General features: G+C 39.7%; 2 protein-coding genes across 2 annotated transcripts; one reads left to right on the top strand and one right to left on the bottom strand.

Annotated features, from left to right (window-relative positions):
* The first annotated feature begins 13,614 nt into the window (after nt 1-13,614).
* On the top strand, nt 13,615-18,301 carry LOC137030574 (C-type mannose receptor 2-like). Its single transcript, XM_067400978.1, has 3 exons — nt 13,615-13,890; nt 16,860-17,210; nt 17,375-18,301. Exons 1-3 carry the CDS (start codon nt 13,656-13,658, stop codon nt 17,734-17,736), a joined length of 948 nt encoding a protein of 315 aa, XP_067257079.1. The 5' UTR covers nt 13,615-13,655; the 3' UTR covers nt 17,737-18,301.
* Nucleotides 18,302-44,661: 26,360 nt separating this feature from the next.
* LOC137029980 (C-type mannose receptor 2) lies at nt 44,662-47,257 on the bottom strand. Its single transcript, XM_067399862.1, is given in 3 exon segments — nt 44,662-44,893; nt 45,608-45,876; nt 47,023-47,257. Coding segments are annotated over 3 exon segments (708 nt in total). The 3' UTR covers nt 44,662-44,689.
* Nucleotides 47,258-56,791: the final 9,534 nt, after the last annotated feature.

Genomic DNA, 56,791 nt, shown 5'->3' with positions numbered 1-56,791 from the left:
GCCCACTGCTCCGGGTGTGTGTTCACGGTGTGTGTGTGTTCACTGCTGTGTGTGTGCACTCGGATGGGTTAAATGCAGAGTTGAGTTACCATACTTGGCCACTTCACTTTTCACTTACTATAGAGGTATAATAATAATTATAATAATAATAATAATAATAAAGTTTTTAAAATAGCAGGCTACATGTGTTTAAAAATGTATAGGCCCGGTTTCACAAACAGGGCTGAGACTAAACCAGGATTAGGCCTTAGTTTAATTAGGACATTTAAGTAGCTTTTATAAACATGCCCTAGTGTTAAAACAGCTACAATATGCATTTTAGTCTAGGACTAGGTTAATCCTTGTCTGTGAAACAAGGAGATATTATCTGGTGTCCAAACATCAGAAGTGAGCACCATAGACTGAAAGGTCCAGATTGTTCAGACCTCCACGATTGAAGATAAAAAGAGTTCAGATTCATTTTTCAGATATCTGAAAAGAGGAATATTGATGACGAGAGTAATAATACATCTCCTTGATCTGTTTTACTCGTGTGGAATACAGTGAGTTAATTAATTAATTTACTTTAATTTTTATTGGAACAGATAAGGGGTTTTGTGGTAGTTTTGTCTATCTAATTGATCTAGACTACTTAAAGAGAATATCTGCAAAACAGTTTTTAAAATTATTAAAAATTATTTTACACATAGCCTAAAAAAATGGACATCACTTAAAACATTTACACATTTGTCTACAAAACTTCTGGATTTATATAATTTTCTCACTCTCTAAGATATGCAAATGTGTGGAGCTCCTAAAATTCTTAGGATGGGAGGAGAAAAACATTTTTCAAATCTTTTGCATTCTCTGGAAAACCCTGTTGTGAGTTCAGACAAACACTTCCTGTTTAATTTCCCTCAGGCAGTGGTTCAGACAGCTCTGTACATTAACAATGGAGCAGTTAATAGAGTTTGATTCTGAACTGGAGACTGAAATATAAAGAAATCTGTTCAGTGTTTAGTTCAAGACACGGTTTGACGTCAGGTGAAAGACACCTGAACGGATAAGTTCAGTAAAGTTGGAAACATATTCACAAATTCAGATTTCCTGGATCAATAACTCATTGTCACAGACACGTCAGGTTCCACCTGCACTACCTTACCCAGCTCCTTCGTCTCCTGGTCCCCTTGTGTACCTACCTGCTTGTGTTTGTGAGTGTCTCCGCCTGGTCATCCCTCTACTCATCTCTCCATCTGCATCTGCAAAACATCAAAGGACAGTATCACATTCCCTCATCCATCCAAGAACTGTTATATACTCGCTATTTCACTACCTTGCTCTACTGTTTCTCAAATAAACTTACCAGCATTGCTTTTATTCCTGCCTCCGTGTCTCTGTTATAACAGAAGACCGGACTCATAACAACTATTGGACAGTATGAGCACCGACGATCCGTTCCAGGAGCTCGTGGACGCGCTGCGCCCGAGCACTCACACCACAACCACCCTCACGGCCTTCCACCAACGCTGCAACTTCCGCACCTGCCATCACCGCTTTCTTCACCAGCATTCACCGCCAGTCCCATGGCCAAAACCGGCGCCCCTCACTCTGGATCGGCAAGTGGAGGACTGCCCAGCGGATTCCTTCTCCAATGCAAACTGGTCCTGGAGATGCAGCCGCACTTCTACCCCACCGACACGAAGCTAAAATTGCGTTCATCATTTCACAACCGTGCAAGGTAAGGCCCTGCAATGGGCAGATTCCTGCTATGCGGACTTAGAAGGGCCCGTTGTCAAGTCATATTCGGCGTTCGTCTCTCACTTCCGTGAGGTCCTTCGGGAAACCTCTGACAGATCTCATCAACTAGTGAGAAACTCTGGTAATCTGAAACGAGCAAATCTCTCTGTTAACGAATATGCCTTGCAGTTTAGAACGCTAGCCGCGCACCAGCGGATGGGAATGAACAAGCCCTCATCACCACTTTCCGTCAGGGATTGGAGCCTAATGTGCGGCTGCATCTCGCTGCATACGAGGACTCCATAGGACTCGAACGCTTCATCCAACTCGCCATCCGCGTGGGTTCTCGTATGCAGTCGTGTCTCCTCGAGCACCAGGGCCAGTCACCTTCCACCATCCTCCTCCGCCGGTCCGAACCCGACAGCTCTCCAGAACCAGCCAGCGAACCCATGCAAATAGATCACTCACTTCTCACAACCAATGAAAGACAGAGAAGGCTGACCCTGAACTTATATTTATACTGTGGATCTCCGGGGCATGTCATCTCTACATGCCCAACCCGTCCTCCTCGGCCCGTGGTGAGTGCAATAATTCCTTCCATCCAGAAAATGAAACCACTCACTACCAATGTAATCCTTACTGCTGCAAATGCTTCTGTTCCAGTGGTGGCGTTCCTCGACTCAGGGTCAGCAGGAAACTTCATCTCCGGCGCCCTCTGTCGACAACTCAAGCTCAAGATCTCCCCGTCTCCGGTTAACTATCAAATCCACTCCATCACGGGCAAACCCCTGAGCCGTAGGACCATCCGTCATTGTGCAGGACCACTTCTACTCCGCGTGGGCATCCTTCATACTGAGAACATCCATCTGCTGGTTCTGGAGGAGTCCACCGCTGACGTGGTTCTAGGGTGCCCCTGGCTAGAACAACACAGTCCTACCATCTCATGGCGCACAGGCGAAGTCCTGAAGTGGGGCGACCACTGCTTTCCTGACTGCTTCCCAGTAATTCGTGTTCCGATATCTCCACTCTCCAAGACTCTCTCTATCAATGCCACGTCCATCGAAAGTCCTGTAGAGAAGCGTTCCGTGGATGTTCCCCCGGACTACACCCACTTCAGTGATGTTTTCTGCCCGCAACGTGCCTCCAAGCTTCCTCCACACCGGCAATGGGACTGTGCCATCGATCTGTTACCGGGTGTGTCACGATCACCAGTGAGAGTGCCCTATCAGCCACTAGAGGGCACTCCATCCCGGACTCTCATTTCCACCCGTTACATGGACTACAATTCCCATACACACTCACCCGACTCATTATCCATGTTCATTACACACAGCTGTTTTGTGTTCTCTCATTAGTGTCTGTCTATTTATACCCTGTTTGTTTCTGCTTTTGTTATGGAGGTTTCAGTTCAGGTCACTCGTTTCTTTGTTTGTTTTCTTGTTTCATGTTTGACTGCCTTTGTGGATTTTGACCCCTGCCTGTTCTGGATTTATGATTTTTGGATTACACATTAAATAACCTCTGCACTTGGATCTTGCCTGCTTGTTTCTGTGGATACCGTGACAGGGTGAGCCAGTGCCCAGGGGACGCATTTACCCCCTGTCAATACCGGAGGAGAAGGCCATGGAGGAATATATCAAAGAGGCCCTCAGTCAAGGTTACATCCACCCGTCTACTTCCCCTGCTGCTTCAAGCTTCTTTTTGTGGCCAAGAAGGACGGAGGCTTGCGGCCCTGCATTGACTACCGTGCCCTTTAATAAAATTACAGTCAAGTTCCACTACCCACTTCCCCTCGTCCCAGCGGCCCTGGAACATCTCCCCGCGGTGCCACTGTGTTCACCAAGTTGGACCTCCGCAGCGCGTATAACCTCATCCGGATACGTGAGGGGGACGAGTGGAAGACCACCTTCGTCACGCCCACCGGACACTACGAGTACCTTGTAATGCCGTATGGCCCTGGTCAACGCCCCCTCCGTATTCCAAGGATTTCATACACGAGGTGCTCCGGGAGTTTTCTCCACACAAGTTCGTTCTGGTGTATATTGACGAGCATCCTCATATTTACTCCCGGAGCTTGGCCGAACATTGCCACCACGTTGCGGAGGTCCTCTCCAACGCTTAAGGCAATTCCATCTTCTTCCTCAAAGCTGAAAAGTGCCCCTTCCACCAGCTCCTCTGTCCAGTTCCTGGGGTACGTGATTGACCACAGTGGCATCCGGATGGACGCAGGGGAAGGTCTCCGCTATCCAGAATTGGCCCATTGCATCAACTATCAAAGAGCTCCAGCGTTTCCTAGGATTTTCCAATTTCTACCGTCGTTTCATCAAGGATTACAGTTCCATTACCATCGTCAGTCCACTTACCAACCTGCTCCGTCACCAGCCCAAGTCTCTGTCCTGGTCCCAACAAGCCACCAACGCCTTTGACATCCTCAAGAGAGCCTTCACCACCGCTCCCCTCCCTGAAGGGACCGTCTGCAAAGAGCAAAATCTGAAAAGCGTTACTACAAAAATGTTGTACAGCTGTTGAACACCAGGCATGTGCACACATAGACACAGAGCTGTCTGAACCACTGCCTGAGGGAAATTAAACATTTTTTAAACAAAAATTTTTTTCACCACCATGTCCCTTTAGGGGCTATGTATAAATGAAATAAATTCTTTAGGCAACATAATTAGCCTATCTAAAAAAAAATAAAAAAATAATAAAACCATTTAATTGTGATAAATGCATATGCACCTGCATCATTCGTCATCAGAGCGTTTCATAAGGTTATACAGAGTTAGACAGACTTCAGTCACCGAGAGCCAAAAACAAACAGCAGCGCCTTTAACAGTTCCTCCTGAACCAAAACAATGAGCTCCTGCTGCGTTCACTCCATGAGTAACTATAATTATGAGATGGAAACCCGTGAGGCTCTACCTGGAGCGTTTCTATTTCAACACAATCCACACCAGAATAAATCTGCAGCAGTCAGGTGGAACAAGTAAAGCTCTGTAAGTTGTTTGTGTTCATTATTATTGTAATGTTCTGTGCTTTGAGCAATAACATTTCTAGCTGGGGTGATCTCACATTGTGACCACAGTATGAGCACACAGTGAGAGCGCTGTGAGGTTACACTTTTACATCACTGAGAGACAAACTGTTGACTGGGTATGATGTTGGTGGTGCTGACCCTTTGTGATGAAGATATTAAACATTAAGGCGTCAGCTGAAGTGTTTTTTTCTAATCAGAAGTAAATGTTCTGGAGTCGTTATATTTGGTATATGGTGCATCTATAAATTAATGGTTGTAATTTTAAAAAGTTGAACTCACTGTTGTTGCAGATGAAAGTCTGGCTGATATTACATGGCCAATCATGCCATTGTCCATTCTTCATCACAGCACACTCCTCATCTCTGCCATCTGGTTGTCCAGTAGACCAGTTCAGATAGAGCACAGGTTCACCTGAAGACCACTGCCATTCATCAACACTCTTCTTCTGCAGCCCAATCCAGACATAGTTATCAGGATTAGCACTCACATTCTTCACCTCGTTCATGTCGTTCATGTTGTCAACGGTGGCCAGATCTGTGTAATTCTCTCTGCAGTATCTCTGAGTTTCAGTCCAGCTCTTCTGCACGTTTATAAAGTGATACTGACGCTGAACACATTCAGATACGGAGCAGAGAGCTGTGAAAGAGAGGGTTTGATTTAATGCTTTTCATAACAGAGTCAAACCTGATGAAACTATAAACCATCAATAAAACAACAAACACACTCACCAATGAGAAGAAGAATGAAATATAGAGTTTGCTCCATTTCTGAGGAAGAAACACATTGAAAAACTCAGAAAATCCCATATTCATCTTGTAGTAAAACATGATTATGTCATTTAAAAAAACAGTAAATTCACAATCATTCAGACAATATTAACATCTCAAAGTCTAGTTGTGTTTGAAGAATGAACATGTGAGTTGTTCTTACTTTAGAGGTCGTGTGTTTCTGTCCTGAGTCTGATGTTTCTGTCTGCAGCTTCAAACAGTGTGATCATTATATCTGCTCTCATCCCTCTCATTTCATTTCACATCATTTGTTTATTACTCAAAACCCCCATATCATATTCACTTCCTCTATATTTGAGTGTTTGTCCACCTCTGTCCCTTTATTTGCATGTTGACGTCTGTGTCAGTCAGTATTAGTCTATATTAATATGGACCTCAATCAAAAAATTATATGAACATTTTATATTTTAACACATTACACTTTTACATCACTGTGAGATAAATTGTTGTATGAGCGCAGGATCACCTGAAGATACAATTTATATCTTAACATTCACAAATAAATTCAGCTGCTTTAATGATATTGCTGGACTGAATAACTCGTGTTTCATCTCTTTCATCTTCATGTACGGGACTGTCCACACACACTTACGCTTGACCATCCCTTACGGAACAAAAATATATGGGAAGATACTGCAAAATATAATATAATAAGAAAGGTGGTTACTGAGAGCTTTAAGAGCTCTGTTTGAGGATCCAGTCAAAGAGGAAGAAATGTGTGTGAGAAGGAACGAGTTTGACTATTGAGAGAGTTCGGGCTTCAGCGTTTGAGGCATTAAAAATGGCAAAAAGAAGAAGAAGGAAAGACAATCACTTTTGCTTTTGGTTTTTTGGGAAAAAAGTAGAAACTATTTTGCTCATGTATAGACTTCTTCATTTTGCTCTCCTGAGAGCTGAGACTCCTCACATTCACATCAGAGACAAGATAAAGACTCTGTCCAGTCTGCTTTAAAGTGCTCATATTGTGCTTTTATTCCCCTGACGTCCATTTATGATGTTAGTCAGTGTTGTTGACTCATCTTCTTCTTCTGTTTCATCTTAGTTTCTCTGTCTGAATACTTGATTGGGATTGGCTGGGATGTGATCATTAAACTAAATTGTTAATTTTTTTAGAATTAGTCATAATGAGAAAATTCTTATTTTGTTTAATTTCATCTGTAATTCAACAGTCTGCCAGTGGCAGAGTTTCACAAAAACCGAGGGTTTATGGCATGATTCCTTTAGGACATACAACAACGACATTCCCAAGTAATCATATTATATCTAAACAAAATGTTGACAAAAATAAACCATACTAAAAGAATACAATCGTAATGCACAGACATACAAAGACTTAACATTACAAATCAATACAAAATATGAAACAGCCCTATAAACCTACACTGTGTCCTTGACCCACATTCAGAGCAGTATACCTGAAACTCTGGATCTCTTACAGTATGTCTACGGCCTGAACAGATCTCCCTCAGACAGTTTCTCAGCAGCCCTTCATATAAACCTCTCAAAGACACTTACACTAGGATGCCTTTCATTGACTACAGTTCTGCTTTTAACACAGTTATTCCCCACAAATTCACTGATAAACTGTTCAACATGAGCTGAACTCTAGAATTACAGAATTGGAAATATCACATCTAACAGCATTGAGATGAATACTGGTGCCAAACATGGATGTGTCTTTAGCCCCATGCTCTACACAATGTTCACATTCGACTGCGTTGCCAACTATATGTGTAATATAAATATATATTAATGTTATTCATGGTGGAAAGGAAAAATAAGAATTCCATTGTACAGGGAGCTTTGCATATGATAATAACGGATGTGAACTTGTGTTTGTCCACCTCTGTTCCCTTATTTGCATATAGAAAGAGTAGAAAAACTTTTTTGCTCTTATATTTCTTCTTTTTCCTCTTCTGAGAGCCGAGAGCCCTAGTGGTGAGGAGGAGACCACAGCAGACATTCACAACAGAGACGAGATAAAGACATTAAAGTGCTCATATCGTGCTTTCATTCCCCTGAAGGTCATTTATAATGTTAGTAAAGGTTGTTGGACTCTCATTATCCCACTGAAATAATGACATCATCTTCTGCTGTTTCAGTCTTATTTCCTCTAAATACTTGATTGTGATTGGCTGGAACATTAAAATATTGTTACATTATTTTTTTTTTAATTCATCTCTTTGTGAAAATGTTTCTTTTGTTTCATTTCATACTCTTGCTGTTTACTGTTTCATTTCTAAAACATGAACACATTTGCATGTAAACACATCCTCATCACTCATTTGCTTATGTCCACATTTAGACATTCAGGGTGAACAATATTTACATCTCTGACATGAAACAGAAGAATAAACAGTGAGTGTTATTGTTCTAGTCATATTTCATCCAGTCTTATTCATCTGTTAGTTTTATTTCAACAACAGGAAAGTTACTCTGTATTCCTTAATGTAACATTTGTTTAGATTTCTGCGTTGCCAAAAGGAGGGATGATTTCAGCTCTTCAATGGTGTTTGAATTTGTCTTGATCATTTCTTCAAGGGAGTCAGCTCTCCTGTTGAGGGCAGTGATGATGTTCTCTTGAAGTTCATGTAACGAGAGCAACTTTAGATTTATTTGACGCTGGGATATTTGTCGGTGTTCCCGGGAGAGTTGTAAACAGCCCGCCAACATTGATCTCTACTGTGTTCTCTTAAGATGTAAAGGGAGTGTGCATTATTTGCAAAAGTGCAAATACTCTTGGCCTGTGAAGTGTGACTGATAGTAACAATTAACAGTTCGGTCCCTTATAAGTGACTCGTTCAGTTCTCCAAATTCACAATCCTTTGCTTTATTCTTTAAGTCTGTCACATAAGCATCAATATTGTTGTGCTCTATGAACAACAAATGTGTCTCAAGTATGTCAGTTTTTTTTTTTTTTTTTATGTGGTTCACAGTATTTGGCAAACAGCTCTTTTAATGTCTCAAAGTCGTGTAAACATTATCGCCAATCAGTCTGTGCAGCGCTGCATGAGCTCGAACACACCTATTGGTTAACTGTCTTGATTATGTTCACAGGTGTGTGTTGTCTAGTCATTAGTAGTGTGTATTTAAGCCCTCATGTTTGCCATGTGTCTTTGTCAAGTATTGTCAGTGTAACCATTGTGGGTCCTGGCCATGCCATGCTAAGTTAGTCTATTGGCTTGTTCGACTTGATGCAGCGCCGCACAGACTGATCAGCGGCTGACTTGAAGCAAGAAAAGTAAGAAATTTTGTCCGACTTGAGACAGCGCTGAAGTCATGTGACTGTGACGTATGGCTTCAAAGTACCACGAGAGCATTCGAGATCAGCCGCCTGACCCCTCGTTTACACTGCACGCGTGTGCGTTACGTCTTCGGCATAGTTTTGTTCTGTCCTCTGAGCGGTGTCAACTCACACCAGAAGCGAAGCGGCTGGATTCGCATATGTTTTTAATGGCTAAATTGTTATATTGTCCAGTTTAATTGTGTTTATTGCTATGCCATAATTTATTTTGCTGTAGCTATACAGATGAAGTTAATAATAATTTATTAATCAAGTTTTTCAATTTCGAATCTCTTGTCGTCAGTTTCTGGCATCGTAGTGAAGTGAAATATGAGTGGGAGTTTACTCAGGGTGATTATTTTGACTTTATTTTGTATTTGGAGCTGCGCGTCTTGGACGCGGTGTCTGTCAAAAATAGGCGAGGCGCCTATCCTTAGCGAGGCGGCGCGTTACGGCTGCGACGCGGCTACCAGAGCTGATACGCGGATACTCTAGTCAATGCTCGTGTTTACACCAGCCGCGGGAGCGATTCGAGATCAGCCGCCTAAGTTAGCCAGCGCAGTTTCTAAAGAGGAGCTGCACGAGCGCTGATGATGACACAACCGTTTCACGATTGGCTGGATTCACCGCATGACAACGATCACGTGTTTCGTGTTTATTTTCACGCCATCAGTTCCAGTAATGCTCACAAATCTGCTCTTTTATAACAGTTAAAGGTCTTTTCATGTAGTTGTGATGTTATATTGTGTCATGTTTATCAAAATAAAACTGATAAAATACATAAACTCCACTACATTGGTATTTAAATAATATATAAATTTAAATCTTTAAATAGTTTTACTGTGAAATGAGAATTCTGAGTCTAAAATCAACAGATTAATGATTTATCTCTTATTTTGAACTACAACCAATCCAAAATTAATTGGATTTTTTTTCCCCCACAAGGCCTACTGGGCCCATCCAACCTACAGATCTGCACAGAGAGCAGCAAGCACGTGACGTTGCCATGACAACCAGATACATCGTACATGCATTACTTGTAACACCACGGCTGTGTCCGAAATCGCTCCCTATACCCTTAAATAGGGCACTATTTGAGGGAACAGCCATTTGTAGTAGTGTCCGAAACCATAGTGGACGATGTTGAGTGCACTCATTCAATCCCACAATGCACCGCAATAATGAGTGTACAGCCGATGCACATTCAATGGCTTGAGAATACCCATAATGCACAGTGAGAGTTGCGCGCTGAATAAATTCCCGCGTCTCGCCAGGAGATGGCGTCTACAGCTGAATCAATCATCCATTCATTTCCAAACCGTGCTGGTCCAACATAGTATAAATTTAATTGATTTTTAAATTGATCATTAAATCGTTTAATTAAGGTTTGTACATGCTAGTTTCATAGTTTTCAACATAAATATTCATTACTACTGGAGCTGCCAGTTTGCTACATTCCTTCCGGCGCACTCAGTGTCCGAATTCACTCATTCATTTCATTCACTCCTTCAAGTGGACTATATTAGTGAAGTAATATTAATATGAAATATTATGAACCACTTGCAAGGCGATCATTTGTGTTTATAAAGCATATACAGTTGTATTTTTCCAATCGTTTCTCTAGATAAGACCCTTATTCCTCATCTGGGATCGTTTAAAGTCCTTTCAAGCTGCTGAAACTGTCATTTTGACCTTCAACCGTCTGGAGGCCATTAAAGTCCACTATATGGAGAAAAATCCTGGAATGTTTTCATCAAAAACCTTAATTTCTTTTCAACTGAAGAACATCTTGGATGACATGGGGGTGAGTAAATTATCAGGAAATTTTAATTTGAAAGTGAACTAATCCTTTAACTTCAACTCTGTTTCAGTGTTATTTTAACACTGTAGTGTGGACACACATGAACTCTGAGTTATTTTTAACACTGGAGATGCTGTGCATCATTTGTGTATTACTCTATTTTCTTCCTCGTTTACATGTTTCATTTGAATGTGCTAGAGAATGGAGCGTCTGTGTGCAAACTGTATTTCCTTATCAGGACAAAATCTCTGGTGTTAAATAACACTGCTCTGTGTCTCCTGGGATCCACTCTACAGAGTGTTAAAAACTTACACTGAAGCAGTCTTACAGTTAATTAAATCATTAAGTGATTATTGAACATTAGTGATGAGCGTGCTGTTAAGAAGCAGAATCACTGAAGGAAAGATGAACAAGCTCCTGCTTCATTCAGACAGACAGACACACACACACACACATACACATCATGAATCAGCGTATGATTCTTAACAATGGAGACAACAAAAAGTTGAATGCAGCAATGCATGCTGGGTGCCACCATAGTACAAAAGTCCCAGCATGCATTGCAGCATGAATAAATTGTGCAGCTGAATGGTGTTAGTTCTTTCTTTATTTGCTTTTATTTTTGCTGTTGTTTTTGTTGTGACTTTTTGAAGCCTGTTTTGTGATGTTCAGAGTTCGTCTTTGTTTTATTGTCAGCATTGTTGAGATTCATATGCTGATTCTTGATGTTTGTTTGTGTCTTGATGATGCTGTAGTTTTAAGCTTCTTTTTGTGTGAATGATGAGTTAGAAGATTCTTCAAAGTAACTAAGTTGCTACTCAGATAATCCCACATTCATCTTGAAGTAAAACATGATCATGTCATTCAAAATTCGCAATCATTCAGACAATATTAAGATCTTAAAGTCTAGTTGTGTTTTAAGATTGAATGTGAGTTGTTCTTTCTTTAGAGGGCGTTTAGTTAGGACACAGTGTAGGTTTATAGGACTGTTTCATAGTTTGCATTGATTTGTAATGTTAAGTTTGTGCATTGTGATTGCATTCTTTTAGTATGGTGGATTTTTGTCCACATTTTTATATTAAAAGCTTATATATAATATTATTACTTGGGAATGTCATTGTTGTGAATCGCTGCCACTTGTAGATCGTCCTTTGAATGTGAACGCACTTTTCTTCCTCTTGACTGGAGCCTCAAACAGAGCTCTTAAAGCTCTCAGTAACCAGAGTCACCTGACTTCACTAATGAACTCAACCCTCATTGTTCAGTTCAAACAGAAACAGAGAAACACAAACACGAGGCCTGTCCAAATACCCACACTTGCAGTCTTGACCACTAGAGATAACTAGAGAGAGGTAGCAACAGGTGACACTTCAAAGTTAATACTGAATGAAAACATGTTAACGCATCATTTGTAATTGAAAGGGTTTAATGACAATATCTGGCTATATGGTTACGCTTTAAATAGATAAAAGAGAAGCAAAGAACAGACCTCAAGAAATAGAGAAAACAGTTATAATCTTCTTTTATTCCTTCCTTGATCATGTGACTGAAACCCAAATGTGAGACATTCAAACTGACCAATCAGCAGATTACAGCGTCCTCCACCGTACTAAAGGTGTGACAGATACAGTCGGCCCTGATGTACACACTTCCTGTAGGGGGTTAAACCAGGAAAAGCAAAAATCTTTGTTGATTTTCATTCTTGTACATTTTAAAAACATTTCAATCCTCCCTGCCAGTCACATGTTCACTCTACACCAAATACCTGTTGCCACATATAGCCATGCACACACTCCTCACTAATCACTACACCCAGCTGCAGCTTGTTACCTGGACTATAAAAGGACTCTCACTCACACCATCCAATCGCAAAGTCTTGATTACTCCTGTATCATTTCCGAGCATTATTATTCCTGTCTGCCTGTCTGCCTGTCTGTTACCGTTACTGCCTGTTCCTGTTTCTTGACCCGTTGCTGCCTGTCCTGACCCTTGCCTGTTATACTGTTCTGTGAATGATATCCGCCTGTCCTCGATCTACTGCCTGTACTCTGATTACGACTCTGCCTGTTCCTTGCTGTTCCTGTTTACCCCTGATCGACCCAGCCTGTACGACTATGCTCACATTGAATATAAGCTTGCAAATGGATCTCCGCCTGAGTCCCGTTTCGTTACAGTAAGTGTGTCTCGTTTGGGGATCAAACGTTCTACACACTTGAACGCTCAAGCAGACAAATGGACAAGAGAAAGTGTGGATGGACAGTCCCGTACATGAAGATGAGAGAGATGAAACACGAGTTATGCAGTTCAGCAATATCATTAAAGCAGCTGTTTATTTGTGAATGTTAAAATATAAAAGGTTCCAATAATTTTCTGATGGAGGTTCATATTAATATAGACTAATACTGACTGACACAGACGTCAACATGCAAATAAAGGGACAGAGGTGGACAAACACACAAATATAGAGGAAGTGAATATGATATGGGGTTTTTGAGAAATAAACAAATGATGTGAAATGAGGTGATGAAAGAGGGATGAGAGCAGATATAATGATCACACTGTTTAAAGCTGCAGACAGAAACATCAGACTCAGGACAGAAACACACGACCTCTAAAGTAAGAACAACTCACATGTTCATTCTTCAAACACAACTAGACTTTGAGATGTTAATATTGTCTGAATGATTGTGAATTTACTGTTTTTTTTAAATGACATGATCATGTTTTACTCCAAGATGAATATGGGATTATCTGAGTTTTTCAATGTGTTTCTTCCTCAGAAATGGAAACTCTATATTTCATTCTTCTTCTCATTGGTGAGTGTGTTTGTTGTTTTATTGATGGTTTATAGTTTCATCAGGTTTGACTCTGTTATGAAAAGCATTAAATCAAACCCTCTCTTTCACAGCTCTCTGCTCCGTATCTGAATGTGTTCAGCGTCAGTATTACTTTATAAACGTGCAGAAGAGCTGGACTGAAGCTCAGAGATACTGCAGAGAGAATTACACAGATCTGGCCACCGTTGACAACATGAACGACATGAACGAGGTGAAGAATGTGAGTGCTAATCCTAATAACTATGTCTGGATTGGGCTGAAGAAGACGAGTGTTGATGAATGGCAGTGGTCTTCAGGTGAACCTGCGCTCTATCTGAACTGGTCTACTGGACAACCAGATGGTGGAGATGAGGAGTGTGCTGTGATGAAGAATGGACAATGGAGTGATGTGTCATGTAGCAACAGCCAGACTTTCATCTGCAACAACAGTGAGTTCAACTTTTAAAATTACAACCATTAATTTATAGATGCACAATATACCAAATATAACGACTCCAGAACATTTACTTCTGATTAGAAAAACACGCTTCAACTGACGCCTTAATGTTTAATATCTTCATCACAAAGGGTCAGCACCAGCAACATCATACCCAGTCAACAGTTTGTCTCTCAGTGATGTAAAAGTGTAACCTCACAGCGCTCTCACTGTGAGCTCATACTGTGGTCACAATGTGAGATCACCCCAGCTAGAAATGTTATTGCTCAAAGCACAGAACATTACAATAATAATGAACACAAACAACTTACAGAGCTTTACTTGTTCCACCTGACTGCTGCAGATTTATTTTGGTGTGGATTGTGTTGAAATAGAAACGCTCCAGGTAGAGCCTCACGGGTTTCCATCTCATAATTATAGTTACTCATGTAGTGAACGCAGCAGGAGCTCATTGTTTTGGTTCAGGAGGAACTGTTAAAGGCGCTGCTGTTTGTTTTTGGCTCTCGGTGACTGAAGTCTGTCTAACTCTGTATAACCTTATGAAACGCTCTGATGACGAGTGATGCAGGTGCATATGCATTTATCAGAATTAAAGTTTTTTTTTATTTATTTATTTATTTTAGGTAGGCTAATTATGTTGCTTAAATAATTTATTTAATTTGTACAGAGCCCCTAAAGGGACATGGTGGTGGAAAAAAATTTGGGATGGGAAGAAAACATATTTTTCAAATCTTTTGCATTCTCTGACAAAACCAGTTGTGAGTTCAGACAAACACTTCCTGTTTAATTTCCCTCTGGCAGTGGTTCAGACAGCTCTGTGTCTATGTGTGCACATGCCTGGTGTTCAACAGCTGTACAACATTTTTGTAGAAACACTTTCAGGTTTTGCTCTTTGCAGACGGTCCCTTCAGCTCCTGCACATAGAGATCAATGTATTTACAGTGTGGAGGAAGACTTTTTTTGAGGAAAATTAGGTTTTAGCTCGTTGTCTACGATTGTAAAGAGATGTTATTGTGTTTTAATAAAGTTTAGCTCATGAGTTATTGATCCAGGAAATCTGAATCTGTGAATATGTTTCCAACTTTACCGAACTTATCCGTTCAGGTGTCTTTCACTGACGTCAAACCGTGTCTTGAACTAAACACTGAACAGATTTCTTTATATTTCAGTCTCAGTTCAGAATCAAACTCTATTAACTGCTCCATTGTTAACGTACAGAGCTGTCTGAACCACTGCCTGAGGGAAATTAAACAGGAAGTGTTTGTCTGAACTCACAACAGGGGTACGTTCAAGCTCAAACCGGTGCGCAACGTTTTTCTACTTTTTCCGGGTTGAACGACATGTTTCCTGGAAATGGTGTGCAACGGGTTTGAGATGCGCTTTCTCTTGTTTGGTGGGCGTGTCAGAAATGTCAGCCCAATCAGTGGCAAGATGTATATAAACCACGCGGTATTAAAGAGACAGCTCGCACAATGAGTATTAATGTAATATAAAAATACTATGTAATATAATGTAATACTCTACTCCTCTGATTATATAATGGTAAATATTACAATATCAAAGCACAACAACAGTGATCAGCAATAATAAGCCTAATTAATACAAACAATAAACATAATATAGATCATAGCACAGTCCTAAAGGTAAGAAGTGGATTATCCTTCACCTTTCATGTGGAAATGCAAGGCAAGTGTTGGATCACAATAATGAGAAGTTTCCACAAATCCTTTCACTGGATTGGGATGTTCTCTTTTATTCTGAACGGCAAGGACAGTGACTGTAACATCGAGTGTATGTTGCAGTATTAAAAACCTATAAATACCAGCTTCATCAGGCTCCGAAAATTCTTCAAAAATAACCAAAAAATGTCCTTCTCAGCTGCCATAGTTGTAACTCTTGCGTCATCAGAACGGGGTGTTCAACGCATCACCTTTTCTGTTTAAAAAACGTTTTGCAACGTTTTGTTGGGGCTGAACGCAGCCCAGGTTTTGTCAGAGAACGCAAAAGATTTGAAATATATTTTTTCCTTCCATCCCAATTTTTTTCCACCACCATGGACCATTAGGAGCTCTGCACATCTTAAGTGAGAAAAATATATAAGTTCAGAAGTTTTGTAGACAAATGTTTTAAATGTGTCCATTTTGTAGGCCATGTGTGAAATAATTTTAATGAAAAAAGTGTAATAAAAAAAAACAATACACAAACTGTATGTATACTGATAAACTGTTTGCAGATATTCTCTTTAAGTAGTCTAGATCAATTAGATTTTAAGCCAGATTACAAAACTACCACAAACCCCTTATCTGTTCCAATAATAATTAAAGTAAATGAATTAATTGACTCACTGTATTCCACACGAGTAAAACAGATCAGAGATGTATTATTACTCTCATTATCAATATTCCTCTATTCAGATATCTGAAAAATGCAGCAAATGAATCTGAACTCTTTTATCTTCATCAGTATTTACACTGTTTTCTTCATTTTTAATAACAGTGTTTATTATTAGCTGGTCGAATCCACAGCTTAGTTCTCACTTAAATTACTTTTTTACTCTTACTAATTACTCTTAAAGTAATTTTTTATCCTACTCACAGTACATTTTATGGAAAATAATGTTAATTTTACTTGATTATATTTTTTCAGTACTCTTTCCACCTGATGATAGGTTTAAACTAACACTCATTCTGTTCACCTGTAGGTGTCGCTGTTACTAAAGTTATTATTCTACTTTTTAAAATCATCATGATGTTCACAAATGTTACTTCATGTTAAATCTTTAAAATAATCCTGAAGATATTGAGAAGATTCAATATATCATCAGCTGTAGAAACAATCTTTGAATGAAACGTGTTTCTGATGTTTCCACTGCTGCTCCTGTTCACAACAAATCATAAAACTGTGTGAGAATAATGAATAACTTTTTTATTTTATTTTAATTTTTTAATGTTTTTCTTAAAGCGAACACAGGACTCGTCTTTGTTAATCAGACGAAGAATTGGAGAGACGCTCAGAGTTACTGCAGACAGAATCACATTGATCTGGTCAGTGTGAGGAACCAGAATGAGAATCAACAGCTTCAGAAGTTCATCAATGATAATCTCATATCTGGTGATGTCTGGATCGGTCTGTTCAGAGTCTCATGGCAGTGGTCAGATCAGAGTGACTCCTTATTCAGATACTGGAGGTCTGGTGAACCTTATGAGGCTGCAGTTGAGATCTGTGTAGCGATCACTAGTAATGACGCTCTGAGAGAATGGAATGACGTCTCTTGCAACAACAACATCCAGTTTCCTTTTGTGTGTCATGAAGGTGAGCAGATCCTCACAAACACACACAATCCATCCATCACCTCCAGATATCTTAAAGTTCACACTACATGTCTGGCATGACAAATTCCTCCACAGTGTTTGTTCTGCATGTTGTTTTTGATCAGTCTCTCTCTAGTTTCTGCTTGTGGTTTGTTTTGTGTCCAGAAAAACTGATTCTGATCAAACAGAAGATGGCGTGGTCTGAAGCTCTGAGATACTGCAGACAGAATCATGTGGATCTGGTCTCGGTTCATTCAGAAGAGATTCAGCGTGACGTGATGAATGTGGTTAAATGGGCGTCTACTGGGGCGGTGTGGTTGGGTTTACACAACTACTGCAGCATGAACATGTGGCTCTGGTTGAGCGGAGAGATCGTGTGCTATCAGAACTGGGCTCCAGGGAACGGAGCAGAACCGGAAGACTGCCGCCTCGAGAAGAGAAAAGGAGCAGTTCAGTCTGGAGGAGATCAGCGCTGGATCAGCCGTCCTGAGACTGACAGACTCAACTTCATCTGCAGCAGAAATTAAGAGTGAAGGATTCGTTTGTGCTGTTCTTTCACGACTGGCACATGTTTTTAAATTGGCAAATACTTTTAGTTCTGCTTTCATCAGATAATGTCAAGAAATGAATTTAAGAGTATAAAATACCAATGTGCACTATATATGTTTTAAAGACCCCATGAAATCTAAATGAGTTTTCATCTGTGGCTTTTAGAAACATTTGGAAATTGCAGTCATTCTCTTCTGGAAAAATGGCTCAATATTTTAACACAGACTGTTCAATCAAACACACTTACAGTCAACTAGACATTAGAAGATCATGATTCAAGGATTTGGCATAAATCATATTGACTATTTAAAAGAAAATCAAAGTAAAGCACAATCACATCAGTTGATTTCATGGGATCTTGGGATTCTGGTGGTGTGGATACTTTCTTTTCTCCTGTTTCTAGTCATATCTTTACAAATTACTTGTTTAAAATGATTGTGAGCATCTATATGTCTTAGTGAAATGAAATATGGTTTATTCTTAAAGAAAAACTAAAAGTTTCTTGCAACCTGTAATTCAACACCAGCTCAAATAAACTTCTTTACAAACATCATTCTTGTGTTGTGACGTTTATAAAACACAAATATACATACAATTTTAATAACAGAATTTTTGAATGACAAAAAAATTCTTTAAACTTCATTTTTATGGACCACTCTACATTCTTTGCAGTAAAGTCAATTAAATAATTAATAATGGAGAACGTTACATTGACGTGATTCACAGCAAAACATGAGTGTTAAATGAACAACTCTGTGTCTTTATGAGTCAATCTTCTGTTAAAGAAACACTGAAGCAACAGCATTTAATGAGATGTTTAAGTGATTGAAGTTTGACTTTATTTCTCTCATTCGTCTACAGAAGTTCGTATTGAGAATTAACAGAGGTTTAGATGTTGATGTTTCATTTAATGTTTCATTTAAATTAATTATGGTGATCAGTGTTCCCCCTAAAGAAGACTTCATCAACGTCAACATAGGAAGAAGCTTTACTAATGTGACCCTTAATGTCAGAAAACTACCATTTAAAAATGGTATCTCTGAAAAATAAATATGAATGTGAGGGGGGAAAAAATCCACTCCTGCTGTAAATTTAACTCCCTATGAATTAATGTGGTCTCCTCATCTACAGGATCCTGTATAAAAGAACATGTCGACATGTTTTGACAAAAAGTTTTTTTGAGCAGCTAGTGAGGTGACTCGTTTGGACGTCAGAGTGAAGGTCAGAGGGAATCGTTTGGCTTTTTTGAAAGATTCACCACTGATTCCATGTGAATCAGCGATTCAAGATTTTCATCTCAAGAGGATTCTTCAGGAACTGGGAATGCCATCAAGCTTTATACACGTATATACTAAGGGTTCAACGAGCCGTATCGAACCATACTGTTCTCCACTTACGGTTCGGCACACACTAGTGTAGCAGTTTTACTCTGGTTGTGTTTTGTTGTTCTCAGTGAAGACAGTACGGCACACACAGAGCACAACTAAAAAAAATACACTTCTCTCCCCTTCAGTGGAAGAAAGCAGCACTCTCGTTTGAAGAGCGAGAGAAAGCACAACCGACCTCATCAACAGCAAATGTGCTTCTCAAGATTACATATATATATATATATTATTGTGCAAAATCTGTAACTTTTGACATTTTTTCCCCATTTAATTCCTTTATATATATATATATATATATATATATATATATATATATATATATATATATATATATATATATATATATATATATATATATATATATATATATATCAATATATATATATATATTCAATTTGATAACATCAGGATACAGACCTCACTCTTTTTTATATCTATCAAAGTCATATAAACTCGATAGTAAACACATTTCAAACATTTCTCAACATATAACACAATAAACAATGAACATACCTGCAGAAATACACAGAGCACAATTAATTGTTTGGGATACACGTCTCTCCCTTCAGCGGTCCATACAGCATGGAGAAAGAAAATGATGTACATTATTCCTCATTATAACTCTGAACACAAACATGAAAATATAAGAAAATAACACATTTTGATGAAGTTCATTAATGTTAATCTTTATGTATATTGTAATATTTGAACCAGCTACACTACACCACGGTCCATCTCGACACATTTATTGGTTAATATGGTTTTGTTTAAAATAGCAATGTGGAAAATAGACGTTATTAGTCATTTTCACGGATTTGTATGAATGGGGATCATTTTAACGGTGGTTTTGTCTGTACTTGGAAAACACAAAGGAAAAACTTCTCTGTTTTAATCGTTGTGTAAACGCACCCTAGAGTTCAGATAATGTATGTTTCAGTCGATGGATGCGCAAAACGTTACAACAACGATAATCAAAAAGCGTGGTCAAAACAGTCACTCTTTGTAAACTGTTCACTTCGAGTGCCGTATGCTCTAATGTCCAGTCATTTACGCCGTCATCACCCAGGTGTTGATAGCTCACGAGCGCAAGTGAGACCAGGGGTTAACTATAAACCCCATATAGTCCGGCTATGTGTAACCCACTTTTAGCCAAAACAATCTTTAATTTGGTTACATGTCGTTTTTGCCAAAATAACTTCCGAGATGTATGATATTGCATCATGTAAGTGAAGTCAACAGTGATTTCAAGGTGTTTGGTTTCATATCTTTGACATGTTATATTGCGTAGGCTGTGCGTAGACATGATTTAGCTCGTAGTCAGACCGGCTATTTGTAGCCCACCTATAGTCAGTCCTGATTTATTGTAGTTTTTGGACAGGAAGTTCATGAGATGGTTGATATCCCATCATGTTCGCAATGTTATATATATATATATATTGTTGAATAGATATAAAGGACTGTACTGGCGTTGTTATTTTAATTTTTGATCACCAGGGGGCGTCAGTAAGAACGCACAAAAACCAGAGGTCGGTGCTCAACTGATGCTCCGTTTATTATGCACGCTTTCACATACATATGGCACGTGTGTGGTGTCTAAAATAAATAAAGAAATATACATAATAAATCACAACTGAAATAATACACTATACATAATAACAGCAGCAGTAAATGTTTAAATAAAACAATCAGATAGAGCACCATTTGGTGGTGCATTACCGTACATTAGCAGAAATAACAGCCATAAATATGCCAAACAATACTGCCTGGAAAGTTTATTCACAAGCAAAAACCCTATATGCTGATTAACATATTAATATCTTAATAATCATAATGCAATACACACACTCGCTGTATTAAATGTGCGCGTTATAGATGGCTGGATACGCTCCGGACTCGCGCACTTATGAGATGACGCAGTTATGATAAATCGAATTCTCACACTAAAGACAAGAAACAAGATGTTAGAATCATATAAGCACAAGATACAAACAACACACTTACTTCTTTCAAACGCACACACACAATGAAAGCAACTTTATAGCGAGCAGTTGAGAGAGCTGTAAGAACTTAAATGTCGTCCTTCTTATGGGCGGGCCCAACTAGTCTGTCAATCATATCAACATCAAATCAGTAAATAGTATGGAAAATACTGGGCCTTATCAACAGCCGCCCCAATTTATGTAGTAAATTCAATACAGAAAAGGCTTAAGAGTCTTTGTCATCATTTGGTAATACTGGCAAACGGATTAGCTTACTTACGGGTCTAACATATTTACGATCACCCACTTGCACTTCAGTAGTTCGGATTTGACCATCAGTTCCTGGTAATGTGTCTGTGATCTTACCCACTGGCCAAAGTGCCCTGGGAAGTTGCTGGTCAACTATCATCACCACAGCTCCAGTCTCCAGGTTCTTGGCCCCTTCAGTCATCCACTTTGAACGGGTTTGTAATTCAGGTAGATACCGCTTTATTAAGTGTGCCCAGAAATGATCAGCGAGGATCTGACTGTGTCTCCAGTGCTTTTTGCTCAGTAGTTCTGACTTGGGGTATACAACCTGTGGTAAGTCGGAGTCCGGCCGCCCCATGAGAAGGATGTTTGGAGTGATAGGATCAACATCTGCCACATCTGAAGACACATACCCTAAGGGTTTAGAGTTCAGGATTCCTTCGATTTCTACAAGGACTGTAGTCAGCACTTCCTCAGGCACATGTTGTGCTCCAAGAGTCTGGTTGAGTGCAGCTTTCAGGGACCTGATTTCTCTTTCCCATATACCACCGAAGTGGGGAGCTCCTGGGAGATTAAAGTGAAACTGGATTTGCTGCTTTGCAAGTTGGCTCTGCAGGTTGGGCTGCAGGGCTATGAATGCTTCTGACAATTCTCGTTCACCTCCTCTGAAATTAGTCCCCTGGTCCGAAAAGAGTTCATGGGGTTTTCCTCTGCGTGCAATGAATCGGCGTAACGCCATGAGGAATGAATCTGAGCTGATGTTGGTCAGCACGTCAATATATACTGCTCTAGTGGTCATACATTTAAAAATAATTCCCCATCGTTTCTCATTGCGCCATCCTATTTTAATTGTGAAAGGCCCGAAACAGTCAACACCAGTTGAATAGAATGCAGGTTGGTAGAGGCGAAGTTGGGCAGGTGGCAAATCAGCCATGTGTGGGATTTCAGGTTTCCCGCGCCATTTTCTGCACTCACTGCCCTTTTGTTGATGTCGACGTACAGCCTCTCAGCCTCTCAGAATCCAGTATCGGCGTTGTATCTCAGCAAATACTCTTTCTGGACCTGGGTGATGTAATTTTTCATCAAAATGCTGAATTAAAAGTTGACTAAGGGGGTGTTTGGGTTCAAGGATTATGGGATGAGCAGTCTCTTGGTCAAGCAAATCACTGTGATGTAGACGGCCACCTACTCTTATGAGGTCAGTAGACTTATCAAGCTCTGGGGCAAGTGTGAGTAACCGGCTGTTAGAAGGCAAAGGTTTGCCAGCCATTAATGCCGCAATTTCAGCAGGGAAGCATGTCGCTTGTGCTTCCTTTAGAAGAGAGATCTCAGCTGTTGCATAGTCTGAAGCAGATAAATCTTCTGATTGTTTTGTTTGTCCATACTGTTCTAGTGCTCTTTTCTCAACCAGTTCTATGAAAATGTGAAACTGAGAGAAGTCTTGCATAGCCTTAGAAAGATCTATTGTAGTAAGACCACAGAAGCTCACCTTTTTCTCTTCTGTGCTGTCTGTGGCTGACTCCACTGGGTCATTGGGCCAGTATTTTGGGTCCTGCCTGAGAAAGTTTGGCCCTCGGTTCCATCTAGAAGGCTGAGAGAGCTGCCAGAGTGATTTACCGTGAGTGATGTCATCTGCAGGGTTGTCTTCAGATTTAACGTACCGCCATGTCTGAGGAGAAGTCAGCTCCTGAATCTCGGCAACTCTCATGCTCCCAAACACTTTATATCTGCAAGATTCTGACTGAATCAATGTCAGCACTGTTTTGAAGTCACTCCATAAGGTCAGCTGCCGAATGGCCAGGGTGAGTTCTCTTTCTAGCAGCCTTGCCAACTGGGCCCCTGTGAGTGCTGCACATAGTTCTAATCTCGGTATAGACAACTGGCGTTTAGGTGCCACTCTAGATCTTGCTGCAATGAATGCAACCTCCACATGGCCTTCCACATTTTGTGTTCTGAGATATGCAACTGACCCATATGCATGATCCGAAGCATCACAAAATATATGAATGTCTCTTATGCAAGCCTCAGAATCCAGTTGGGGGCTGCTATAACATTGTGGGATGGCAATTCTCTCAATGTCCTGCAGCTCCTCCTCCCACGTGCACCAGGCTTGATGAAGGTCACTTGGCAGCTTGGGGTCGTCCCAGTCGCATTTTTTGTCCCGCAATCGTTGTACCAGGACTTTGGCTCTTGTTGTGTATGGGATCATGTAACCCAAAGGGTCATACTGACTGGCTAGAACGTGATAGATATATCTCATTGTGGGCACTTGTGGTTCTAGCTGCCGTGCTTTGTAGCCAAGAGTGTCTGTTTGGCAAAGCCAACGTAGACCCAGGGTGGATTCTGAGACATTACACTGCTTTTCTGAGAGCCACAGCTCAGTCTTTTCCGATCTAGCTTCTACTGGAAGGTTGGCAACAACAGAAGGAATGTTACTAGCCCACTGTCTAAGTTCAAACCCACCTGAAGAGAGAAGAGCTTGTAGTTTATTCACCAGTTCAGTGGCTTTGTCTGTGGAAGGTACACTTTGAAGAAAATTGTCGACATAGAAATGTCTTTCTACGGACAAGCGTACATCTTCATCTGGTTGGGTGTGGTCACGGACATGCTTCAGTACAGCAAAGGTTGCACAGCATGGGCTGCAAGTAGTTCCAAAGGGTAACACTTGCCACTCATACACATTTACAGGGTTCTCAAACTGCATGTTTCTCCACAGAAATCTGAGCAGTGGCTTATCCTCTGGCAGTAGACGAATCTGATGAAACATGCCTTTGATGTCGCTTGTGATAGCCACCGTATGCTCTCTGAAGCGGAGTAGTACGCCTAGCAATGTGGAAGTGAGAGTGGGCCCTGGTAAGATATACTCATTGAGATTATGGCCCTCAAACTGGAAGGAGCAATTGTACACTACTCTGTTTTTACCATTATAGTGTACCATATGGTGAGGTATGTACCAAGATTCAGGGGTCTGGTCTACAGCCTCAGGAGCCAGTTTAACTGCATAACCTGCACAGCCTTTCAATTTCCTGGTTGTATGCTTTGGCCAACTCTAGATCTTTACTAAGACGCTTTTCCAAACCTCTGAGGTGGGGGAGGACTGCCTCCTTCGGTGCTGTCAGCTTGGGCATCTCTTTTTTGTGTAAGAGGGGTGTAGCATACCTTACCGTCTTGGCCTCAAGCATATCTATGGCCTCTTGATCACATCTTGAGCGTGTCACCACTTTCTCATTATGGTAAGGTAAAGTGTCTAACTGTCTTAACAGTCTTTCAACATGTTGCAGGAGCTCTGATGCTGGGGAGGCAACGGATGTGAAAAGACACTGCTGTGCTGGTAACTGGTGCTGAACTACATTTGCAGGCCCTTGCAGTGTCCAGCCTAACCTAGTTTTAACACCAGCTGGCCCACCTGGTGGTCCGAAACGCACTGGCTCTATAGGGGCAATCAAATGGTGGTGATCAGAGCCTATGAGTAACAGTGGTTGCACTTGAGAAAAGCCTTGAAGAGGCAGACCTTTGAGATGCTTGAATTTCTCCTGTAGATCTGGCATTGGATGTGAATGTTTGGCTAAACCTAAATGTTCTGCAGTGAATGCATCCCTTATCTTGAATCTTTTATTGGGCTGAAAGGCAGGGGAAAGTGTGAAGGACACTTTGGTGCCTGAAATGACTTGAGTGTCGTGTCTGACCGTTCTCAAGGAAAGATTCTATGGTTGGCCATTGAGTTGGAGTTGTTGTGCTGCATCATGAAGTAAGATGGTACGCTCCGAACCATCATCCCAATTTAGCATAAGTCATCAAATTATGTTTGCCATGATGTAATAGCACCTTACTGAGTTTCAGGAGAATTTGGCTACCCCCTACTGGACAATCCAGATATAGTGTTTGACTTTCTTTTTGAACTTCAGTGTTCTTTGTCACTGTGGACCTGCTATTTATGTCATGCAGGGCTGTTAGGTGCTTTCCTGTGCAAACCTTACATGTGACTTTCAATCGGCACTGGGCTGCCTGATGTTTCCGTCCACACCTCCAGCATCTCTTGTTCAACTTAATCCAGTTAGTTTTCAACTCATTTGTTAACTGTGCAAAATTACTACACTGGTTGAGGAAGTGCTGTTTATTGTCACAGTAGTGACAGTACACAGACCTGCCAGGCGTTTCTGTCTCTGAGTTAATGGCAGCTGTAATGCTTGTGGACTGCTCTCCTCTGTGCAAAATGGCAGCTGCCTGTAGAGGGTGTCTGCTCTTTCTGCAAAGCACCACATCCCTTCATCTTACCTATACAAACTCTACTATCTGTGGGCTGAACCTGCAGTTCAAACTCAAGCCAGTGTGAGAAATCAAGCAGGTTTGGTATGGGGTTTCTGAGAGGGTGAACATACCTTTTGAAATTGGCTCTAAGATCGTGAGGCAGTTTAGACATGAGTCTAGCTACATGTGAACCACACTGTAACTCAATGCTTCCTTTGTCACCCAACTGATCAAGCATCCCCACCAATGCTCTGACTCTGAGGGCAAACCTCCTGAATGCCTGGGTATCTCCGCTACGAACGTTAGGGCCATCCATCAGTTCCGCAATTCTCCCCAATGCCAGCTGGTGGGGCTGTCCATAGTGCTCAGACAGTGATTGCATGGTGTATGTATAGGGATAACGGGAGTTACTATAGGAGTCTGCGATTAGAAGGGCCTCCCTAAAATTTCAGATGCTCTAACAGAATCTGGTATTTGAACTGTTCCGTGGCAGTATGCGGCAGTAAATTCTCGAGCGATATCTTTAGCCTTACAAACTGCCTTGGGTCCTCTGCTGTAAAGTCAGGAATGGAAGGTGTATGACCACTATAGATGCTCTCTCTAGTAGGAGGTATGCGGCTATCAGGGATAAAGTCTTTGGGTGGATGATAAGGCCTTGTGCTGTAGTCTGGCTGTTCTCTAAAACTAAGAACAGGTGAGGGGGCACGATAAGGCAGCCATTGCTGATGTGGGGCATAGTTTGTGTAGCATTCTGGGCTGCGTGCTGGATAAGACTGGGTCAAACGTTTTGATTGACACTGCATGAAAAGTAGGATTTTCGTCAGTAAGCGGCACTGTAGATTGTCGTGGAAGTTCAGTTTTACGACTGCACACGGCAATTTGCAGGCAACACCGAAAACTGCCGTGAATTGTCAGAAATTGACGTGGGCCTTGCTTGGCAGTTGTCCCCCCGTGACCCCCTTCCCCTAATTCCAGGGGAGGCTTTAACATGTAAATGAGAATGCTGTGAGCTATACAAATGCAAATTCTCTAAGAATTGACTAATTTTGAGAGAAATGTCTGCAGGTATCCATATGCTACTTCCAGTCCATTGATGGATATGACTCTGGAGCAGAGTATGATACAAGCCTGCACAAAGTCAAGTTTTTATAATTCCTAAGCCAAAGCAAAGTTGAGTTCAAATCAGTCATAAATCCAGAATGAAACATGGTTGTTTTAGGATACAGAGTGTACTTGAAACCTAAGCAAGAAATCTTAGAAAATAAAATCAACAAAATCAGTAAAATCACATAGAACAAACACAAGCCAAAGTATCTGTTTTTTTCCCCTTAATATATGTAATCGCTCATAAAATAAATAATTTGATTATGAACAATAGCAACAACAATTAACAAGACTTGTTAATAAAAACATTAAGGACTTTGCAATTCATGTTTGCTTTAGATAGCCTACTGCTAATTTTAGCTTAATCTGTCTCTTGTAATTTGTGTTTAGAAAACATGGCAGCACACTACAGACACAATATGATACACTATTGTTGAAAATGAATATTTATACTTTACTTAATTTCGTTGACAAGTTTAACATTCATTGAAACTAGTGTCCCATGTTAACGTGGGCGTGGTTTGTGAGCGTGACGTGAGAGCATGATAAACTTCCTTAAAACTGCTCCAAAAACGCAGGAACGAACACCGCATAATCGAGGCGATTTATTACGCATTATACAGCTGGTGAAACATACGTTTTTAAATCTATAATCTGTGGAATATCGCATGTGACGAATCTGTCGCCGTCTAACATCTGCTGGAAATCCAGGTAAAACTATCTGCGTGCTCGCGTGCGCCCCCAGTTAACATAATCCCCAGTTGATCCGTAACACCGGTGAGAAGAAACTGCTGAATGCTATCAGTGGGCTGCCGATGTGAGCAGTTCACTTTAGTAAACTCCAGGTTGCTGTCCATAGAAGATAGGTTGGCTGCTTTGGATTCGAAATACTGTGTGGAAAATACTAACTCTAAGAAGAGAAGACGGGTGAACAATCCTAAGATTGCGGTAAGACTGCTATTTAAGCTAAAAGTAGCCTATAAGCAAAGTTTTTTTAAGTAGCACAAGTGTAAGTAACTTTTACTATTTTCTCCTTTATTGTTTTTATTGTTTAAGTTCTTTTACATGTTGTTTTTTATTCATATCACTCTCATTTAATTGTTTTCCAGCTACCTGTAAGACATATATAGACAGTACACAGGAGCTTCGGGTAACGTACAAACATCCAGATCTTGCATCGCAGGCGGAAGCTGTGAAGCGTTCAGCTCGGAGTTGAGCGAGAAGAAAGAGGGTAAGATTTATGAGATTAGATCAGTTTTTGGTCAGTGTGACTACTTTTTAAGGTGCATTAATAGATGTGTTGAGTCCATACGCAGTGCATTGCGCAATACTGATTCTCTTTATTGGTTGTTTTTACAGCTGCTAGAAGCAAGACCGTGTGCTAGCTGAGGATGTGGTGGGCCTTTGGAAGTGCGCTACCGTAGACCTGATGTCTGATGAGGAAGACGGCATCGTTGACGGGGTGTCTGGATGGATTGCACCGAGCTCTGTGCCACGCTGCAGTCGAGATTTGAGGCGATTCCAAAGTACAGGACAACGCACTGCAAAATGGACTGAATTCAGACAGAATGCCGCTAGTTACCTACAGCTCCGAAGCGGAAAACAGACATTTCATGGTGCTGTAGGATTTTGGGCTTCTCGTGAGCTTCCCATTTGTTGTGTGGGCAGATCTCCTACGTTTTGTACATGGTTGTGTGGTTGTGTTTGTGCTAATAAAGCTCTTTCTTTGAATAAACGGCACATCTCTGGCATGTTGGAAACTGGGCATGCGCAGAAAGACTCGTCAGTGAAACCAGGAGGCGGAGGCGGAGTCGCGGTATCAAACATCCGCCCAGACGTCTGCGTCACCAAGATCAGATCACCTATTTGTTTTATTATCTATTGTTTATTATATTTTTTCTTTTTCCTCCTCCCTTTTTCATTTGGCTTAAACGATGCTAATTACATCTGGCAATAAGGAATTTTATTTATTTAACATTTATTTGAATGTTTATTAATGCACATTGTTCAGTTTTAAACTAATTTACTCATAACTAGGTCAAAACAACATATCGTAATTGATGTATTTTAAATAAATAAATTATACACAAAATTAAAATTATACTTGTAAAAAAATATTCTGTTTCTAGAGCAATAATGCTTTTGAATCCTCGGTAAAGTTGAACTAACTCTACAGCAGATCGATTGCTGTAACGTTAGACAGTGCTCTTTAATTAACTAGAGTAGGGATTAGTTTTGTCATGATAATTATTATTTTATACCCATAAAGATAATTAGTAACTGCCAGATTATGATCACCTGCTTTTTACGTCATGGCTAACATTAGCCATGTTATCTTGGCTAATAACATTTAGCTTATAAAGCCCACATTTAACGTGACCGAAAAAAACTCAGTGATCCGTCAGATCTGTAGGTCGGTTAGGACAGTTTACTGCTGAACAACAACTTTTGTCAGTGAGAAATAACACAGAAATCGAAAAATAATAGGTATTTATTCATCTTCAATCTCCCCTCAAAGCTCCGACAGTCCTCAGAGAAGCTGTCAATCAACTGTAAATCGTGACGACACGCCCCGTTTCTATAGCACCAAATTGCTTGCAAAAATCACACTGATCACAAAAATGAACTATTGAATATATATCAGCATGATAACAACTACCTTAAATGACCAAAACCATCTTTTGGAAAATTTTATTGTATGTGTTATTAATTTTTTGTTATTTTGACAAGTGCCATTCGTTTGCATTGAGAGGGCGGGTTTATGACTTGTACTGCATCCAGCCACCAGGGGGCGATCAGAGAGCCCACGGCTTCACTTTTCAGGACGTATGAGACACACCCGTGTGGCACAGATGAACGCGATGTTCACAGGCTGTAAATTGCCGTTAATTGTCGAAAATTAGGGAGATTTCCGTCCGTTTACGGGGACGAAAATCCCATTTTTCATGCAGTGTGAGGATGGCTAGGGGAACTTGAGCGATACGTGACAGGCTTGCCCTGGTGACTTGAGACTCATTCTGCACAGGTCATCTGAAATGGCAGAGGCACTAACTTGTTCATCATCCACAGACTTAGGGGATTCAGAGCGTGCTTCTGTATTATCAGTCTCTTTAGCAGCCTGTCTACTGCAATCTGCAATGGACTTGTGGGATCGTGGAGCGGGCATGGGTCTAAGTTTAGTCGGGGTTACAGAGGCCTCACGTGGTGATTTGGTACGGGGCAGAGGGACGGGAATCTGTGATGAGGCTGTTTCATCCATTTCTATTTTATGTTTCATATCTCTAATGGTTTGATGCAGTTGCTGATTCTCTTCTCTGAGCTGCTGAATCACTGCTTGAGCATCTTTGTCTGCATATGGTTCTCCAGTGATTTCATCCTCCTGCTCCAACTCCTGCCATCGGGTGAGGGGTGTCATCTCGGCAGCTCCCTCTGACTGATAAAATGCACCTTGCGTTTCTGATTCTCTGTGGTGCGCGAGTTGCAGTCTGGAAACAGGTGGGTATGTGTGCTGGAAGCCTCTCTATTCTACCTCGTAATCCACCAAATGACGTGGGGGCCTTGGCACCCATCTGTGGACATCAGGATCAGACTCTGTCATTACACTGGCTCTGGACATCTTATTCCATGGCAATCACAGACTCCGGCTCGAAGGTCCATGTTGAATAGATATAAAGGACTGTACTGGCATTGTTATTTTAATTTGTGATCACCAGGGGGCGTCGGTAAGAACGCACAAAAACCAGAGGTCGGTGCTCAACTGATGTTCCGTTTATTATGCACGCTTTCACATACATATGGCACGTGTGTGGTGTCTAAAATAAAGAAATATACATAATAAATCACAACTGAAATAATACACTATACATAATAACAGCAGCAGTAAATGTTTAAATAAAACCAAACAATACTGCCTGGAAAGTTTATTTACAAGCAAAAACCCTATATGCTGATTAACATATTAATATCTTAATAATCATAATGCAATACACACACTCGCTGTATTAAATGTGCGCGTTATAGATGGCTGGATACGCTCCGGACTCGCGCACTTATGAGATGATGCAGTTATGATAAATAGACCGGTAACAGATTAAAACTCGAATTCTCACACTAAAGACAAGAAACAAGATGTTAAAATCATATAAGCATAAGATATAAACAACACACTTACTTCTTTCGAACGCACACACAATGAAAGCAACTTTATAGTGAGCAGTTGACAGAGCTGTAAGAACTAAAATGTCGTCCTTCTTATGGGCGGGCTATATATATATTTGACCCTCTTTGGTTTTTCTCTGGCCCGTCTTGTCTCACCCTTCATTAACACGCAACTCAGAATACGGATGATCACAGTATTTATTTGTCCTGCGCAGAGCTGCACAGAGCAGTAGAAGAAAGAGAAACAAGTGAGTAAAGTTGCTTCAGCTCCATCTGTACGAGACATTTCACCACAGCAGTTCTCTCTAGCTCTGCTGCTACCAATTTAACAATAAACAATTTGACTTCTTAGATTTAATGCTTTGTGATCGTATAGTAGTTTTCAATATCAGATAATAATATGCATAGACAGAAATATTATAATATATTAAATATAAGATATAATAATCATCCACTTTATATTAAACAGAATAAAATGTCTAGAAATAAAAAAATTTTTCCGTAAAACAACATGTTCTACAAAATAGTAAATTCTTAAATACAAAAACAATTACCTGCACAGAGCAGTAGAAGAAAGAGAAACAAGTGAGTAAAGTTGCTTCAGCTCCATCTGTACGAGACATTTCACTAGTTCGGGAGCACATGGAATGACGCACATGGAAAGATTCGGTTCATTACAAACGGAAATAAAACTATCAAATACACAAAAATATGAACAGAAAACACACTCTATAAGTCAACTAGTGTTCAATGTGTGCAATCCCCTTCATACATCGTCTAACATTCAACATGAAACTTATATTTTTAACTTTTAATACGGAGCTGCAGCAGAAACGACTCACCCACAGCAGTTCTCTCTAGCTCTGCTGCAGATTGTTCAAACTCGGTGGGTTATAGCGCCACCAGCGCAACCAATAGGAAGCGTGAACACATTTCAGCAGGATTTACTTAAAGAACCCTTGAACTATGATATTTATCCCGTTACAGTATATATATATATATATATATATATATATATATATATATATATATATATATATATATATATATACATATATGTATGTACATATATGTATATATATATACACACACACACAAGCACACAAACACCACACATCTGACTGTCTTTAATTTTAAGTTAAATACAAATTTACGATTACAATTATTAACGACTGGCAGCGTGAGACTTGAACGTTAGCTCTCGATCACTGTTGCCAGATCTCGCGATAAACATTTCCTGCATTTTACAGCTATTGGAGAGCAAGAAACAGCAAATGTTAAAGCAAATTCTTTCCTGCTTTTGGTTTTGTAAGTATCTGTGTTTTTCATTTTGACATGCATTATTTATGTACATCATGTGTTATCATGTTTAGGAACCTTGACATTTTAGCTGGTAATAGTGTAGACTCAGAGTAAGCCATGTTGTGTTTACATTAACATACATGCACATGCACATGTAGTGTTTCCTTGTGCCCTAAAACTCTCTAATTATATAAATTCAAGGGGGTAAACGTGAAACCTGTGCACCCTATTATTATTTGTTATTATTATTTGTTATTGTTTCTCAAAATACTTGATCTCCAAATTATTTTATCTGACAGTTTGGGGGCTCGTCCGCGAAATGGGGGGGATTCTCCCTGTGAACTGGGAAAAGAGAAAAGCGCGCCGGGGATCGGAGGACCTACGGAAAAGGGGGTAAGTGTTTTTATATATTTCTTAAATGCAAAAGTATGCACTTACCCCTGTAGGATCCTATTATAACATCTCGTGGAAATACGAGAGTTTTTTTTTGTAATCACTAGTAGCTAGTGGAATATATCCATTGTTGTTACACTACGGCTGGCAACAGTAGTTTTAAATAACTATTATCATAACAGTGATTGGGTTGAATCACCAATTGTTAGTGGACTATCAGTTCCATTGTTGTGACACTACGGCTGGCAACAGTACCTTTGATTAAGCTATTAACTGGGGTGGTTGGAAGTGCAGTACTGATCACACTGTACTTCGGATCACGGCAGCGTATACTAATTTGCGGAAAAAAAAAAAAAAAGAAAAAAGTTGTAATATTTGATATTGATGAAAATGATTTCAATTGTTATTGCATGTTGATATATTGTGACATAAAAAAAAAAGTGTTCTAGGGGTGACCTGAATTCAGTTTGGCGGGAGCCAGACTAATTTGGCGAGAGCCCAAAATTAGCTGAAAACACCCCCAAAAAAAAGAAGGTGACATAGAGGCAATCAGGACGAAAAGTCTTGTGTGAGCCTAACATAGGACCATCACCCACGTCACAATACAATGCATGTACGGCAATTGAGGTTGGGCAATTGAGTACAGAAAAATTTGCGTACGCTACTAACACTGAAATTAATTACTTATACTGAAGTGGAAGATGGGGGGTTCGGTCTCTAGACCACTACTTAATGAAACGCCAGTTGAATTCATGTTTAGAAACAATCAGGGATTTTACACTGAACCCTATGTCAGTAATATGGCAGGGTGGTCAGAACAAATGAAACCACAAATTGAATTATCATACCCCCGAGAGGGTTCGCTTACAGAAGAAAATATGCAATTGGCTAAACGTTTAGTGAAGCAGGGATGGGGGGACCCGCAATGGGATTATGATTATATGACAAAAAGTTTTAATGTCTGGAAAGAAATAAAGAAAATTTGGGATGAGGGGCCAGAAAAGAAACAGATAGCTGCTTATGTAGCCCAGAAAAAAGCACTTGTAGCAGAAAAAAACCCACCCTATTGTATGGGTATTGAACCATCTGCACCTTCTGTGATAAAACCAAAAAAGTTGCAGAATGATTCGAAAGTTGTAAAAAGGGGAAGCGAAACTGAGGCGCCCAGCCTGAACGCAATGGTGTGGCTAAGAGCTGGAAATGCGATATCTGTGAAACCATTAAAAATGTCTGATATGGGGGGCGCTAGAGAGCCTGAACAAGATGGCAGCATAGTTTGACGGCTCCGTACAACATCGCACATTAAACAGCTCCAGACCTTTGCAAACCTGGTCAACTTCATAATACAAATAATGCCTAAACCCCCTGTACCAAAGGAGTGTGAAATCTTCTCGAATGCTCGCAAAACAAGCGCACGAAGCGCGAAGATATCTTCTCCGGTCGAGAGTGTCGAAGACAACAGCATGGCTAGTGTAACCGACGTGCTAACTGAGCTTAAATCACTCCGCTCTGAGTTCAGCTCGAAGCTGGACGGAATAAACAACCAACTGGGGGAGCTGACGAACTCTATCTCTGTGATCGAGAATAATTTAGGTGAAATTAAACGAGACGTGACAGCTAATGAAAAACGAATCGAGGAAGCTGAAGCCCGCATAGCCGCTACAGAGGACGCGCTGGATAGGAGTGAGAGGGATCTGGCTAAAGCAACAAGGCGGCTCGCATACCTGGAAGAAAATACAGAAGACCTAGAAAACCGCGGTAGGAGGAAAAATATTCGGCTGTTTGGTCTTAAAGAGGGAGCTGAGGGTAAGCGTCCTCTTTTGGACTTTATAACCGATATGTTACCCCAGTGGCTGGGCATCGAATCCGACAGAGTATTCATATTAGAAAGAGCCCACCGTACCCTGGCCTCAGCTATCCCCAACCAGAATCGAGCCGTCCTCCTTCACTTTCTCAACTATCAAGATAAAGAATTCGTCTTACGCTCCACAAGACAACGGGACACTGCACACGACGGATCCAAACTCACATTTGTCCAGGATTTCTCCGCGGAGACGATCCGACGAAGACGGGAGTTCAACACTGTTAAAAAGCTGTTTGTTGACATGGGGACCTTCCGAGGATTTCACCTCCAACCATGTAAACTGAGAATGCTACACAACAGGAAGATCCAGATGTTCTCCTCCCCACAAGAGGCTGAGGAATTTCACCGCAAAATTACTGTAAAATAGCCTAAATGTACCAGGTTTGATCTGAATCATTTTCTATACCCGAAGAGGGATGAGTACACACATTTCTGTGCAGAAATCAGGCTCACTATTGGGCCTGTTGGTGGACAGTTAAGCCAGGTAACGTTGGGCTCTACATCGGTGGGATATATGAACAATCCGCAGCAGGCACACACAGGCTACTATAAAACAGTCTGTTGCTTTATCTTTATTTTATTTATTTATTTTCCATGAATATTAGCAGCCTTTTTATATAACTGTCACTTTATTTTGGATATATTTGATACTTTTCTAACAAGGTATGTAGAAGAGAGCAAAGCTGTGCAATTTTTTTTATTTATTTATTTTTGTATATATGTATATATATATATATATATATATATATATATATATATATATATATATATATATATATATATATGTGTGTGTGTGTGTATATATGTATGCACTTGAGAACAATTATTATACATATATCTTTTTTATTCTATTATATTGTTTATTTGGACAAATTTAAAAGGTGTTTTTTATTTATTTATTTATCTATTATTATTATTTATTTTTTTACATTACCTGCATGCTTGTTGTTATGTGGAGTGAAGTACCACCCAAGAAATTTAAGCTTTAACTCTTATCTTGCCATCCTTCTGCACAGAGACGTTGCCTTTTTCTAAATAGTTGTGCACTGTTGACAGTTAGTTGTTACTTGCCAGTCAACTTGAGGGTGTTACATGTTTCAAGGGTGTTGCCTTGTCGTTTGGGGACTAGGCTAGGGTTTTGGGGAGGCGGGGAAGGAATGGGTAGAGGGGGCCCCTCATGCTCTACCCATGTTACATTTTTGCTTTCATTAGTTCTTTGGTCTTATATTGTTTTTTCTTTTACTTCATTTCTATCATGGTCACGCGAACGCAATGTAACAGGCAAAACTCTGTATGTTTAGTACACTTAATGTAATAACGTTTAATGTCAGAGGCCTTGGCCACCCAATCAAGCGGAAGAGAGTTCTTACATTCTTAAAAAAAGAAAAAGTAGACATAGCTTTCCTTCAGGAAACCCATTTGTCCAACGAAGAGCACAAAAAACTCAAGAGAGACTGGGTCGGGCAAGTTTATTTTTCTAGCTTTACTAGCAATAAAAGGGGAACCGCAATACTTATTCATAAAAGAATACCTTTTATAATTAACGAGCAATATAGGGATTTAGGTGGCAGACAAATACTAATCAAGGGGATGCTTTATGGACAAGAACTAATGTAATTAAAATGAATGTTCTGCCCCGTTTTAGTTATTTATTTCAGTCACTGCCCTGTTACTTGGATAAAACTTTCTTTAAATCTGTAAACAAAATGTTAACCTCTTTCATCTGGAAAAATTCCTCACCAAGAATAGCTTTTAAAACTCTAACAAAATCCAGAGAGAAAGGGGGACTGGCAGTACCAGACTTACAGAGGTACTATTGGGCCGCCCAGACAAAGAACATTATTAGCTGGGTGCAAAGACGTAATAGTGCAGTCTGGATAGACATAGAAGAAGAACTCTGTACTCCTATTTCTACAACCTTGCTACCATTCATTAACAACATAAAGGAACTACATCAAATAACAAAAACGTATGTAGTTTACAACACTCTACGGGCTTGGCAAGACACAAACAAGTTCTGTGGGAATTTTGGTAAAATCTCCAGGCTTTCCCCCTTATCCCTAAATCCAGATCTGCCATCATCTATTGGTGGTTCTTTGTTTGCAGAGTGGAGAAGTAATGGCATATACCAACTCCAACAATTGTTCGATGGTGATACGCTCAAGTCCTTTGCTGTTTTAATGTCAGAATATGAAATTAAACGGGACTTTTAAAAATACTTACAAATTCGCCATCTAATAAACACCCTAAAAGGGGAAAAACGTCTATCTTTGGGGCTAACAAATCTTGAGGAGATTTTGGTAAAATCGACATCATTAAAAGGAAAAATCTCTGAAATATATAGCACTTTGTTGGATCATTACAGGTCTTCCTTAACCCCACTTAGGAACATATGGCAGAAGGATATGGGATGTGCTTTTGATGACGATCAGTGGGATACGATATGTCAGAATGTTTTTTCCTCAGTGTCCTGTAATAAAATAATCGAACAAAATTATAAATTATAAATTCATGCACAGAATGTACCGCTTAAGAAAAATGTTTCCTAATTCATCCCCCAGATGTCATCATTGTAAAACATGTAAAGGGTCAAGTATGCATGTTTTTTGGGAATGCAGGAAATTAAAACATTTCTGGAAGGCAGTTCATGATCTAACTGTTAAGATCAGGGCCGGCTCTAGCCCTTTGGTTGCCCTAGGCGAGATTGCCCAAACATTAATTTATTGCACATTTATTGGAAAGTCTGAATTTATCAGAAGTCTGAATGTGTGAATATAAAACCAACTTTACCGAAGTAACACCACTATCAGCATAATGGTTACTGTATGTGTATGAGCCTGCTAGTTATAATGAATGTAGAGTAGAGAGCAACTGTACTTTTCATAACTAGCATGCATACGTTATCCGAAATACTGGTCTTTTGACATTTACATCCATGTAGGTTATCAATGAAGTTACATTTGCTAGTAATACGTAGCAAACTAGCAAAGTAACTAGCTAGCTAGTGATAGCTTAGTGACAGCAATGAAACGTTCAAGGTAGTGGTTCAACGGATCACAAAACTCACGGTTTGGATCATTTTTCGGATCAGCAAAAAAAATAAATCAATAAAATAATTAAGGGTTGGGGGGGTAACTTAACTTTGCATTTATTACTTAGCCCACTTTAACTACTCTGATACCACAGCAGAAACTACAAGCCTAACTAATACATTATTAAAGGCAAGTGAACAGACTGCAAAAAGGACAAATACTGTACACCAATTACAAGCATAGATAAATACAACAAAGTTACAAATAAAATATGAGTTCTAACTGTAGTATTAATTTTCGTGTACAGAAATGTAATAATTAAATATAAAATGAAACTGTTCACTGTGTAAATGTAATGTAATATAGATTAATCTTTGTTAAAGCTGTGTTTTGTTGTTTGATTTACATGACAGACAACAGCAGGTATTTTTAGGTTGCTGTCACTTTAAGAGTAAGACTCCATGCACGCGCACATCCGATAGATACACATCCGATTCCGAATTCTCACCTCGTTCAATTAAGACATAACCGATTGTGTTTTCGAGAATACTTTATTATTTTGACTGACATAATTCGTGTATGTGACCATCCAAGTGCATTGAGGACGCGCCTCTCTCTCTTTCTCGCTCTCTGTGCGCGCGAGCCTGTACCGATAACAGACCTGCGTGCGATACCGAATTAAATCCTCTTTTTCCTTTTCTAGCGCTGGAATGGTTTTATATCTATTTAATGTGTGAAATAGCAAGACAAAACACGTTCAAATTATAACCTGTTAACTCTATTGCGGTGAAACTTGCAAATGATCCGTGAATCACATGCGTCCCGATGTTATGATGCACAATACTAAGCAAATTTATTTCATTTAACACCTTAATGGCTGAGATGAGAAGATTTACCTCTATACTGGGTTTTCCTTTTATCTTCTTGCTTTCTCCGTTTTCGTCCCTGTGCACCGGAGGGTTTATTAGACCGCTTCATTTTCTTCATCAACTGCGCACTTGCCTAACGTAACGTAACGGCGACCCTAGAGGCGCCCGCGCCCCCAACATATTTGTCGCCCTAGGCAACCGCCTAGTTCGCCTATAGCAATCGCCGGCCCTGGTTAAGATTGTGGAAACCCCGTTGGACATTACACTAACACTGTACCTCTTTGGTACTGAATTGGACAACACACTGGACACCACATGCAGGAAGAGGATTATCTTAATGTCGTATATAGCAAAGAAATGCATCTTGCTCAATTGGAAACAACAGAGACCCCATCATTTAATCTGTTTAAACAAATCCTAAATGAAACTTTAAGGCTGGAACAACGCACATATGTCCTAAAAGATAAGTGGGATGCCTTCAGGAAGATATGGGAACCGCTTATGGACCTCTGACACTACAATGTCTGGCATGTTTACATAACATTTACAAAGGTTGAACTGTGATCTATGACCATGGACTGACTTGATTTAACTTGCTGTTTTTTTTGTTTTGTTTTGTTTTTTTTAAATTTCTATTTTATTATTATATATATTTTTTTCTATTCTGTGCGTTATGTTATTAAAATGTCAAAAATCAATAAAAAGATAATTGGAAAAAAAAAAGTCTGACATGGAGGCAATATGCAAAAGCCTGTCTTCTCCTCAGAACCCGGGTAAATTCGTGACTGTTCTGCAAACGCATACAAAATATGCTCACCTTACAGGGGCAGATTACAGAGCAGTTCTGTTAAGAACGTTGGAAGGAGATTTCACTGAGGCATTGTTAATCAATGAATGTCCAGCACAGCTGCCTCGCCCCATGTTTATTACTGGGAAGAGCCTGAAAACTGTAATACCTTTTTTAAGGAACTGAGAGCTTTCTTAGTCAAACGCATCGGTGCAAAACAGACACCTCAAGGGATAGTGCATGACCAAAAAGCAGAAGTAAAACCACCCTTGACCCAGCAAAGAAACTCAGCAGTAGTCTGCTATTACTGTAGGTGAGAAGGTCATATACGCCGTGATTGTAGGAAATTAAAAGGTCACCAAAGGAGGAAGCAATGGGTGAAGCCACAACAACAGAGAAATAAACCACCATTAGCCACGTATCCCACTACAGAGCATGATAACCAACAACAGGGGAGCCAGAGTTCCCCAGTCTGAGTCAGTTCCGACTTATCAATGATGACCCTAACATTTTCAAATCATAGTGAAGATTTAGATTATATTAAATTGATGGTGCATGGTCAGCCACAAACGTTCCTTTTGGACATCAATGTGACATCAATGTGACATCAATGACCTCCGCACATTATGATGGTCCAATCTCTAACCAAGTAGTTAACTATGTGGGTATATCAGGAACTGACATCTCATGTCCCGTAACACCTCTTGTAGAAATTTAAATTTTGATTTAAACCATTTTTTCATAAATTTACAATTATAACAGGAACTCTAATTAATTTATTGGGGTATGATATGCATAAATTGAACATGGATATTAAATTTACTGATAAACAAGTTGTGTTTTCCTTCCAGTCCAGTTTGCCGGTCTCAGTAAATCCTTTGCCTACATGGGAGAAGCCCAGTGAACCACAGCCTGTCTCACCACAGCCTGACACACCTCAGATGGTACATCACATGATTAACCCATCATTGTGGTCATAATACAATGACAACACAGGTTTCATAGACAAGGAACCTTATAAAGCTAAATTGAAGACTAACAAACCAGTCTATATTAAACAATATCCTTTGTCTACAGATACGGAACATGGTATCAAACCATTAATTGATAATTTCATCCAGCAGGGTGTCCTCGTACCAATACATTCGCCGTACAACAACGCCTGTGAATCCAGTGGTCAAGGCTGATGGAAAACTTGGCAATTGACCCAGGACTTAAGGGTTATAAATCAGTTGATAACACCGTTGGCACCGATCGTCCCTGACGTTCCAACTGTTAACTCTATCCCGTGTACGCACAAATATTTCACGGTTATTGATTTTTGCGCAGCATTCTTCTCTGTACCTGTACATCCAGATACTCAGCCCATTTTAGCTTTTATGTTTCAGGGTAAACAGATGTCGTGGACATGCCTTGCTCAGGGCTCCATTGATTCACCCGCCGTTTTCTCGGCAGCAGTGCAAAGAACATTGGCTAAAATGACTGATTTGCCTTCTACAGTTTGCATGCTTCAATACGCAGATGACATCCTGGTTTCCGGGTAGACAAAAAAAACTGTGAAAAGGCCTCCATCATCATCTGCAATGTGCTCGCCCATCTGGATTGAAGGCCTCGAGAGACAAGCTTCAAGGGGTCTAGTCTAAAGTGACATACGTGGGACACATAATAATGCCAGGTATGAGAGCGATCTCATATGATAGGGTCCAGATGATCAGAAAAATGAAGTCCCCTCGAAGTGAACTATTATAGATCATGGATAACTGATTGTGCCATACATGATAGGCATTTGCGAAAACCTGATTGACCACAGAGCTCCCCCAAGTACTTTTTTGAAATGGACTGATGAGGCAGAGCTACATTTTACTGCCTTGAAACAAGCCATCACTTCGGCACCCGCATTGGGCCTTCCAGACTATTCTCGAGATTTTCATTTGCATGTCCGAGAGGCGGAAGGGTCATGATGGATCATGTTCAAAACCTTCTGATGGCGTCTACCTTTGTGGCTATGCTGTGGTGTCAGACACTGGAGAGGTAATAGAGGCTTTTGCCTTGGATTATAATTCAGTCCAAGCTGCTGAATTAAAAGCGTTATCTCAAGCATCTGAACTGATGGCAGGAAAACGTGCATCTGAACTGATGGCAGGAAAACGTGTAACTATTCACACTGATTCAAAGTATGCATGGGGGGTGGTGCATAATTTTGCTAAAACATGGGAAGCTAGAGACTTTAAAACAGCAGATGGCAAACCCATAGCACACTCTAACCTAATAGGACAATTGACTAAGGCAGTACAGTTACCCTCCAAAGTGGCCATAGTAAAGGTTAAAAGGTCAAGCACCAGGGGATGATGAATAAGATGCAGAAACAGAAACGCAGATGAAGCCGCTAAGGAAGCAGCAAAGGCCCAAATCAAATCGACATTTGTTGTGGGTAACCAGAGTCAGGTAACTATGACTACGCATATAACTAATATACCTAACATTGACATTAAGATCCTGCAGAGTCAACCAACATAGGCTGACTTGGAGCATTGGGGAAAACATGGATGTGCCTCAGATAAAGATAGGATCTTGAGAGATGAAAAGGGAAGAATAGCATTTCTGAATTTAGGATTAATAATCCTTATCAGGCATTACCAAGGCTTGTCACACATAAGCTGTGCAAAAGTAGTTCAGGTAATCAATCAATTATATTGTATTGCAGATGTACACAAAATGGCGAAGCTCGTTTTAGATGCATGTCTTACATGTGCAAAAGTAAAACCGCACAGACCAGATAAACATGACACACTGCCGCATCCGTAAACACTGTTTCAGAATCTGCAGATTGATTTTGCGCACATGCCGCCAATAGTAATTTGAAATACCTTTTGGTAATTGTGGATAGATTTTCAAAGTGGCCAGAAGCATTCCTATGTCCAAAAGAGGATGCTAAGTCTGTGGTAAAGATTCTAACCAAAAAAATTATTCCTCGATTTGGTATACCTACCACTATTGAAAGCGATAATGGGATGCCATTCACGTCTAGGGTAACACAGCTCTTGGCCAAAGCATTGTCGATTGATTGGCATTTCAACACACCCTTCCACATTGTCAATCATTGTCTGATGTGGAACAACTTAACCAAAACCCTCAAGAGAAGGCTCACAAAAGCCTCCATAGATACCAGAAAGAAATGGCAAGATTTGCTACCCATGGTGTTGACAGAAATAAGAATGACTCCATCTTCCACTACTAAATTATCGCTGTTTGAAATACTAATGGGTAGGCCTTTCCTGACACCATGGGTCAAAGGCCACGCAGGCATTACTTCCCTAGGTGATCTGGAGCTGATACAGGAGGACTACGTAACTTCCCTCATCAAGAAACTGAATTCTGTATATGCTGATGTTTTTCTGTGTCTTCCTCTCCCCTAAGAAAAGCCTACTTACCCCTTTGTTCCAGGACAGAGTATGCTGATCAAAAGCCTGAAACTGACAAAGGTGGGAGAACCGAAGTATCTTGGACCAGCTACAATGATCGCCGAAACGAGGACAGGAGTTCTGCCAGATTACTAACCACAGTGGATACACGCTTGGAGAATAAAGCACTGTCCTACAGGAGAGCAGGCAAGCTCCAATTCAGAATAGAATCTCAAATGGGGATTCACCTTACTGCATAACAGGGAGGAGCAAAACACTGATTAAGCTGAGGAAGGAACTACCTCTAATAGTGAGGTGGGGGTTATCCAAAGCCAGAAGATAGATGGCCCATTGAGCCAAACAGTGTTAACTCCTTACACACCTCTGTATGCACTAAGGGCCAAATTTTATTAATGAATATACCACCTCTAGAGTTTTACAGTGTTCTGAAGTTGCAGAAGCTGTGTCTGTCTAGTCATTGGTACCCGGGTATACCTGCTTTTCTGTGCTAGATCGCTCAACCTGAAAAGATTTTCTCAAAATACTTGATCTCCAAATTATTTTATCTGACACTAATCGAGAGGTTTAAGCTGGCTCGAGAGGTGTGAATGTGTTCAGGGGAGACTGAAACTGAATGGGACACTTAGCACCACAAACACAATATCGACAATACCCTTGAATAGATGACAATAAACATCAGTTAACATTTTAGAGTCCTTTCTAAATACAAGGCCAACTTCACTTTTATTTTCATAAATATATTTAATAAAAATAAATTTCTAATAACTTTTCAAAATTTCAAAGCTATTTTAAACTATTTTCTTCTTTGTGACAATAATTAATTATGAGTTTACCATAAACTGCAAAGTGTCTGCTTTCAAATGAGACCTTACTTATGCTTTTAGTGCAAAGGGTTCATGAACTGTATCTGTTTTAGTTTGGGTATGTCATTTTTTGGGATTTTCCAAAAGCGGGGGTGGCTAACAGGTTAAGAGTCACTGATTCATACGAGTGTGTTAAAGGGTTAGTTCACCCAAAAATGTTAATTAATTACTCACCGTCATGCCGTTCCACACCCGTAAGACCTTCGTTCATCTTCAGAACAGTTAATATATAATATTGTAGAATGTAGGATTGTGTAACAATGACATTTGCTCTATCAAGATCCATTAATTTACTAAAAACATATTTAAATCGGTTTATGTGAGTACAGTGGTTCAATATTAATATTATAAAGTGCCAAGAATATTATTGGTGTGCCAAAAAAACAAAATAACGACTTATTTAGTGATGGCCGAATTCAAAATACTGCTTCAGGAAGCTTCAGAGCACAATGAATCAGTGTATCGAATCATGATTCAGATCACATGTCAAACTGCCAACAGCTGAAATCATGTGACTTTAGCGATCTGAATCATGATTCGATACACTGATTCATTGTGCTCTGAAGCTTCCTGAAGCAGTGTTTTGAATTGGCCATCACTAAATAAGTGCGTTATTTTTGGTGCACCAAAAGTTCAGTTCAGCTATATAGTCATATCTATATCCATATCATCATTTTCTATTATTAAAATTGTATATATATTTGTGTTTTATAAACATCACAACATATGAATGCTGTTTGTAAAGAAGTTTATTTGAGCTGGTGTTGTTGAATTACAGGTTACAAGAAACTTTATACTCAACTTTTAGTTTTTCTTTAAGAATAAACCATATTTCATTTCACTAAGACATATAGATGCTCACAATCATGTTAAACAAGTAATTTGTAAAGATATGACTAGAAACAGGAGAGAAGAAAGTATCCACACCACCAGAATCCCAAGATCCCATGAAATCAACTGATGTGATTGTGCTTTACTTTGATTTTCTTTTAAATAGTCAATATGCTGTGTTAAAATATTGAGCCATTTTTCCAGAAGAGAATGACTGCAATTTCCAAATGTTTCTAAAAGCCACAGATGAAAACTCATTTTGATTTCATGGGGTCTTTAAAACATATATAGTGCACACTGGTATTTTATACTCTTAAATTAATTTTACTGTACTGATATAAACACATTATCTGATGAAAACTGAACAAAAAGAAATTGCGAATTAAAAGAAAAAAAAAGATAGAACAAGGCAAAAGAAAGTGAAAGAACAGCACAAACGAATCCTTCACTCTTCATTTCTGCTGCAGATGAAGTTGAGTCTGTCAGTCTCAGGACGGCTGATCCAGCGCTGATCTCCTCCAGACTGAACTGCTCCAGATCTCACTGCAGAATCACAGTTCTCTGAATCATCAATCGCCCAGTTCTGATAGCACACGGTCTGTCCGCTCACCCAGAACCAGAGGCCCACAGTGCAGGAGTGACGCAAACCCAACCACACCGCCCCAGTAGACGCCCATTTAACCACATTCATCACGTCACGCTGAATCTCTTCTGAATGAACCGAGACCAGATCCACATGATTCTGTCTGCAGTATCTCAGAGCTTCAGACCACGCCATCTTCTGTTTGATCAGAATCAGTTTTTCTGGACACAAAACAAACCACAAGCAGAAACTAGAGAGAGACTGATCAAAAACAACATGCAGAACAAACACTGTGGAGGAATTTGTCATGTCAGACATAAAGAGATCGGAAAATTAATCCATATGAATCAAGCAGTTTAGTCCAAATTTTCTGAAGAGAATCAATCAAATTTATTATCCAGACGCCAAAAAAAGTGCAAGTGCAGAGTGTACAGCATTGTCTTGCACTTTTTGTGGCCTCTGGATAATAAATTCATTGGAACTTTTTGACTTCATTCTCGTGTGCGGCTCTTTCATTTTTGATCTTTGAGCATTTTGTCATCAAAAATATCTTCATTTATCTTCTGAAGATGAATAAAAGTCTTACAGGTTTGGAACGACATGAGGATGAGTAATTAATGACAGAAATTATATTTTGGGGTGAACTAACCCTTTAAGATATCTGGAGGTGATGGATGGATTGTGTGTGTTTGTGAGGATCTGCTCACCTTCATGACACACAAAAGGATATTGTTCACTGCAAGGGACGTCATTCCAATCTCTCAGAGCGTCATTACTAGTGATCGCTACACAGTTGTCATTTTCAATTCCAGGTTCACCAGACCTCTAGTATCTGCATAAGGAGTCACTCTGATCTGACCACTGCCATGAGACTCTGAACAGACCGATCCAGACATCACCAGATATGTGATTATCATTGATGAACTTCTGAAGCTGTTGATTCTCATTCTGGTTCCTCACACTGACCAGATCAATGTGATTCTGTCTGCAGTAACTCTGAGCGTCTCTCCAGTTCTTCGTCTGATTGACAAAGACGAGTCCTGTGTTTGCTTTAAGAAAAACAATAAAAAATTAAAATAAAATAAAAAATCTTTATTCTTATGCTGCTTTATGGATTGACAGAGACTACTTAAAGAAAATATTTGCAAACAGTTATTACAATAATTTTACACATAGCCTAAAAATGTGCACATTTAAAACATTTACACATTTGTCTACAAAACTTCTGAATTTATATATTTTTCTCACTTTAGATGTACAGAGCCCCTAAAGGGACATGGTGGTGGAAATAAATTAGGATGGGAGGAAAAAATATTTTTCAAATCTTTCGCGTTCTCTGACAAAACCTGTTGTGAGTTCAGACAAACACTTCCTGTTCAATTTCCCTCAGAGCTGGTTCAGACAGCTCTGTGTCTATGTGTGTCAGGTTTTGTCAGAGAACACAAAAGATTTGAAAAATATTTTTTCCTCCCATCCCAATTTTTTTTCCGTCCCTTTAGGGGCTCTGTACAAATGAAATAAATCTTTTAGGCAACATAGCCTACCTAAAAATAAATAAATAAATAATAAAAAAAAAAAATAAAAAAAATAATAATAATTCTGATAAATGCATATGCACCTGCATCACTCGTCATCAGAGCGTTTCATAAGGTTATACAGAGTTAGACAGACTTCAGTCACCGAGAGCCAAAAACAAACAGCAGCGCCTTTAACAGTTCCTCCTGAACCAAAACAATGAGCTCCTGCTGCGTTCACTCCATGAGTAACTATAATTATGAGATGGAAACCCGTGAGGCTCTACCTGGAGCGTTTCTATTTCAACACAATCCACACCAAAATAAATCTGCAGCAGTCAGGTGGAACAAGTAAAGCTCTGTAAGTTGTTTGTGTTCATTATTATTGTAATGTTCTGTGCTTTGAGCAATAACATTTCTAGCTGGGGTGATCTCACATTGTGACCACAGTATGAGCACACAGTGAGAGCGCTGTGAGGTTACACTTTTACATCACTGAGAGACAAACTGTTGACTGGGTATGATGTTGGTGGTGCTGACCCTTTGTGATGAAGATATTAAACATTAAGGCGTCAGCTGAAGCGTGTTTTTCTAATCAGAAGTAAATATTCTGGAGCCATTATATTTGCTATATGGTGCATCTATAAATTAATGGTTGTAATTTTAAAAAGTTGAACTCACTGTTGTTGCAGATGAAAGTCTGGCTGTTGCTACATGACACATCACTCCATTGTCCATTCTTCATCACAGCACACTCCTCATCTCTGCCATCTGGTTGTCCAGTAGACCAGTTCAGATAGAGCGCAGGTTCACCTGAAGACCACTGCCATTCATCAACACTCGTCTTCTTCAGCCCAATCCAGACATAGTTATTAGGATTAGCACTCACTCTCTTCACCTCGTTCATGTCGTTCATGTCGTCAACGGTGGCCAGATCTGTGTAATTCTCTCTGCAGTATCTCTGAGCTTCAGTCCAGTTCTTCGCCTCACGTATAAAGTAATACTGACGCTGAACACATTCAGATACGGAGCAGAGAGCTGTGAAAGAGAGGGTTTGATTTAATGCTTTTCATAACAGAGTCAAACCTGATGAAACTATAAACCATCAATAAAACAACAAACACACTCACCAATGAGAAGAAGAATGAAATATAGAGTTTGCTCCATTTCTGAGGAAGAAACACAGTGAAAAACTCAGATAATCCCATATTCATCTTGGAGTAAAACATGATCATGTCATTTAAAAAACAGCAGAAAAACAGTAAATTCACAATCATTCAGACAATATTAACATCTCAAAGTCTAGTTGTGTTTGAAGAATGAACATGTGAGTTGTTCTTACTTTAGAGGTCGTGTGTTTCTGTCCTGAGTCTGATGTTTCTGTCTGCAGCTGTAAACAGTGTGATCATTATATCTGCTCTCATCCCTCTTTCATCACCTCATTTCACATCATTTGTTTATTACTCAAAACCCCCATATCATATTCACTTCCTCTATATTTGTATGTTTGTCCACCTCTGTCCCTTTATTTGCATGTTGACGTCTGTGTCAGTCAGTATTAGTCTATATTAATATGAACCTCAATCAAACAATTATATGAACATTTTATATTTTAACACATTATACTTTTAGATCACTGTGAGATAAATTGTTGTATGAGCGCAGGATCACCTGAAGACACAATTTATATTTTAACATTCACAAATAAATTCAGCTGCTTTAATGATATTGCTGGACTGAATAACTCGTGTTTCTTCTCTCTCATCTTCATGTACGGGACTGTCCACACACTCTTGCTGTTTACTGTTTCATTGTTTCTAAAACATGAACACATTTGCATGTAAACACATCCTCATCACTCCTTTGCTTATGTCCACATTTAGACATTCAGGGTGAACAATATTTACATCTCTGACATGAAACAGAAGAATAAACAGTGAGTGTTATTGTTCTAGTCATATTTCATCCAGTCTTATTCATCTGTTAGTTTTATTTCAACATCAGGAAAGTTACTCTATAACTGTGTCTCCGTTCAGAGCTGCTCCTCGAAGTCCACGGAAGTTGAAGAGAGTGTTGTTAAATGAGACGCTTTATCCTATGGATGATTTCCTGTTTGCATCCCCAGCTGTTTGTTTGTAAGAAAATGGCAGGTGATGTATCTCAAACTGAGATAAGACCATAGCCAGGTAAAATAAGTCTGGCTAAAATGTGTAATGTTTATTTATGTAGTTATCAACAAGTTAACCTAGATTATTTCTCATTATATTTAACTGTGACAATATCATAATAATTCAAATAAGCAGTGGTGGAATATCTCTCTCCCGTCATCTCATGCATTCAGACAAACCACAGCCGCAGCAGTGCGTTCCCATTCATGAATAAAGGCAGGCCTGCAAGTATCAGTATTAATAGATGTATGTGAGAAAAGAAAAAGAAAAATATTCTTCCTATATTTTTTTTTTAAATCAGTGTAAGCATCTTTCTTTGTTGCCATGAATCATACAGTAAGCTCCACAGTTCAGCTCTCTGTATTAGTTTTATTAAAGTGTTAGTTCACCCAAACTATGGGTCGTTCCACACCCGTAAGACCTTCGATCATCTTCAGAACACAAATTAAGATATTTTTGATGAAATCTAAGAGGTATATGATTCGTCCATAGACAGCAATATAATCAACACTTTCAAGGTCCAGAATGGTACTAAAGACATCGACTTTAACGACTTTATTCAGCAATCTCTTATCATCTTCTGTGTCATTCTCATGCGCTGTTTACGTTCAGCACTTCCAGGTTACGTCTGAACACCGGCTCAGTATTGTCTGAGGCTGATCACATGAGCAGCATGATGTATTTGTGTGATGCTGACGCAGGAGCCGGCCAATAATGAGTCTGTGTTTTGATGTAGAATGGGAACATTTGTCAATGTATGCTTTAGAGAGGATGAAGAAAGCCTTTTTCTCTTTGTTCTGTGCTTTTTGTACATGAGGCCAGAGCAGTGCACGGACGCTTTTTCTAGCATAGTTTGTGTTCTTTGAGGTAGTCGCTATTTTTTTGCACTTTTCCAGATGAAGTTTCTCACCCAACGCAGCACAAAAGGATGATAATGGCCCTCACTCGACCCAACACCGGCCTGCACAATCTGTGAGCTTCATCCACCGCCTCACTCATCTCCAAGCTCAGGTAACACTCCCTGCATATCTCCATCACCTTGACCTTGACATTTTCTGTTTCTGGAACTTCTGGAGACACCACCTCCATTTGTAGTGCTCTGCTTCAATTATTGTGTTTTTTCCAACTGAGATATAATTGTTTAGCTTGTTCAGTAACTTTGGCTTTTAGTTCGACTTTAGATTTCTGCAAATCCAGAGATTTCTGCGTTGCCAAAAGGAGGGATGATTTCAGCTCTTCAATGGTGTTTGAATTTGTCTTGATCATTTCTTCAAGGGAGTCAGATCTCATGTTGAGGGCAGTGATGATGTTCTCTTGAAGCTCATGTAACGAGAGATCAACTTTAGATTTATTTGACGCTGGGATATTTGTCGGTGTTCCCGGGAGAGTTGTAAACAGCCCGCCATAGCTTATTGATCTGTGTTCTGTTAAGATATAAAGGAGTGTGCATGAGTATGTTATCTTTCCTTTTAAAGCCGTTTCATTTGCAAAGTGTAATTAACCGAAGAGAATGCAGTGTGACGTTTATATGTTGGTGTGAAAGTTGGCCTTTTGAAGTGTGACTGATCAGTTTTCTTTTCTGTGTTTGAATGTTTGGCAGGAGCAGGTTTGATTACACAACACTGATTATATATGTGGCAGGTCTAGTAAAGATCAATGTTGCTCATTGATCATCCTATCAGCGGAGCAGCAGAAGTGTAAACTGGTTGTTTAGATGGAGAAATGACCTCACAAATCACCGCCCCTTTCTTCCCGGTCAAATTACACTCGGCATTCAGTACGGCAAGCCTGGATGAAACCCTGTATCTGGCATTGGGTTGAGGTTGCCCCTCTGCAGTTCAGAGGTTTGGGTGATTCAGGCATGGCCTGTACAAGTGGGTTTATTCCTCCAATGTTCAGATTGCCTTCCAGATAGACTGGGATCAGGCCCTCAGCCTCTCTCAGCATGCGTCTGCCTGATTGTCTGGAAACCAAAACATCGCACTTGTAAGATGCTTTAAAAGCACAGACCGGTTGCGTGCTCATGGACGATTAGCTCGGTGTGCGTTGGGCTGTGTGGGACTATCGTCCCAGGGACGCGGTGATTGTTTTTGCTTTGTTATTGAAGTTTCGTTGTGTGTGTGTGTGTGTGTGTGTGTGTGAGAGAGTCTGCTGGGTTTAATTGGTTTATTTTTCCTCTTTATTATATATAGTGTGTTACTGATTTGATAAAGTGAGATTTGTTTTTTTCATTGTATTTGTTTTTGTCTTGCCCTGATGCAAGGAGACAGCCGGTTTAGAATAAGGTAAAAAATATATGAAAAATACAGCGTTTTTTTAAAAAAACGAAGCATTAAGACATGTTAAACTGTGCCCCATAAACACAATCAAGCCTAGAAAAAAAAAAAAAAAAAACAGTGAACCACCCCCCTTGAAGACAGAAAGATGTAAAGTTCTGTCATCATGGCGGGGGAAAGGGTTAATGTTCTTCTTTTTTTCTCAATGACTTGGCTTTAGGTGCTGCTTTCTGTATAATCATTTTGTTATTCAATAATTGTATATGTTTGCATATCTCCTGCCTTTTACTAGTGATCTGAACTTGTGAACTGTTGGATTAGACTTATATATTTACTGTATATTATTTCTTTTTTGGCATCTTTTTGTCACACCTTGGTTATTTTCTCATGCATTTTTTGGAAGAGGCACTGCCTGCTTGGCTTTTCAGTAACACTTTATAGTAACAGTACATGAATAATCATGAACTAATACCTGAATTAATAGTTACTTCAACATGAACTCATGAATTAGAATAAGATATGAACTAATCATGAACTAATGAAGATTGCATCCTTAACTACGACAGGATTCATGCATGAAAACAGCAGCCTTAACTACGCGTTAATACATGTTTGATAATTAATGCATTAATTAACATTTAGGGGTAAACTAAATCAAATCAGACTCCATAAGAGTAAACAAGAAGTACTCTGAATTTGAATTAAAACTGTGATTTTAATACTGTCATAATTTACACTGTAATATCATAATCTGCCATCTGCAAAGCTTTGTGACAAATAATTGCAATGGCACATGATTGTGCCATTAATTACATAGATCTGTCTAATCAAATGTAGAAAAAAAGAGCTAACTACCACTAATAAATTTAATTTTGAAGTCTAAACCGTTTTCTGATTTTTATAGTTTATATTTAGTCTAAATATTTAGACTAAATATTTATATTTATATTTAGTCATAGCTAAAGTATGTAGGGTTTGTTTCTGGTGGGACACTCATTAGTGGCGCACGCTCTGTGTTCTCTTGGTGCGTTTGTTGTGTTGCTGGCATTTTAAACTAATAAATGTTGACTGCTTTGGTAAACCGAATTAATAATTAAAGACATATTTACATATATGTTTTATTGGGATTTTCAGGAGGTTATGTGCAATTATTAACTGTTTTTGTATTAAGGCTTTGTCATTTAAAATATATATGCTTTGATTAGCATTAGCTTGTGGATGCGCATGCTTTTACATGTAAATGTGTGCCTTATGTTATTGTCTTTATGGTGTATGTTTTTTATGGCTTGTGTGACGGTCTTGCCTGGGTGGTCTTCCTGCACAATGGGGAACACGTAGAAATAAAAGGAAACAGCACAGAGAATTAAAATCACTTCCACAGCATGTCTCATTATCTCTGCTTGTTTATTTAAAACAGTTCTTTCTTTTTTTTAATCTTTTTAGATCAATTAAATCTTTATGCATTGCGATTGTATAGTGTTAACAATTTTTAATTTGACAACTTCAATAGACTTTTCTAAATGAATTTATCACAAATAAATGAGAAAACTGAACAATTCAATTCAATTAAACTGGATGAGAAGGTAAAACATCCCCACCTAGTAGCAAACTTATATAATTCCATTTTAACTATTATTTAATACATTAAACATTAAAACAACACATCTTACAACATACCTGCACAATGGGGAACACACTTAGAAATAAAGGAAAACAGCACAGAGAATTAAAATCACTTCTACAAAAAAAAAAAAAAAAAAAAATGCACAAATTAATTACGAGTAGAAGCCTCGTATTACAAACTAAAAATCACTCAACATAAAACAACACATTTGATGCCAAACACAGATCAACAGTTGTATAAGAAGTTCATTGCAGTATAAATCAGCAATAAAGCAGTTAGTTAATCATTTTAACTTATAAATCTCCAGCTGCTGATAATGTGGCGACTTACCCACAGCATGTCTCATTATCTCTGCTGTGGGTGGTCCCCATTTCACATGCTATATGCCATTACGTAGCAGACAGATGGCGCTGTCCCCATTTAAGTGCATTAATTTAACACTTTTACACACCGTTACTATGCACCCCCCTTAAATTATGCTAAACTGGGGAAGCGCCTACACAGTAGAAAACTTAACACAAGAACTAGAAAAAGGGAGAGAGAGGAAAAAGAAACGGATAGATGACAGTGTGACTGTCCTTGACACATTTCAGCATAAATGTCAATTACAAAAATTCCTTCATAGGAAGTATGCAAGTATGGACCAGTACCAAAATCCAGACTTAACATAGACCCAAGAGATGCCCTAAACACCTCTCTTTACATACACAATTCAAGGATAGAAATTACTTCTTAAAAGACTATTTAAACTCTAAAATGTCTAGAGCCAACTTATAAGTTACCCATGAAAAAGGCTTTTCACCACATCAAAAAGAGAAATCACTGAAGGTGATGAATCATGCACAAAACTGACTATGCATCTCACATATCAATCTTTGTGGAGGTTTATTGGTTCTACCAGCCCTAGTATACTAATTGTGTCTGTATGAATGTGTTTTGGTTGATTGCATATTACAGGGTCAACTGTATCCGGAACAGGGTTATTGACTACGTGTGAAAGTGGAAAAACTGGCCAGGTCAAGAGGAGTGCTGAGAGGAACTCTGATCTAACTCATCGTCAGGGAGGTTGTTCTTCATCCAACAAATGCGGGACATCACTTCCCTGTTTGGTGCATACAGAGCTACTACTTTGGTATCAGAGTCTGCTCTTGAATTGGAATTGTGCACATCCAAAGAACACTGAATTTCAGACAAAACAACTGAGTCGCCATCATTATCAGGGCAGCTGTGCTGATCAGACTGCATAACCCAGTGAGCTGTTCTCTCATCACTCTCAGGATGATTAGGCAAGTCTGTAGTTGAATCACTTGAATGGGACTTGGATGGTAAATCGACCCCATCTTTGTATAGAATGTTAACAGGGAGTAAGAGATTCCTGTGCACAGTCTTTTCTCTGCCTGTTTCAGTGTCTCTTATCCGATAGACGTTAATGGGTGATCTCACTGACATCACTTCGTAAATGCTGGACTCCCACTTGTCTGCAATTTTCCGTTTGCCCACGCTCACCACGGTTAAAAGCCAGAAGGACTCTGTCACCAACAAGTCAAAGGTGATCACGCTTTCACTTTACGATTGTAGATCCTTGCATGCCGAGCTTGCTCAGTAGAACTGTGCTTCCATGTGCAATTTCCTGCAGGCTTCGCCGAGATCACATTTGAGCCTGGATACAAAATCTGAATATTTAACAACAGTATCTCATCCTTGAGAACATGTTGAGACAGCACATCGATTGGAAGACGTGGAACTCTCCCGGAACATCAGAAAGAAAGGCGCAAAGCCTGTGGTCTCATGAACGGTGCAGTTATAACAAAATGTCAGCATCTGCAAAGACTGTGGCCACTTGGCTTTGGACTCGGGAAGTGTAAGGCTCTTATCATGTTCCCTAAGGTCCTGTTAAAGAGTTCTGTGATCCTGCTCTTCCTCATCGGGTGGATAAGGAGTGGTATGCGACTTCTTCACACCTGACATATTCAACAACTCCTTCACCTAATTTGCTCTCAAAGCTAGGACCTTGATCTTTTATTTACCATACTAAATGCTAAACAACAGTGTCTCTCTCATTGTTATAGAGTGTAATATAATTATATTACTAATATTATACTACTAATATACTGATATAATACTTACTACTAATATAATACTATTAAGTGCAATAGTCTGGTGCAACTTCTCACATCGAAGCAAGGTGCATGGAATAAAAAATAAATAAATAGTAATTTAGGGACAAAACCAGCAACACTTGTGGCAGGGGTCAGAAATAAACAAAACACTGGAGCTATATAACTTTATTTGGCCAAACAATAAAAATCTTTCATTGTTACATATATTAAATGGCCTGCGGGCCGGCAGTTTGAGACCACTGCCATATATGATGAGCAACCTGTTTTGCAGACTGGTTCTTGCAGGGGAAAAGTGTAGGCTAATTTAGTGAAATGGTCTTGTCGCTACCAGAACATCCACACTCGTCACCCCGCTCTGCTGTCCAGATATCAATACAGATCCCAGTTCCATCGGCTCAGAGGTACGTATGTTCTCAAGAGGAGCACAATCTTTCGGTTCAAAGTTCTTTCCTACAATACATCGCATGCAGTTTCTTACATAATTTGGTATGTCATGTTCCATCCCTAACCAAAAGAACCGTTGTATGGCCAATGAAAGAGTCCTGGAGTAGCCCTTGATGACCAGCTGCATCATGCAGATCATGAAGCACTTGTTGTTTCAGAGCATCTGGGACAATGAATTGATGCAACTTTTTGTTCATTTGATTGTCTCTTTTGACTTTGAAAAGCATGCCAGTCTCTGATGGTAAGTTTATTTCAATGCTTGAGAAGCTTTAGGACAGTACGAGGCTCACTAGCACGTTCACGCTTGTCAGGACGTCGATGTCTCTGAACATAAAAGAGTGCTCTACTCACAGCGGTATCCTGGTTCTTGTGCAGCTGAAAGTGTGCTCTCCATATTAAGTGCGGCAGGCTGGTCCACATCAAGGAAGTGTGGAATCCAGAGTCCACACCCATGAATTGTCCTACACCACCAGAACAATGCGCGTCCAATACAGCAGCAACATCCCGCAAACTCAAAGCACCTGCTGTTGTCTGACATTTACCGCCAACTCCAGTCAATTCAGAAGAATCATCAGCAGGACTCAGTACTTGACAGTTAGTGGTAAGTCGGAAAGAATCTTGGGCGACTTGATTTACAATTCCATCAACCTGACTGAGCAAAGACTGATAAGGTTCAATGTATAACAGTTTAATGATCTACAGCAATTAAGCGTGAGCTTTGGTGAGAACTAAAATATTTAATTTCTACAGTAGTAATTTTTCGATAGAAATGATATCAAAATTGAAATATGTTGGTCAAAATCATACATTTATACACAAACTGAGCAGCAAATGCAACTTTCGGACGCCATCTTTATTTTTCTAGCTCAACTGTCACAGAATGGAAAGCACAAGATTGTGGGATATCAAAGGCAGCTAAGGATACATCTATGCTTCCTTCAAAAATCGATCAGATGAAGTTATCTCAGGAAACAGGAAGTGAGGCTAACATTGGATTCGGACGTGACTTGATGCCTTCCTACCTTGAAAATGTGTGTGTCCTCAGAAGGCAGTATTTTACAGTTTTCAGATGCAGCCATAATGTTGTCTGCTAACTGTTGACCAATCTGATGGGACAATTGAACTAATAAACAAAACTCAAAATTAAATGATCAGAGTGAAAAGTCCAATAAATTGAAAAAGGATAAAGCAAGGAGTCCCTTATGGAAAGGCTGTGAACCGATGATGAGCTTTCGAAACGAAAAAGGATCCTTCCAGAATGCAGCAACACAGCGATCTTTAACAACTTGCTTGTAAACGTCACCCAAAGCAACACAGCGGCATCACAACTTCAAGGCACCAATGTGACGGTCTTGCCTGGGTGGACTTCCTGCACAATGGGGAATACGTAGAAATAAAGGAAACAGCACGGAGAATTAAAATCACTTCCACAGCATGTCTCATTATCTCTGCTTGTTTATTTAAAACAGTTCTTTCTTTTTTAATCTTTTTAGATCAATTAAGTCTTTATGCATTGTGATCGTATAGCAGGGGTACTCAACAGGCGGCCCGCGGGCCGCATCCGGCCCGTCAGCATTAAATTTGTGGCCCGCATATAAATGTATTTTTATTATAATTTGCGTCCAAAATTAGCGTGAATATTACTTCATCAGCAGAGAACGCGTATAGTGTGTACGCGCGCAGCACAGTTTTTCTAACCGCAAGGAACAATATAAAACTGAAGGCACATCGATTTTGCACTAATTTAGTTTGTCCACAAGGTGTCAGCACTGAAACGGGCTGTTGTTTCGGTCTGAAAAGAAACGGTTAAGACATAAC

The sequence above is a fragment of the Chanodichthys erythropterus genome, chromosome 11, assembly GCF_024489055.1.
Source record: "Chanodichthys erythropterus isolate Z2021 chromosome 11, ASM2448905v1, whole genome shotgun sequence".
Taxonomy (NCBI): domain Eukaryota; kingdom Metazoa; phylum Chordata; class Actinopteri; order Cypriniformes; family Xenocyprididae; genus Chanodichthys; species Chanodichthys erythropterus.
The sequence above is the reverse complement of the archived record's forward strand: the minus strand, read 5'-3'. Positions and strand labels throughout refer to the sequence as shown.

Bases quoted from the DNA above. Each gene is read 5' to 3' on its own strand.
- LOC137030574 (XM_067400978.1), top strand. From the start codon at position 13,656: ATGAACGACATGAACGAGGTGAAGAATGTGAGTGCTAATCCTAATAAC. The intron at 13,891-16,859 runs GTGAGTTCAACT...TTTTTCTTAAAG, and splicing joins GACTTTCATCTGCAACAACA to CGAACACAGGACTCGTCTTT. The intron at 17,211-17,374 runs GTGAGCAGATCC...TTTTGTGTCCAG, and splicing joins TCCTTTTGTGTGTCATGAAG to AAAAACTGATTCTGATCAAA.